Genomic DNA, 72,089 nt, shown 5'->3' on the forward strand with positions numbered 1-72,089 from the left:
ATTGAATAAATGAAAGGATGATGCTAAAAATAGGTGTTGGGGTTTTTTTAAAACAAAAAAAAGCCCACACCCCAAAACCCTACGATAGTCATAACACAATATGGAGAGACATGAGAAATCAGCAAATCAATTGAACATCATCAGGATCTTTGAGAATTTGATAGCCAAGAGACATGGCAGATGGCTGAATAGCAAACATGAAGACATCCTGGATCTTATGTAGAGCAAAGCTTTTTCCATATTTTCTCAAAATGTAGTTGCTTAATTTGCTGAATTAGTTTACCTCCTACATTTGGGAAATTCATAGCAAAGAAGGAAAGACTGCCAATTTCAGAGCATTCAGATATCTTGAAACAACAAGATCTAGAATCTCAAAGACTTTATTTCAGCCCTGCTTATGGAGAAACTGAGGAACAGATGGATTGAGAGGGCCTCTCATGCACTGAGAAACTCCCCTAGAATTCAGTCAGTGTTGAGCACAGCTTTGGCAAAAACAAGATTGCACAGCATAGCTGACTACTGGAATTAGAAACAAGACCTAACAGCTCCCCCAGCATCATGCTTCAGACTCCAGACAAAAAAAAAAATCCATCCTCTGCTAATCATTGCCTGAGGTTTTATATTCCAGCAGAACACCCACTGATCTGTTGTTTCTTAAAGCTAATAATTTTCTGACTTGCTCTAAAAATGTGAAGTAGACTCAATTCTTGAAAAATGAGGTCTAATGAATTGCACTTTACTTTGGGTGACTTCAGAGATTAATATGCAAAAACTTCCACAGGCCTGGGACAGTCCTCTGTTGCTCAAACCTGTTGTATTTCCTGAGATTTCAGTATTCTCACCAAAAGCATCTAGAATAAAGCAATCTATACACATAGGTCCAACAGGCTTAGCTGAAGGCAAATAACTGCATTGGCTTAAGTTCCCTATATAGCAAACACTGAGGGTTGTGCCAAAACTAAACAGAGTATCAAGACCTCAATGAGAAAAACACTGTGATATTACTACAGTGCATTTCAGTTCCTGAAAGGACCGTGCTTTCTAAGCTAGCATCACCGTTATCACACCTCTGCTTCACTCCACAGAGACGCGACAGAACTCTCTGGTTTGTGAAGATGCATCTGACATTTTGATCCTGAAAAAAAAAAAACAAAAATATCACAAACACAATCAGTGATAAGCTATACTGCCCCAAAATTAAAAAAATATGTCTTCTGTAATATTAAGTTAATCACATTCCTTTCTCACATTCCACTCTTCTTGCTTATTGGGAGGCAAATTTTCATTTTGCCTTTGGTGAGGTTTTACATTTGTCCTTGTGAAGAATGGGAATTTTAAAACTAAAAAGGATGTAAAAGTTAAGAGAAATATTTCTTCCTTGTTCCCTCCTTTGGGAGCATTGGAGCAGCATGTCAAGAACAAGTAGGCACAGGAATAGACAAGGAATGTTGTAGGCAACAGTATCAAGCTTTAGTGAAAAAAAGTCCTACACCAAAGTATAAATAAACATTTGAGTAAAAAATGTTTGTCAGGAGATACGAATTATCATAACAGATAAAAATGAAAAAACTTTCTGGCACAGGCGCTGAATAAAGCAATGAGTCAATGTTATCACAATCACAATATATATAATTCAGCATCAAATATCATTTGAAAGGCAGAACAGTAGAAAAAAATACTAGTGTTTCTAGTGTTCTTGGGAAATTATTGATTAATTTAAATTTGGGTGGCAGAACTGAAGAAAATAAACATTTGTCATTAAAGATCAGCTTCTGGAGGTCACTTCTGACATGCCTCTAAGTTTGATAAGTCTTGGAAAACCACAAAAAAGCAGCACAAAAATAGGCAAGGGGGTTTAAAGTGTTTTTTTTATTACTTCTATTAACAGGTCACATGTTAATAGACATGCCTCTAACATGCCTCTGACATGCCTCTAAGTTTGATAAGTCTTGGAAAACCACAAAAAAGCAGCACAAAAATAGGCAAGGGGGTTTAAAGTGTTTTTTTTTATTACTTCTATTAACATGTCACATGTTACTTCAGTTTCATGACTAGAGGCTCATGATGGTATAGGTTGATACAGAAAGAAAACTGAGGATCCTAGTTTGCAATATCCCATTCTGCTACTGAAACACAGCTTTGTTGATGGTGTTTCTTAGAAGCTGTTGTGTCTTTGCTCTGATTAGCTAACAAGCCATCCTAAGAGTCTGTCAATCACTGTTTGATGATCTTTTGGTTCAGACAGCAAAGTAGAGTAGCCTCTGTACAAGATACTTGGAAACCACTCACTGTGAGAACTGCATTCTTAAAAGGGTGCAATCCATATATTATGATGTCAAAATTCAAGAGAGCCTACAGAGCCTACAGAGATTTATTTTTAATAAAAAACAGGTGTTCAGCTGCATATATAGGTGTTTCTATGATGTTCAATTCTCAAAAAATATGTCTAAACCATATGGTTTTCGTAAGTTCCTCATATCTTTATTTCCACTATTGAATCTACCCCTTTGATTGTGAGCTAAGGAGTACAAGATGTGTTTTAAAGCTCTCAGTCTTCAGGAAGGTTTCTCTAAAACACTGTGAGCAATTTCTAATGGCTACCTCCTGATTCTTATCTCAAAATCCTCATATACCATATGAAGGGTACAGCAAGTGTGAGAAATCATATAAAACTAAGGACTGAAGGTTCATAGCGTGCCTTGGACAGATCGAAGGTTATGGCCCATCTGAACTGTTGCATGCACCTACAAATATGGCTGAAATGCTTCCAAAGGAGCTAAAATATTGGATAAAATTATGCAGCTTTGAAGCTCTGTAAAAAACTAAGAATGGCAAACTAAATAACTCATCAGCATTTGGGAGAATAAACACCAGAAGGAGCCCTCAAGGAGTTGTGTGACTTACTGCATTTTAAATAAATATCAAGGTAGTCAACTTGCATGATAAATACACTGTCATTGGACTTCAGGAATTTCTTAAAAGGAATGAAATTATATTATCTTAAGCAATTACTGAAATTGCATAAGTTGCTGTGTAAATTTCTAGTATCATTTCAGTCCCAAGCATGAATTATAGAAAAGAATTTCTGTTGTATTTCAAATGTTTTTGAATCACAACTTCTCCTAAACAGGGAATTCATGCTCCATAAGTTTTCTGTGCAGACTTAAGGCTATGCAAACACACCATTCACAATTTTTTATTCCATCATATTATTACACTAAGCTATATCATCACACTCACTTCTAGTGTTAACTGGGTTACTTTAAAATAGATTTTAAATCATCAGATCTATTGCCTAGGAACCCACCTCACTACTGCAGTACCTAAGCCATACAAGACTGTCATGTGTAGAAACAGGCTTTTTTATAGTTCAGTCTCTACGTGTCTCTCATATTAGGTCTTTATGTACGCTACCAACCAGTTTGTCCTGCTCATCACAGTCAGGCCTAAAGCAAGACAATTTCTTCAGCCAGCAAGAGGTGGTATCATTACAGCTGTGAAATTACTTAAATCCTATAGACCACCTCCGTAACAGTACCTGAAAATGCAGATATGCCTTCAGTGTTATTTTTAAAACATACTGGCACCCAGCTCCTTCGGGGAGCCAGCTGCCTTAGCATTGACAAATGATCTTGCTTGAAACCACCTTGCAAATTTTGCCCACCTGATTTCTTTCATCTTCCAACAAGTATCTGTGACCGTGCCTGGGAGCAAGGTCCAGCTTGCAAGATGCTGGTTCTGAATACCTGCAGGATCATCTTTCCATTCCTGGAGCTACTAATTGAAAAGCTAGACTACAGTCTTTGTAAGGAACAAAACATTACCAGCTTTTTTGTTGTTGTTTTCTTATAAGGCTAACAAATATACCAATAGCTTCTGTTAAAAGGAAATTTGGCATTCACAGCTAGTTTTCATCAATATAATTTCCCATGGATACTATTTAGCTCCACTTGTTGAAAGAAAACTAACAATATGGTTTTGAACAGAGCTAGCATCTGTGCATTCACTTATGCCCAACACCCTGTGTTTTGGCATAGGATATGGTAGGATAGGGGGTATATTTGGGGTTGAAACTAGATGATCTTTGAAGTCCCTTCCAACCCCCATCATTCTATGATTCTATGACAAAAGATGAATTCTTACATCACCAAATCTCAGATCAAAGCATTGCCTACATGAACTCTTAAGAACAAAGCAGAGCATTAGGAAATAAAGAACTGCAAAAAGAGGATGGAATCTCTTTTCAACTGAAAGCAGCTGCTCAAGCTGTCTGAGAAATAAGAATTCAATGTGTAGCAACAAAACCAAGACCACTTGAAAATGTTCAGGGAGAGAAAGAAATCTTCAAATACCGACCTGACAAGCCTCCCACACTTGGCAAGATACTCACGCAGCTGGCTCCCATCTTGCGCTCTTCCTAGAGCAGAGCTGTATCCCACTTCTTCGTAGTGCAGTGTCATGTCCTCTCTCCTGCTCCGTGTGAGATATCCCCTTGGATATCTGGGTCTAACACAGCAGGTTTGACACTGCCTGGGCAGGGACCACTTTTCAGAAAACCCAGCAATAAGGATGAGTGCCCTGCCTTCACAGCCCTCTGAAGTGACATTGCTTCTGAAGCCCCTCCATGCAGGTCGCCTGTCCCATACATGAGCCATTCCTGGGTCTCACATGTGTTCAGAGGAGAAGTTTGCACAACTGGGAAGTCACTGCCAAAAGATTTCATTTAGTCCAGGGATGAAACCTCTACCTAAGGCATGAGACATCCACATTAGAGTCCCTGAACATCCCTCTTCAGCCATACTAAACTGTGTCTCCTGCATCCCCAGTAAGCACGCTGCATCTGAACTCCAGCCTTTCTGGAGACTGTTTTGTTTGTTTCCACTAAAAATTACACTCTTTGCTAAAAAACCTACCCTAGAGATGTTTCATTAGAGCAAATGCATGTACAAAGGATTTCAGTCTTGATAAAACAATACTTCCTAGTGACAAGTACAGCTCTCATGGTTGCATCCTAGTGCATCAATGTATGCTAATTACTGGGATGTGGTGAGCTTTGTTCACTGTTTACAAAAATGAAAGCATAGGCAGGAACACTCTGTCAGCCGTCATAATTAGCAATAAGCTAGTGTTCACTGAAGAAAGTTTCTGGCAAGCTGTCAGCCAGAAAATTGAAAATCAGAAAAAGAACACTTATCAGACTTGGAAAACAAGTGTAGCATTTAAGCAAGTTTAATGCAAGGCTTGGTTTCATTGCATAGGATCCATAAGGAGTGGAAATAAAAAGAAGCAGGTATCTGTTGAGAAGAAAAGGAAAGGAAAAGATTACTGGCAATAAAAAAAATGTTATGGGAATTTGCAGTAAACTCTAAAGCATCAAATGTATTTTGTTTATTAAGTTGGATATTTCTGAATATAACTCACAATAGAGGCCTTTCCTTATCTGCTCGTTTTTGCATGTCTACCATGGGAATTGACTTTACACTTGCTACACAAGTATTTCTATCTCCACTGAGGACAATGAAGAATGCTGAACTGGAAAAGACTTAATCAATAAGGTACAAAAGTTTGTATGATTAACCATATCAAATTGGACTGTTGCTCTAGCAAGATCAGTGTACTACCACAGAGACCATGACAACTGACTTGGCAGAGGGAACACAACACATCTGAACCCAGATTTAATGGAACTACATATTAAACTCACATTTAACTTCCTAGTTTCTCATTGACATTAGCACCACTGGCAAATATTTTGAAGCATGATATCATGTGCTATTTTTCTAGTATAGCTAAATACAGCAAGAACAGGTTGCTGAGAAAAACAGCTGTAAAAAGCCTTCACACGGAAAATATACTAAAGGATAGGTTTACATCTGGACCATGTCCAGATGGCTGTTGATACCTCCAAGGGCAAAGACTCTACAACTTCTCTGAGCAGCCTGTCACTGCTTAGTCAGTCTTATAGTATCAATGTATTTGCTGATGCCATCCAGAGGGACCTTGACACGCTTGTGAGGTGGGCTGATGCCAACCTCATGAAGTTTAACCATGCCAAGTGCAAGGTCCTACACCTGGGTGGGATCAATCCCAGGCACAGCTACAGGTTGGGCAGAGAAGAGATTCAGAGCAGCCCTGTGGAGAAGGACTTGGGGTGTTGGTTGATGAGAAAATGAACATGAGCCGGCAGTGTGCGCTTGCAGCCCAGAAAGCCAACCGTATCCTGGGCAGCATCAAAAGGAGCGTGACCAGCAGGTTGAAGGAGGTGATCCTGCCCCTCTACTCTGCTCTTGTGAGACCTCACCTGGAGTATGTGTGCAGTTCTGGTGTCCTCAACATAAAAAGGACATGGAACTGTTGGAACAAGTCCAGAGGAGGGGCACGAGGATGATCAGGGGACTGGAGCACCTCCTGTATGAAGACAGGCTGAGAAAGTTGGGGCTGTTCAGCCTGGAGAAGAGAAGGCTGCGTGGAGACCTCATAGAAGCCTTCCAGTATCTGAAGGGGGACTACAGGGATGCTGGGGAGGGACTCTTCATTAGGGACTGTAGTGATAGGACAAAGGGTAACAGGTTCAAATTTAAACAGGGGAGATTTAGGTTAGATATAAGGAAGAAATCATTCACTGTGAGGGTGGTGAGGCACTGGAATGGGTTGTCCAAAGAAGTTGTGAATGCTCCATCCCTGGCGGTGTTCAAAGCCAGGTTGGACAGGGCCCTGGGCAATATGGTCTAGTGTGAGGTTTCCCTGCCCGTGGCAGGGTGGTTGGAACTAGGTGACCTTATCTGGGTGATCATAACCCTAAGCATTGTATGATTCTAAGAGGGAATCTCATGATTTATGTTGGCGTGCATAAAGGATTTTTGGTCCAGTAGGACTAAACCAGACTGTGTTTCTGAGAACATCTGCCATGTAATGGGGCTGTTCAGCCTGGAGAATAGAAGGCTGCATGGAGACCTCATAGCAGCCTTCAGTATCTGAAGGGGGCCTATAGGGATGCTGGAGAGGGACTCTTCATTAGGGACTGTAGTGATAGGACAAGGGGTAACGGGTTAAAACTTAAATAGGGGAAGTTTAGATGGGATATAAGGAGGAAATTCTTTCCCGTTAGGGTGGTGAGGCACTGGAATGAGTTGCCCAGGGAGGTTGTGAATGCTCCATCCCTGGCAGTGTTCAAGGCCAGGTTGGACGAGGCCTTGGCTGATATGGTTTGGTGTGAGGTGTCCCTGCCCATGGCAGGGGGGTTGGAACTAGATGATCTTAAGGTCCTTTCCAACCCTAACTATTCTATGATTGTATGTCCAGAGGAAACAGTCTGTGTTCATTGCCTCTGGTCCTGGCACTAGGCACCACAGAAAAGAGCTTGGCTCCATCTTCTTTGCACTCTCCCTTCAGATATTTATATACACTGATAAGATCCCTCTGAGCTTTCTCATGTCTGGGATAAGCAGTCCCAGCTCTCTGAGCCTTTCCTCATAAGTAAGATGTTCTAGCCCCTTAATCACGTTTGTGTTCCTTCACTGGACTCTCTCCATCTCCATTGTACTGGGTAGTCCATACCTGTATGCAGCACTCCAAGTGTGTCTCAACAGTCTCACCAGTGCTGAGAAGAGGTGAAGGATCACTTCACTTGACCTGCTGATGCTTGACCTGACACAGCCCAAGATGCCATTAGAGTACTGTTAATAAACTCCTCTTACTCAGCGATATCATTTCATCCTTTTCATTCAAAGCCAACACCTTCTACATTCAAATAATTTGTCTTAGCTTTATAAGCAATTGCTGTGAATGCAATATAAAAACTAACATAGGATAGAAAAAAAATCTTAGTATTTTATCAATTGCCTTCCCTTGCTCTTCCCAAGAGGTGTAAATCTTAAAATTAAAGCTACTTACGTAAGTTTTGCCAGTAAGATAGCTAATATGCCTGTGACCATAGGCCATAGCCACATGCTACAAGCAGAAAGCTGTTCATGATGGCAGTTTAGCTCCTTGAGCAACTACTAGTTACCAAGCTATTTCCTCCCTGCTCCAAGAACATCTGCCCACTTTCAGCCTCTTCAGGGATCAGAGTGCCAGGCCACCAGCAATATGCTACTTTTCCACAGAAAAGAAGAAAAAAAGGCTGTTTTTTCTATTCTCTCTTTCCCCATCCCTTCATCATAATGCTTTTCTGAAAGGAATTCCATATTCAGATCAGCTGTATTAATACATAGGGTAGCTTTCCCCATCTACCAACTCCATCCCTGCTAAGCAGCAAATTTCCATTTCTTCCCTCTATTTATTAAAGCGATGATTCATTTTATACCTCAGAGGGCTCCTTCAAGGCTGAAGCACTCAGAATGTGTGAAATGTTCCTATCAAACCAAGCCAAAAGACAGTCTGCAAATTCATTAAAAGCTGTTAATATCATAATAACCCACAAATATTTTTCTCACTGAAAGATTTTGCCCAGGTTTGTGTTTGCAAGGGGAAGAAATGTCATTCTGCAACATTCATCTCATGAGGATCTCTTCCCTCAAGCAATCACTTTAACACAACGGCCCTCTAGGCCATGCCTGAGTTTATTCCAAGCCTTTAAGAGTAATAAAAGTAGGTGGTGGAGCTAGAATAAGACAAACTTTGTGGTTTATTCCAAAAAAAAGTGTTTATCCAATAGTGGACTGGAAGTAACAGACCAGATATGTGAATGCTCTGGCCTGTTCCTGGTCTTTCCTATAGCATCTTCTAGCATGGCATATGCTCCCAGCCATGCAGTGCCATAGCTGGCAAACAACTAAGTGTCTGTGGTGGGCTGACCCTGGCTGGATGCCATGTGCCCACCAAAGCTGCTCCATCACTCCTCTCCTCAGCAGGACACAGGAGAGAAAAATACAATGAAAGGTTTGTGGGTCAAGATAAGGACAGGGAGAGATCACTCACCAGTTACTGTCATTTGCAAAACAGATTTGACTTAGGCCAATTGATTTCATTTATTAACAGCAAAATCATAGTAAGACAATAAGAAATAAAACCAAATCTGAGAAACACTTACTGTCCCCCTCCCTTCTTCCAGGGCTTAACTTTATTCTGAAATTCTCTACCTGTACCCCCCAGGAGCACTGAATGATGGGGAGTGGGGGTTGTGGTCAGTTCATCACATGTTGTCTCTGCCTCTCCTTCCTCCTCTGGGGAGGACTTCTCACACTCTCCCCCTGCTCCATCCTGGGGTCCTCCCATGAGACAGATTCCTCCATGAACTCCTCCCCTTCCCACAGGCTGCAGTTCTTCCAGAGCTGCTCCAGTGTGGGTCCTTTACAGAGGGTGCAGTCCTTCAAGAAATCTTAATTCTAGTAGTTAAATAAACTTAACAGCAGCTTTATAGCATCTATGAAGAATATGGTGGCAAAGGACAAGGCAAGGTGGATTAATGTATCAAAAGTAAAGCAAAAGCCTGTACTGAAAACTTGATGATTATTAGGATGCAAATGGTATTGCTCCATTTTCTTACCTGAGAATGACGGTATCCATATACTCAAGGTGCTTCTAACTATATCAGCTTCTTAATCAGAGATACCCAACACTGAAACTCATTCTCACTGAAACAGAGCATAGGAATCGAAGCTCTTGTGTAAGAAGAAGTTTTCAAGTTTTCCAGTTTTCAGCTGCATTTCCTGTGGTGGGCACAAGGCTAGAAGATGCCACTTCATCAATACCTGTGCTGTAAAGAACATCAGACTGGCTAGAAACCCTCTCTGCTTGTTTTCTGCAAAACCAAAGCATTTCCTGTAATGGGGCTGTAATGGGGCTGTAATGGGGCTGTAATGGGGCTGGCTAGTTATAAGCTTGGCCATTCACCTACATGAAATTCTCTGGCTTTACATTTAAACCAAACAATCTTTTCACTTCTCTCTACAACAAAATATCTTGCTGCATTTCTTCAGCAGAAAATACATTTGCAGTCACCCAGTGTATTTTGTAAAGTACCTTGGGATCCCTCCAAATGAAAAAGGATGTAAAAAGGTACATTTTTATTATTTTAATTTATATGTAAGCTCTGTGTTGTTTGATAAGACCAAAATGCTTCCTGCAGAGCAGTGTGATGCTTGTCCTATCATTGGAATTATTTTTAAAGCCATATAAACAAGAAATATTCCTTTATTAAACCTTCATGAAACCTTTTCTTATACTGGTTAAGAAATAATAAAAAAGAAAATGTTATACATACGTTGTACAGTGGTTGTATGAGGGAACATAATCTAACATATTACATATATGACACCAGTTAATATTACTTGAATGAGTAAGATTCATAATTTGTCTGCTCCTGGCCACAACTGGTAGGAAGAGTTAAGCCTGTAAATTCATAAAAAGAGCTCTGTATTAGTCATCTGATGTTAATGGAGTTTGAGTTGCAGCTGTGATGTTCATGGGGTCATCATTAGGTCTATGTGACATAGCTGTATTTTATTTTGTTTAAAATGAATTTATCAGAGTGAAATCTGTCATGCACAGAACAATTACTTTCAGTACAAAGCTTGTGAAGAGAAAGCTCCTCTTCTCTTTGAAGAAGAGGTAGCATTTAACAGAATTTTGTATGTCAGCAGCATACTTTTTATATCTTGCCCAGCTGCCATTTAACATTACAGAAGCTTATAGCTATATACATGTTCCTGAAGTTTTCCACATGTCTAAATTTTTGCTTTGTATGTGAATCACAGAATCATAGGATGATTGAATAGAATGCCAAGCCTGTGCCCAACCCAGGCAACTCCTTGCCTAGTTCATGCTCTTGCCTGACAGTTGTGTCTTGGAAACCTCTTCCAAGTGTATCCTGGGCTTGAATGTGAAGTGCAGGTTGCAGCTGACACCATTTAGTGTTCAAGCAGGTGAAAATAATGCTGTAATAACAGCATCAACTCGGGGACAAAGATCTCTACAGCATGCTGAAACCCATGCTAAATCTTAGCTTTCTAATTATCAGTTGCCTTACAGTCCCAATCTACCCCAAGGACATGCTCAAAGCCATCAAATCACTGTTTAGGAGACATAAGGGGCAAAGTCCCCCGAGTATCTAATTAGGAATGAAAACACGATAAATCATGAGGACAAAAAAATCTTGATCTTCTGCCCTCTTGCTGCTTTCCTACATGCTTTCTGAGAAAGTTTAATTCTTAGCATATTGGTGGCAATCACAATAAAAATGCTTCACCTCTTGAGACGCTTCCGTCAAATATGGTATGAAGTAATCCTGAGCAATATACCCTGCTGTTTACACATCGTAAAAATGCAGCAGGAGGCAAGAAACTGCTTATTTTCCCAGTTACATTGTAATCAGTCACATGAGTAATCTGTGGCAAATATTTGAATTGATTTTGAAGATACTGACAAAATATGTGCCTTCTGAAAACAGGGTTATTTTGTCAATTATGCCCATGTCACACATGCAAAGCACTGTTGTTGATACTGGAAGGGAAAACAGTTTTTGCAACTTATTTTTCACAACTGGATCGTGTCACACATAGCAGAGCATGGGCATTATGGTAACAGGATTTTTAAAAGTTGTATATGGATCAAAGCACAGAACATAAACTTATAAGGAAAATATTAGCTATTGAAATTACCTGGTTGGTCAAACATTGCGGTGTTTCTTTATTCCCCTGAATTTACTTCATGAAAATATATTTTTCTTTTTTTTAGCTTCCTCAAATAGCATCTCTCTACTATCCCACAGATACCAAATGCCCTGGCACATACACCAAAGTACATCCTCGGATATTCTTTTTCTGAGCAGTAGCCCTCATTTTAGATTCCGTTTTAAAATTGTAGTACCTCAGTCCTAAGGAAAAGCTGCCTCTTACAACTAGTTTCTCTTCCCTGCAGACACTAGTTAAGCCTAATATTTCTGGTCATACTTCCTAGAGAGAATCTGGGAAGGTATCTACCAAATGCCCTGCTGCACTGAGCAGGGGCTTGGAACAAGCTGGACACCAGCTTCCCTCAGCTTCCCTTGTGTTAATATGTGTTATGTGTCCTGAATACCTGGTAATTGTGTTATACTCCTGGCAAGGTTAGTGTTATTTTAATGCCTGAAATGTTGGTTGAAAACTTGAAAGTTTTTATCCTCCTAACTTTCTGGTTCAACTACATTTATAATTCTTTTGTCTGCACTAAGCCATGGCCTTGAATTTTCTGTGCTAGCAATATATGCTATATACATTAAAGTACCTTTATTTGTGAGTTTTGCACTTGTGTTCAATTTCTAAATCTGGATCTTTATTCTTCTGCTATGTGACAGATCATCCTTATCCCCTCTCAATGTCCATTTACATCTGTATGTGGTGTGGCGTACCCCACTCCCTTCCTTGGTAATCTGAACTCAGCTGATGAAAGCACAAGCTGAAAAATTCACATAGTTCAGAGTTACATCCTGCACATTTATTCGGTTGACTGAGCTGAGATACTGCTGCAGTAAGTTCTGCTTTTTGGGCAGCATTATACAGCCACTGCTGCCCTGGTTTTATACCCAAACAGGCAAGCTGTTATCTACTCAGGGAGGTCTTCTCCATGTTCTGCTAGTGGCTGCTGTCACACACATGGCAGCCAGGTCCTTTTCCTGAGGGGCATAGGCAGTGCAAAGACTATAACAAGTCAAATTCCCTGTTTTGTGACCATTTCTGAAATTTTCTGTTGGGAAACTGAATCAAGACAAGAAATCAAACTTCCAGGACTTTTTCATGAAACAAAACAAGCCAAAATACTTTGATTCAGCCAGTTGAAACATCTCCTTTCAGACTGTCATGCTGGCAGTTAATAGATGTATTCACTATGTTAAACTACACATCTGCAAGATACAGTAAAAAATTGAGCACTTTGATACCATTCAGGCAAAATTAATTTCTTTATTTGATAGCTTAGGTAAGTTATCGGTTTTGCTGAATCCAAACTTTGCTGAAGAAAATATCCCAATGGAAAAAAAAAGGACCAGATTACAAGGGTTACATTTGATTAAGAATTGATAAGCAATTAAAATTAAACAAATCCAAGCACAGTCACCCTTGGTCATCTTCTTTGAAAATAAGACGTTCATTTACTAGCACCAAGAGAAGGACTGGGTTGAATCAGTGAGAGTTTTTCCTTTGTCTTTCACAGGACAAAAATTTCCCTTTAAATTTTCCTCCAAATTTCTCAGTATGTTGTGATATTACTCATCCACTAGGCTTGAAGTTTCTCAGCATCTGAGCATCAGTTCTCTATCATCTGCTGGTCTCACTGTTTCATACATTTCAGAAAGATTTTTACTCATGCTGTGCCATCTCGTTACCACACAGCCTCCACTTTGGAATTCTGTCTTTCAGGCAGCAAATTTTAGATTCTAGCAAACCATAGAATCATAGAATCATAGAATTGTTAGGGTTGGAAAGGACCTTAAGATCATCTAGTTCCAACCCCTCTGCTGTGGGCAGGGATACCTTACTCGAATTCATATCACCCAAGGCCTCATCCAACCTGGTCTTGAACACTGCCAGGGATGGAGCATTCACAACCTCCCTGGGCAGCCTATTCCAATGCCTCTCCACCCTCACAGGAAAGAATTTCCTTCTTATATCCAACCTAAACTTCCCCTGTTTAAATTTTAACCCATTACCCCTTGTCCTGTCACTACAGTCCCTAATGAAGAGTCCCTCTCCAGCATCCCTGTAGTCCCCCTTCAGATACTGGAAAGCTTCTATGAGGTCTCCACACAGCCTTCTCTTCCCCAGGCTGAACAGCTCAAACTTCCTCAGCCTGTCTTCATACGGGAGGTGCTCCAGTCCCCTGATCATCCTCGTGGCCCTTCTCTGGACTTGTTCCAACAGTTCCATGTCCTTTTTATGTTGAGGACACCAGAACTGCACACAATACTCCAGGTGAGGTCTCACGAGAGCAGAGTAGAGGGGCAGGATCGCCTCCTTCAACCTGCTGGTCACACTGCTTTTGGTGCAGCCCAGGATATGGCTGGCTTTCTGGGCTGCGAGTGCACACTGAAGCTGGCTCATGTTCATTTTCTCATCGACCAGCACCCCCAAGTCCTTCTCTGCAGGGCTGCTCTGAATCTCTTCTCTGCCCAACCTGTAGCTGTGCCTGGGATTGATCCCACCCAGGTGTAGGACCTTGCACTTGGCATGGTTAAACTTCATGAGGTTGGCATCAGCCCACCTCACAAGTGTGTCAAGGTCCCTCTGGATGGCATTCCTTCCCTCCAGCGTATCAACAGAACCACACAGCTTGGTGTCATCGGCAAACTTGCTGAGGGTGCACTCAATCCCACTGTCCATGTCACCAACAAAGATGTTGAACACAACTGGTCCCAACACCGATCCCTGAGGGACACCACTCGTTACTGGTCTCCAGCTGGACATTGAGCCATTGACCACAACTCTTTGTGTGCAGCCATCCAGCCAGTTCTTTATCCACCGAGTGGTCCATCCATCAAATTGATGTCTCTCCAATTTAGAGACAAGGATGTTGTGTGGGACAGTGTCGAATGCTTTGCACAAGTCCAGGTAGATGACATCAACTGCTCTACCCCTGTCCACCAGTTCTGTAGCCCAAAATCAAAAATATCATGTTTCTATGAGGAGGTGGGACAGGGGAATCAAGGGTATTCTCACTGATGGTCATTTCTGTGTCCATTGAGCCTTTTATTAGTGTGCATAATGAGTAACCAAGCCTTAGCAGACAGCAACACTAATCAGCCTTCAAACCAACACTTCAAAAACAATAGTCCAGAATAATTTGCTCTTTCTTGGCAATATCCCACATCTATTGTTTGAGGGAAAGGGGCAGGAGGGATAGAAAAAGAAAAGAGAAGAAAAATATGAAGTATTTTGCAGAAAGAGTATAGAAATGAAGGATTAACTGTATCTTTGTATCTTGCTTTTTGGGTTGTTTGGTTGTTGGGGGTTTTTTGAGCAGTCTTCATCATTCTGTGAGGCAAATCAGCTTTGCTCCACTTCCTTCTTTTCCTTCTATTGTTTCACTAGTTCATTAAGCCCCCAAAAAAGTGTGTTGCTACTATTCCTATCATACGGTCAAGGCTGCTTAAGAGGAAACTAGTTTCTACCAACACATCAAGCTGAAAGCCAATACATGTAGAAGTTGTCTAGCTGACTACAACAGCTACAAACAGGAAAAAAAAATGACATTTCAGAATTTTAAAATGAAGTCTCACTATAAAACATGCATCTCTAAAGCAAAGACAAAAGCATTGAACCAGAGCATCTGGTATGCTTTCCATGCAAGATATCTAAATGAAAAGAAGCAGGGACCATAGAATGTGACACTCTAATGTTCACACTAGTTGACTGGAAATTAAGCCCATAAGCAGGTCAAATGATCACATACCATACTGTTGCAATACCAAATTTTTGGAACCTCCTGAAAGGAAGAGATATGAGAATGGTTTCATCAGGTACAGCTGGTCCTCAGACTGTCTGCTCATGTCTGCCCTGTGTTAGAATCACAGAATGATTAAGATGGGAAAGGACCTTAAGAACATCTAGTTCTAATCCCCTCACCATGTTTCCTAAGGCTCTGTCCAACCCAGCCTTGAACACCGCCAGGGATGGAGCATTTACCACTTCACTGGGCAACCTGCTCTAGTGCCTCACCACCCTCACAGTAAAGAATTTCTTCCTTATACCTAATCTAAACTTCCCCTGTTTAAGTTTAAACCTATTACCCCTTGTCCTATCACTACAACGTTCCCTTCCTCCAAGACACATGGGACAGCACAGCTTGTTCCTGTTGCCTTATTTCCTCCTCAGCACTTCAACAAGGCAGCTGTTACCCCTTCTTCTCTCACTGTCTCTTGGAGATGGCTACACAGGAGCAAAGGCAAGTAATTTGTCTTGAATTACATTGAAAGTGAGGTGCTTTGCAAGGCTTAAATACAGATTTCCAAAGTCACCATGCATGTTCCTGTGAGAATAATTGGGTTTGCTTGCTAGTCATTCCAGTCTGAGAACTGCTGAAAAAACAATGGGAATTTAATCATCTAGAAGCAGATTCAGTGATCAAAAACATTACATTATTTTTTTAATATGCTTTGTCAGCTATTAAAAAAAAAAGATTTGGCCAACTTTTCTTTTCTGTTCAGTGAAGTGTGGTAAACTGCCTAATTTGACAAGAAAACCTCCAAGACTCTTTTCTGCTGCATCCAAACTAATTTGGCTGTCAATGTTCCATGAAAGAAATAAATCTTTAGAACTTGTTTTTATATCACTTTACAGGCCTAAGATTTCTATAGCACAGAAAAATTGCCAGAATCTCACACTTTCCACCCCCTATGATAGGGAAGATGGTCTTCATACTGAAAACATAATCACACACACATAAAAAAAGATAATTATAAAGCTCCTTTTTACAAATTAGGAATACTGATTTTTCATTACAATGCAGGGTACTGCATTAATCTATAGAGTAATAATTCTATTAAAACACAGATATACATATGCAAATGGTAAACCATGAACAAGTGTACAGGTTATTTGAAATTAAAATAATTCATTAGGGCTTAGTTCTTTCACAGTTTCTCTGCTCCTAACTTGATAAATACCTTGTACTGGTAATTTTAACCTTAAACATTCTCTTTTCATGACCATTTAAAGGTCAGAACTTTATTTAGAAAGGTGTATGCATGCAAAAAAGAAAGAGGGATGAAGTAGGTATTTAGACTCAATCAGCTGTGTTAGCATCATTCATCTCCCCAGATGAATCAAGTATCTTGAGGTCAGCTATTCACTCATCATGTAGAAACAATCAGAAAGTGTTAGATTTGTCCAGAAAGGATTATTTTGAATATTTTCATTAACAAAGATAATTGCAATGGAGGATCTGCTTGTGAATCATCAGACTACATGTCCTGAATCTTACAACTCTGCTCCGCACAGCAGCACCACTGAAAGGCTGTGAGCACCTCTGAGAGTTCAGGGTTGCTTTGGTACCACAAGATAAATGGAGAAGCACTGAAATTATCAACCTGATATGACTGTATTAACAATAAAGGATGTGGAAATTATGCAGAGGGTTGAATCTCTACAGCATTTCCATAGGAACTGTACTGCCAGCTACAAGCTGGCAGCTACCGCAAGCTACTGCCTGCAGTGTGAGCTCACAGCCTAGAAAATCAACTATGTCCTGGGTCGCGTCAAAATAAGCATGACCAGTAGGCCAAAGGATCCTGCCCTACTCTGCTCTTGTGAGACCTCACTTGGAGTATTGAGTGCAGTTCTGGTGTCCTCAACACAAAAAGGACATGGAGCTGTTGGAACAAGTCCAGAGGAGGGCCACAAGGATGATCAGGGGACTGGAGCACCTCCCATATGAAGACAGGCTGAGGAAGTTTGAGCTGTTCAGCCTGGAGAAGAGAAGGCTGCGTGGAGACCTCATAGAAGCCTTCCAGTATCTGAAGGCGGACTACAGGGATGCTGGAGAGGGACTCTTCATTAGGGACTGTAGTGATAGGACAAGGGGTAACGGGTTCAAATTTAAACAGGGGAGATTTAGGTTAGATATAAGGAAGAAATCATTCACTGTGAGGGTGGTGAGGCACTGGAATGGGTTGTCCAAAGAAGTTGTGAATGCTCCATCCCTGGCAGTGTTCAAAGCCAGATTGGACAGGGCCCTGGGCAATATGGTCTAGTGTGAGGTTTCCCTGCCCGTGGCAGGGTGGTTGGAACTAGGTGACCTTATCTGGGTGATCATAACCCTAAGCATTGTATGATTCTAAGAGGAAATCTCCTGATTTATTTTGGTGTGCATAAAGGATTTTTGGTCCAGTAGGACTAAACCAGACTCTGTTTCTGAGAACATTTGCCATGTAATGAAGGCACCCACGTCATTCATGACTTTTTATAAAGAACAAAGTTACCAGGAAGATGCCTTGTGCCCAGATCTGTGCCCAGTGAAGATAATGAGATCATTCCTCCAAACTTCAGCAGTAGCAGTGGTGGGGTTTGTAATACTTAACTATTAAAAGATAAAAGACTACAGACTAAAAGTTAGGCTCAGTTTTACCATAAACATACCTTCAGCAAGGCAGTAATTAGTGTAGCTGTGCCTTGGCATCTCCATCTTCACAGGAAAACAGATAAATTTACTAAATTCACTAATTTACTAAATAAGAAAATGCATCATCATCAATAAAATATGAACTTTTCCAATCAAGTGTCATTAAAGCAGCCAGTATATTTAATCTTCATTTCATTTGAATCAATCCAGTTAATCCATGTGCTAATTCACTTGTTTCTAATTCATAAATATTTATTTTAATCTGCTTACAAATTGTAAAGAAAAAGAAGTACAGCATTATTTTTAAGTATGTTTATTTGTTTCCTTTATTGAAAATGGAATTTGATTATTTCACTCCATGTAGTGAATGTGGCAGTTTTCCATCAGTTTTGAGACAAGTGAAGTATTTGAAGTTTTCTAGCCTCTTGTTCAAAATACACTCTGAAAAATGCATATTATATTACTCACAATCAATAAATATACAATCATCTTAGAAAATAACACATAGAAAACATTACACACAGATGATTGAATACGTGCTAAAACAATACTAACAATTCTCCTTAAATCCCAAGATTTTTAAATGCCAAAATGCTTTACCATAACAGATACAATAAAATCACTTTGGTGTGTAGGCAGATCATGCTTAAATTGGATTTCCACAGCACAAACAAATGTTACAGATATATTAGTTGACGACAATATTGATTTTAGCTCTGGCATTGCTCTGCAGAAGCCTAAACACTCTTCACTGTAACAGAGTATGACAAATCAAGTTGTCAAACTACACAGCTAAGAAGCAGCCATCAGTGTGGCAGAAGTTTCTGGCATAACTCAGTGTTATGACCAAATGTTGCTTAATATAACCTTACATATTGTAAAGAGAAAGGCCAGAACTTTCCTTATCCAGAATAAGCCGGTACAACACTATCACCTCCTGTCTTCCCAAAAGCATGTTTTAGTACCTGCTCAAGTACAGCAAACATGGTGCCAAAACCTAACCATCAGCCAAGTCCTTTCCATTTGTTCTTATTTTCAGGAGGTTCTTGTTTCTTGATACTAAACTTGCTTTAGTTCCAACAACTAGGATTTCTGAAATACTCCAGAAACTTCTTTCTGGGCGAGTCTAGTTCAAACTGCAGTTGTAATCTGCGTCAGTCCTAGGTCGTTGGACTCTTCTCTCTCTTGAGGACAGTAAGATGACATTTCCACGACTAGTCATACAGGTTTGTTTGTCCCATCTGCTTCCCTCATATAAGCTGGGTCTTGCACAGTGTTTCTGACCCTGCTGGTGGTCTGCCTGTCCATCCTCATCTTAAAGGGGAAGCAGAAATCCTTAAAACATCTCTTGAAGTTTTCATCCAGAAAAGCATAAAGGATTGGATTGAGGCTGCTGTTGGTGTAACCCAAAGCAATACAGAAGTAATAGCTGGATACAGCAGCAGTACTGTGGGACACATCCCCTAAGGCTTCAACCAGCACGAAAATGTGAATAGGAGTCCAACAGATAATAAAAACTGCCACAACCACAAGAACCAACCTGGTAATGCGGCGCAGGTTTCGATCTTTTTCTCGAGACCCTGAGAGAAGCCGTACACTTTTAAGGCGCAGGATCATCAGAGTATAGCAAACAATTATAATGAGAACTGGAATAACAAATGCAAAGACAAAGACACATATTTTCATGAAGATGTCCCACCACATGTAATCTCTGTCTGGAAACTGCAAGGAGCATTCAGTGCTAGCAGTATCTGGGAATGAAAGAAGCAAGAAGAAAATTGCTTCATTATTATTCTAAATAATCTAATCACCATAGCATAAGATAGGCAAAGTGATTATCATGTAATGTGATATTAATAAACAGAGTTATCATTAAGTCAATCCAAGAAAAACTTTCAATTACCATTGAAACTGGTTGTATGCAGCTGTCTCTAGAAATTATTGAGATAGGGGCTTTTTAAAATGTATAACATTGTATAAAATCTGTTTCCCACAGGAAGACCTAAAACTGCAGAAGACAAAACCAAAATTTTGTAAAGATGCTTCCATGTGAATCTCATTGACATTTAAAGCCAGAATGAGTACCATGTTCAACAGAGTAGAAATCTCATCATTATTATCAAACTGCATACGTTCTTATCTGTGGGTGGAGACAGATTTTTGGTATCATGAATGGTGGGAGCCAAATGAGGTTTTGACTGTAGGAAGGTTTTGCCAATATATGATAATTCTGTAATAATCTTTTCCCATGTGCATTCTTCAGTGCAAATGTGATACATGGAAGTACTTGCCTTCAGAAAAACTTATTTCCTGACAACAGCTTCTTTTTGGTTAAATAAAATATGTGTGTGCATGGAGTTAAATGGAAGCTGCTCTTTTTTGCAGATCATGTCATTGAAACTTCAGCCTGCGCAGAGACTGCAGTATCTGAGCCCCTGACAGCAGCACACTCCCTTCTGATTGCCCATGCCAGGATTCAGAGTCATAGGTTGTCACTCAGTTTTAAGTCCCAGAAATATTCCATCTGACAGGAGACTGCTAAGAAATGAAACATTTAAGGTTTCATTTGCTGACCTCATTGAATCCTCTCAGCATATCAAACATACAGAAAATCAAAAACCAAGATAAATGGCAAGGCAAGAGAAGAGGTAAATTTATAACTACTATTGGCAGTTAAACTACTGAAGGCAAGTCAAGGTAACACAGGGGTTTTTCACTCTGAATTATAGCTTATGTTTTATCCTCTTGAGCACTGCATTGTTCTTTAGATTTTTTCATTTTCCCTACTGACTTTGTCATTCCTCTACAAATGCTTATGTATTGGCTTTTATTGAATCTAAGGATGGAATGATTCAGTATACTCTTACACATCGCTTCTTTTATATATCTGTCTCCAGCAGAACTAGTCAGAAAAATTCCATCAAAACATATTTCCCCGCTATTGAAATGCTTCACAAATCAAGATGATATTGCAGATAATTTGTTTTGAAAAACAGCTAGGGGGGAAGTTGTTATTATGGCATCATACAAACATTTCTGCAGTTAGATATCAGAAAGCTGTTACTGGGTGATATGCTAAAACACTCAAATAAAAAAGTTGAAATCAAAGCTAAACATTTTGTGGTTTAATTTCAAAAAAACATAACAACTAAGGGATGATTCTGGAAGCTGAAAAGTGAAAAGGCATATATTTCAAGCCTGACGGGAGATGCTAAGCTGACAGTACAAGTATGACTTAATGGGGTCTTTACAATCGGTCAACTTTTCTAAATCCTTCATGATCTAGGTTTTCATAACTGTAGTTGATTTCACTTAATTCTTCTTCATCTTCAAAGAAGTTTTCACATTGATTATTGCTGTTATTTGTAGTAAGTCATGGCCTAGCAGCAGCAATAAATCAGGATGCAGCTATAATATCTAGGCTAGTAAAGCTGCACCCCAATGTGCCTTCTGGATAAAACTGAGGTGTGATCAGAGATGGCTGCTCTGGACCACATCCAGTTACTCACTGAAACCCCCTCCCAGAAGAAACTGTCTCTTCTGTCACATCTACTGACATAATTTCATATATTTATCAAAATAATTAAGTCATGCTTGCTACCTTTTAATATAATTTGTAGTTGGCAATGGCATTTTTGAATTCCAAATTATCTAATACAAATGTAATGATTGTCTTATATCTCATTACAGTTTACCTTCTGTGGAATACCTTATTCTAGATTCACTAATATTTCTGTGTTTCACTAGATATATGTAGTGCTATGAATTGTACAGAACCCACTTATATTTTTTCAGTTTTCAAATAGCAAATAATCAACAAAGATCCCTGTCTTAATGCACAATATCATAATAATTTTCAGGAACATTGGAAGATATTAAAATGCTATTTATATTGTATCCCTGTTGCCTGAAAAGATGCAGAACTAAGTACAGTGTCACAAACTGAGTACTTGAAATTTCATGCTGAAATTTCCATTCTGAAAGCCAAGTATTACAAATATATTGAAATCTTTCATAAAAAATACTTCAGCCTAGATGGTATGTTACTGGAAATATTCCTTTTTAAGTGTTTGATGAGCTACCATTTAAGATTAATATTAATCTTGACATAGGGTATATATTTATGTGAGTTGCATTACTAATTGTGTCACCTTTAGGCATTCATATTCTTCTGTATTCAAATAGAGTGTTTGTACTACTATAGGGAATACTAACAGCACCTCTAGTTTATTTATTTTCTTTAAAGTGAACAATTCTTCAGTAAGAAAAGCTCTGTTAACTCCAGAGAGGGAATATTTACACAGATATAAATTTTATCCTGCAGGGAAAATGTATCCAGAAGCACATCACTAGGAGGAATCCTGTATTGTGAGTACACAATGGACTAACTGAGCATGGGGTGAGAACTTTAAATATGATCACTTTCCATTTGATGCATAGTGGTTGATTAAATCTGAATATAGCAAAGGCTCTGTATCATGTAAAAAGCAACTATTTTGACCAACATAACATTAAGTTTCAGTCCTAAGCTCCAGCTGTCAGGCATAGGCAGGATCCTTGCTTTTCCCCTTCAGCATTTATCAGTGCAAGTCATGAACACACTAGACAAGATAATAGGTGCTAGATGCTCTAGGGAGACCTTAGATCAGACAAGCAGAGCTGAACAGTAGGGACTGACAAGCATTTGTTAATAATTTCCAACTCTCTCTGGCCCAGCTGAGCTGTGGCATTACTAGTCTCTGTTTCAAGAGGGGAAACAAAAGGCTGCCTGACACATGGTGTGGCAGAGGCATTCAATCATTGCTGGCCTGAGAGCAGCCCCTTGATCTAAATGCGATGTATACAGTGAATGACAGGAATATTCTGCTAGTCAAGCATGCTCCAACAAAACACTGGGCCTAAACAATGTCCCATGGCCAATATCTAATATGTAGTGAGACAATCATTCTTCCCAAATGAAGATGCCTGGAAGTTAATGTTTCTCAAGTGAGAGATTTTTTTATACAGCCTGTCAAAACTTCACTGGGGAGAAGAGTTACAGCATTGCAGACCAGAACACTTGATCCCCCAAACGGCTGAAAGGAGAGCTTGCAGAGGACTCTCCTGTCACCTACCCACCAGCAGGCCAACAGCAAGAACAAAATCTATACCTCTTCAGCCAAATCAATAAGCCCTTGTGCAGCTGTTACAGAAATGTTTACTTTGCACTGGTCCATGCCAAACAGTTTAATGTGCAGAATTTATTGCCTCTGATGGACAAAACAGTGTCCTTATGTAAAGTGAAACCTTTCAATAGAAAAGATTAACTCAGAAAATTATTAATAATTTTTCAAATTATTATTTACATCTCAAACAAGACTACCAGCAAATAAATATACATGTCTTGTATTTTACCAAGCACATTAACAGGATGGTCCCAACCCAAGGACATCATTAGAGTCCTCAAGACTTCTGAGGATACAGGTGCTCCTGCACTGCAGTCATGCCTGTAGGTATGAAGTCTATATGTGTGTGAGAATGTTTCTCCCCTTTCCTTCTCAAGGAGGCTTTCAAAATAAGATTAACCCCATAGCAAGGCAGTTTTGGTAATGAGTCACTAGTTACAGGGACTAAATGCACAGTCCTTTATGGATTATAAATTTCAAGCAAAGCCTACAGGTAGTCTGCATACAGAGCTCATTGGCTTCATGTTCTTGCAGTTGCTCCCCTGCCATGGTCTGTATTCCCAGTTCCTCTGCTGATCCTTATTGATCCTTATTCTCAGCTTTTCCAAGTTTCTATCCCCCTCCCTTTATAAACAAGAATTTGAGACACTTAGAGTGTTTTTTTCGCTCCAGCTACTGGCTTTTCCTTTCTTCACGATGCCATCAAGTTCTGTGAAATAGCTTGTTGATAATAAGCTCACAAGTCTTAATACTAATGATAGTTTTAATATTAATACTACTAACAAGCAATCTAGTTTCTGCTCTTAGAACTTCATCAGAATTACTCTCACAACACCTACAAAAAACACCTTAAACTGACATTTTCATTTTTTATCCTAAATTGGTCTTTGATCTGTCCACTGTGAGCAAATTCTGGATTTCCCCCTGCTGTCTTCTAGTAGGTTTTTATGGTCTAACTCTATCATAGACTAGACAAAATTCAAAGTGCGTTTTGTTTTAGTTGGCCAAGGCATCTGAGCTTAAATAATTTATGTTATCCTGTAATGTTCCACAATATGTATCAAAATGTCAGAAATTTAGCCATACTTTTTGAAGAAGAAATTAATCAAGTTTAATCAATAGTCAGAGCTACATTTTATGCTATTTGAGAAACAAAAAGACTAGATTTTTAATGCTCACACTCACCTTCCCTGACTTTGGTACCTCCAAGAACTATTGCAGATATACCAACAGATGAGGACAATAGCCAGATGCAGATGTTGATTATCTTTGCCTTGAGAGGTGTACGGAAGTCCAGAGCCTTCACAGGGTGACACACAGCAATGTATCGATCAACACTCATCATGGTCAGTGTGAATATGCTGGTAAACATGTTATAATAGTCAATTGAAATAACTATTTTACACAGCACATCACCAAAGGGCCAAGAGTTCATCAGGTACTCAGTGCTTTGGAAAGGCATAGTCGTGGTAACTAGTGCATCTGCCATAGCCAGATTGAAAATATAGATGTTGGTTGCTGTCTTCATCTTTGTGTACCTGAAGAACAAAATGAGTAAGGCTTTATTACTTCAAAATATGATTATGCCCATTCAAATATGTCACAGTTTGTCACGCATTGACACAGGGGCTTTTTTCTGTCATTTCTGACAGAAGTGCACATGCATACAAGACCCTTGGAATAATAATAAACACTTTTGACTCAGCCTCTCAGTACCTGTGTTAGCAGTTAGAATTCTTCAGCACAGGCAAAAGCAGGTATATGAACACATTTAGTCAGCTGAATGCTGGTTTCAATTCTATCTTCTTAAATCCTTCTACAGGAAAGTATCATTGCTACATTTGTAAGTGTTCAAAGTATTTTGAGGGTTTTTTTCTTATAATTAACTGTCAGTGATTGTGAGATTTACGGGTTTGTTTTGTGGAAAGAACAGTTATCCCATTTTCTGGTAAGAAATCATGTTAGCTGTTATGTCTGCCAGGCCAGAGTGCCTGTGGTATGATAGTCTTTTCCTTGAATTCCTTACAACAATGCCAGCATATACAAGTTTTCTTCATTTCTCTTCTTTGATCCTTCATTTGCAATTTCTGTTCCTTTCTTATCATTAGCTTTTCACAGCTCTCTTTTTTTTTTTTGTGACTGTTAATGTAAAAGATGAGTATTGTTTAACTAGGATGTCACAGTGGGGAAAAATTATTATAGCAATATTTTTTCTGATCCTTTCATTTCATCAAAACGAAGCACTTGTTTCGTCCAGCTGATAAAAGCCTCAACCTACACAAATGAATAGGATCTGCTTTTCTGAGATGGCAACCTGTTTTGTTCTGTCTCGATGGTAGTTTGGGGGGACAGACTTTGCCCCAGGCATGGAGGACTGCTCCAGCTCTACTACAGACACAAAGGATGAAGGAGAACCTGTTAACATAAGGACACACTTAATTCTCCTTTCTACAATGCTTCACCCCAACTAGCTACTTTTGCTAATTGCTGTTAATTTTATTATCACATTTAATGGCACATTTTCTTTCTGGAAACCATTTAGCCCCATATTTTGTAGGTTTGTGCCCACACTAAAATGTGCACATGTAACACACACAGAGACATGTCTAGCTGGATTTCACTATATGTCATTAATTTACAGTGGAAATATAAGATTTGATTGATTCAGCTGATGAACATGTAAAGCAACGTATCTATTTATCTTTTTAATGTTGATGTGTAAAATAAAAAATAAAAATAAAAATAATTTGAGCATTGCTGACAAAGTGTGTCCAACATGTAAAGTAGCTCTTAATTAAAATATGGGGAGAAATGTCATTCTATGACCAACACAAAATGTTAAAAATAGCATCAGTTTTTCTAAATCACTCTAATTACAACTTCCAGATAAAATGATACCAAATGCTGGTTTGAAGCATAGAAAAGATAACTGCGAGAGAAAAGAAACTAAACTTTTCTCACCTAGATATCATGCCCAGGCTCACATCTTCGTTCAAGTGAAGCATTAGAAATTTCTGAGCAAAGACAGCCAAAGGGAAGCATCAACAAAAGCTGTACATTGATTGTGTGACCCCCAATGGTCCAGACTCCCTCTGCCCCACTTTAAGCTTCTCCAAGATCAGAGAGCACAAGGAGGCATTTGCCCATCAGAGCTGGGCTTCTGCACCCTCCCAGATCAACCTTCTCAACAGAGGAGGCAGTCCATCCTGTAGTTCATATCATAGCCCATAAGGCACCTTTCCAACACAAACATGAGAGCACATCGCTAGAAGAAACAAATATAAGACTGAACAAAAACTCACTGAACATTCAGATTGCAAATCTGTTCTAAAATGGGCTTGTTTCCATTAAATGTCTGAAAAGGAGTAGTAGGAACGTGATTTTACTTCTATGGACACCACTGATGATATTTGGAATTGTCCATATTGCAAAAAAAAAAGTGAAAAGTAGGAATAGATGCATAATAATTGCCACAAAAGTGAAAGGAATGTAGAGAATTCTTCCCGCAAGTAACTAAAAGAGCTCAGCACATTTATTTTATCAAAAAGAACACCAAGAGGTGACTTGATTATAGTGTCTGAAGACCTCCACAGGAAGAAAATAGCAGGTACTGAAGAGCTCTTTCAGACTACAAAGAAAAGCATAACAAGGACAGATATGTTAAAGCCAAAGCCAGAAAACTCAATTCAGAAACAGTGACAGATTTTTCTAATAGCTAAGGTGATTATTATTGGGGAAAAATTACACAAGAAAGGAGTAATTTTTCCACCTTTTGATGTCTCCAAGTCAATGTCTGCTACTTTGCAAGGGGTGTGCTTCAGCCAAATACAAGTTGCTACACTCAGTACAGGAATATCTGAATAAAATGCAATGGCCTGTGGTAAGCAGAGGTGAAGTAACTAACAGTTCTTCTGAATCATTGCTTCTCTAGATCTTTTAAAACTTGCCCAAGGGTTTGGATAGGGAAAGTTTGCTTTCATGTATCAAGGAATTATTTTGACCTTTTTTTTCCTTAAAGAAAAACAGAAAAGTAATGATAAACAACTAAGAGGATTTTATTAGCCCTGAAAAGAACAAATATCTGAGAGTCCTTATATCTGCCATTTCCTGGTCCTTTCAACCTTAATTCAATTCTTTTGTTTGCGTGACTCTGTGGCCCCGTATACCTTATTTTCTCAGTACATCTTTCTCTCGTACCCCCAGCCTTCCAGTGGCAGAATAGGAAAGACCCTCTGTAAAACAGTACTAGGATTTTTACGTAACTTTGAAATTCAAATTCTTGAACCTGCAACATAAAGCATGCTGTCTGTACATGCATTAAGCATGTTGTGCATGTAAAGTAAGCAATTCTGAAATCTTTTTACTATGCAAAGCATGTACATATAAGAAAATTAATTTTCCTCACTACTATTGATCCAACAGGAAGGATGTCTTGTCATTCACAGTTAGTAAGAAACATGGAGTCATCCCAGTGCCAGAATTTAGACAACTTCCAATGTAACCAAATCAAAGCTGTATACGGGAGTGAAAATACAACTGGGAAAAGAAAACCCTACAGTGTGCACAGCTCCCATAAGGCTCTGTGAATGATTTGGCTCATTTCACGGGCACATTTGCACATAACAATCCCAACTTTGGTGCACCTAGTGCGCATCTAGTGCTACCCCACAGCTCTCCAGCCTGTCAGTCCCAGGACTAGCTGGCTTTGCTGAAATCCACCCCAGTTCAGAGATCACAATGTCTCCTTGCACTTCACGCTCTGAGCTAGAGTAAGGCGCCTGACCCCTTCTCTGCCAGACTTTGAACAAGGGAGACCAATAGGTACTGCTCACCAATAGGTACTGCTCCAATAAATACTTTGTTACCTTTACGTAGTTATTTCTCCCAAGCTCTGCAGAAGGATCATATGTACCTAACTCAAGGATGAAGGGTGCACTTATTAACCTCAGCAATGCTAAGTCCAAGCACATTTTAATGATGCAACCTTAAAGCTCTCTCACACGGTAACATAAATATCTTGATTACTTTCACCTGAAAGCATTGGCTTCGATGTAAATGAGATACTGGCTTCAGAAGTTGTTAGGCAATATAGATTAAATCATACATTCATTTAGAAGGTCATAAAATTTAGAAATGCCTTTGAGAATCTGACTCAATCATCCAAACTCCTTCCAATGTTTTTAATTAAACACCTAAAAGTTATTAAATGCCTACATGGGTCTGAAGATATGTGCTTAATCAAAAGTCCAGTTAAAGTAAGGTAGTGACTGCTCATGCTGTTAGACACTTTGAAGTAGACCCTGGCAGAGTCCTGACTTGAACATGAGATGAGGGATTTAACTGCTTTTCTACAACTCTCTCTATTGCACCAAAATATAGGAGGCGAGATTTTATGTGGCTTGAATCTCATTTAAGTAAAAAAATACTGCTGCTTGCTTTAATTAGTCTAGTAGAAGAGATAGGGGAAACCAAAACATAACTACAGCATATATGGCACAGTGGTAATTAACGACAAACATTTTTTTTAGTGTCTTTGAGATATTACTTTCAAGACAGCTAAAATGGTTATAAAACATTGTTGTATAAACTGCTTATGGAAAATCCCATATCTAGAAAATGATTTTTTAAATACTAGAATTTCATAATAAGTTGACAACTTTTCACTACCACATAAGAATGAAAGTTACCTCTTAAATCAGGTGCTATAATCTAATTTCAAGACGCAGAAAAGCCTCTGATGACTTAAGCTGTTGGTGGATCTCAAGACTGCTTGTCAAACTATAAGCAGGCCTCAAGCCTCTGTAGACTTTAACTAACCGGAAAATGCATGGAAACGCTGCAGAAAAACAGGTAAGATGAAAAATAAAGCTTTCGTTTGGGTTTATTTTTTTGATGGATATGCAATGAGAATTTTTAAGGAACAAGTTTTAAATGCTGAATACTTATGTGTCAAAAGTAAAACTTTCAAAATTATCACAATTTAGGCTAAGTCCACTTCCCAAGAATGGAATGCTCTTTGAGACTGGCTTCAACTGTCCCTTAGAAAATTTTCCCCTTTTCTCAGTTGACTCATCATTAGTGTACTTTTCCTTCTGGAGTAGAATTTAATTTGCACAATTTTTTAAGACTGTATATAAGAAGAAATCACATCTCCAGCCTAAGCTCATTAATGAAATTGTGGTAAGAGAAGAAGGAAGCATGCAACTGAGGAGCTCATATGCTTTTAGAAGAAAAAAATCATAAAACAAAAAGACAAAAACCAAAATGCATTATGAAATCAACTAGTAGAGCCCCTTAAAGTTATTATCTCAGGTACAGGAGAGGAGTATGATTCTAAAGTACACCATAGCTAATAAAGTTAATAAAAGCTGAGAAGGAATTGCTTTGGGCAACTTTTTCTTCTTCTAACTTTAAAAGGCTAATATTTTCCCTCTAGTATGAAATGAAAGATGGAGAAGGGAGCAAGGCTAACAAATATGCTGCAACATTCTGCGGTGGCAGAGTGAAAGTACAAAAGCAAGAAATACAATGAGGTATAACAAACACATATTTTTGGCAGATACTTGAGTCAGTGAATGAAAATGAAAGCTAAAGCACATCTAACAGCAAATTGCAAAGACAACTATCATCAGGAAGCAGGCTCTGTTCCACTAGGTTCCTCTAAATGAAGTGTATGGAGATCAAGCAGCTGAAAACCTTAGTCCAGGAAGCTCTAAATATCAAGGCTATATTCAGGGCACACTCAGTATCATACTGCATCAGAACAGCGGGGGGGGGAACAAAAGAACAACCCAGGAAGATCTATTCCAAACATACCATATCAAAAAGATGATTCAGCCATCTTTTGGATCTTCATAATTCAAAAGGTTTATGCTAATATGAAACTAAGATTGAGGTCATTTAAAGAAAGTAGAAGTATGCTGCAGTTTGTATGTTCATACTGAGCTATATATGTTATTACTACATTTTGAAAGACAGACATAATTTAGCAGTATACAGGACCTTGGAAAACTTTAGATGAAGACTTACATTGTTACTGCACACTTTCAAAGGAGCCTGCAAAAAAGTTGCATGTTTCCCACAAAATAGTTTCCTGAAGTGGAATTCTCTTTACTAATAAGCACTTCTAGATGCCTATTTTTAAGCAGCTTAAAGAAGAAAAGCATGATCTTGTCTTTTATTCTCCCCGGGAACATAATCTCCTTGAATGTCAGAAGGTATCATTAAAATCCTTACAATTTACCACTACTATTACTCCTCTGAACTAGCCATAAACAGAGTTTGAACAGGATATTGCAGATTAAGGTTAGATGTGGAAGCTTTCCTTCTTGAGCTAATAGCTTCTGAATTAGAGTTCAAGTCTACATATACCCCTGTCAAAATTAATAAAAATTCACAAACAAAAAAAACGCAACAAACTTTTTTTCCTCCTTTTATGATAAGGGGAATGTTTTTATATGAGCTTAAGAGCTTCTTTTTGAAGAATATGCTTAATGTTATAAACAGAAGTACTGCAATATTTTTGCTTCTATGATTTTGGTAGAAGAGCTCAGAGGAACATCAAGGTGCTGTGATTTATTGTGGCTTAAACTGAAACAGTGAGAATGCAGAATTTTACAACATCAGCTCTTTATCCAAAACCAGTATGTCCAACATTATTAGAGAGCCTAGACAATTAGCTTAGACTCTGTACCTATTTTTTTGACCTCTATTGGGAAGTAACATGAACCTAAACCTTGTCAAGCAGCTGATTCTGTCTCTTGAGAAACTTTTATGTTGCTGCAAATGTTTTCCAGTGACTGGTCAGCCATGCTGCGGGGAGTTCCCAAGGTGTTATACAGCCTATCCTAATCCTTCTTACTTGTGACACATACATTGCCCTGGCAAGCACTGACTCTCTGCTAACATCCAGTTTTCCCATTGTTCTTATTTCTTGGAAGGTTTGGGGTTTTTGTTCATGAAGGACATGACATGGCAGATGCTCCATTCCTGGATTCATTTAAGGCCAGGCTGGATGTGGTTCTGAACAACCTGATCTAGTTGAAGACGTCCGTGCTCATTGCAGGGGGTTTTGACTAGGTGACTTTTGAAGGTCTCCTCCAAACCAAGCTATTCTATGATTCTATGAGCAACTTTAGCAAAGAGCCTCATATGTGTTTGTGGGAGAGGGAAATGAGTAGGACAGACATTGCCTGGCAAAGAGAACAAATCCCATTGTTGCCTTTGGTGATAGAGGCTCTAGAGGATTTTTTCAGGGTCTTTCTTATTCTTTTGAGAGGCTCTGATCTCTCTAGCTAGCTGTATGCAGAAGCTGGTTGGAAGCGGCCAAATGTTATTGAACATTTGCTCTCCCTAGATTTTTTCTGCAGGAAGGAAATAAGGACAGAATTCAGAAATTTCTCACACAGATGTCTTGGGGTGTGGGTGCCGCTCTTAAAACAAGGTGCTTGGCCTCCATTTTGCCACTGGATAACTGCCACTGCTGGGAGTGTTTTATAGGACACCTACTCACTCAGATATTAGAGACTCACTCACTCGGACAGTAGAGACCTGAATCTCTGGTCAGTACTCCTGTAATAAAGTTGAATGGGAGACAAGGGACCTCACTCTATCACAGGTATAGGATTATGTGGCAGGCAACAAATGAATATATCAGAAGTGAGGCAGCTCAGGGAAAAGCCATCAGTTCCTCTTAGGAGGCAGCTGGAAGGCTTTCTCTGGACTTCATGTATTCGTTTGTTTTCCTAACCTGCCTCAGAGAGAAGCCCAGAGCACAGACCAGCTGAGCACACACATTCCCAAGGGAGATAATTCAAGTGAAATGCAGGAAACTTTAAGACACAGTCAACTGAGCAGCACAGCTGGTAGCTTCCATGGTGAAAATATTCTTCTATTGTGCACTTTAGCAATAAACAAAGAGCAGTCTTCCCTGAGGAGAAGAGCACAGAGTCCACACTTTGCAAGAATTATCATATGATTTTTATGGATGGAAGAACCAAAACAGATATGAAGTAAATTTCCCAGAAGCAGTGTTTATCAAAGTTCTCCTGGATGCTTTGCCTTTAGAAAGCAAAATATAACTGAAATCAAAACTCTCCTTGGGAACCCATCTGTTTCACAGAATTCAACTTAAGGGACAAACTGATCACAGTTTGAACAGACAGTGAGAGTAAGGATCCAGGAAAATTATCCTCCCTTGCTCTTAGTGCATCCCAGGCAATCCAAATCACCAAGTTAAGTATTTCCTGCCCCAACACCCTTTTACCAAATTCAAAATCCTCTCTCAGGAAAAATGAAATTAAGGCTCCCCACTCCTCCCAGGAGCATGAGCTTCCCCACCACTCTTCTGACAGAGGATAAGCGATTTCAAGCCTTCTGCCTTGCCAGCAGCCAAACTGGAAACTTCTTGTAAGTTTTCACTTTCAGCCAGTTCAAATGGGTTCCTGTAATTTGTCTTTCTTCCAGGCAGGGATTCTAGTTATGTCTTTCTCTGAAATAAATGGCTACCTGGATGCTAGCCCAGCAGAAGTGTCTGTACGGATAGCAAATTACTTCTCAGAAGCCACTTTACTCACTATAAGCTATAGCCTCTCTCTAATACTGCCTCTAGTAAATACTTCTTCCAAGCCTTTCCTCTGCTCTCTCTGCTTTTTCAGTATCAGCTCTTCTTATCACAGCAATATATTTGGGAACTCATGTTGGGTTTCTTGTCAGCTTATAAATCCCAAGTCTCCCTTACTTATCGCCTAACAGAATATTAAAAATGTTAGAAATATTCCCATTGTATTCAAATGTGCTGTGCTTGTCAAACTACCAATACTGTTTCATAAACTTGCCCTTGTCCATGTTTCCTGTTACACTGGTCTTTGTGCAATCTGTAAAAGCTGTTGGTAATGATCAGTCTTTAAACTTGTGATGCAAATCAATTCAAGTTGGGCCAAACCCTGGAGAATCTACCAGAATGACCTCCATTTAGTAAGGTAAGGCCAGATGCTCTGAGGTTCTGTGATGAATTGCTATTAATCCATTTGATACCTCTGTACTGATAATAAAAAGGTGCCAATTGTTTGATCTGGTGAAAAAAGGCAAAAAGACATAAACTTCACAAAGTGTAGTACAGCTTGGCCTTTACTTTTAGAAGCCCAACCTTTGATTTCATAAAAGAATGAAATCATAACAACTGCAAGTAATAAGGGACAGGTAATTCAGTTAGGTCGACTCTTCTGAATCTTCATTTTTCATTGAAGAACAATATTCTTTCCAAGTACAATTTAATAAAATTAGAACAATGATTTAAAGCAAATTAACAAGTAATCTTTTGATGTAATCAAAACCTGTTATTGATTTAAACCAAATTATTGAATCAATTTATTTTTTGTATATAACTTTTTTATATATTCAGTCTTGCTTGGAATAAATTATGGAGAATATTTAAAAACAATCTGGAAAGGAGACAATTTTTTATGACATTTTTAATAGACTCTTTGTGCTGCATAAGATGCCACTTGGTTCAATGCATATAAGAACAAAAATGTATTATTAGTTATATTTTTTCTTCAACATTAAGCAGAGGAATAGAAGCTTTCTCTTTTCCCTTAGGAATCAATCTACATATCTGTGACACAACCTCTTGTTAAAACCATTTTTGAATGTAGAAAATTATTCAGTTCACTGGGAACTTGAAAGATAACTTTAAAAGGAATAGAGGATTGGCTATTTACAATCATGATGACAGCAGCTGCTCTCTGTAAATGTCTTCAGGAACAATAAGGGTATCGTACTTCTATGGAATAAATGAATCTGGAGTCAGTAAGAGACAGCATCTCCCACATTTTTTACCAGAGTATGTTTATGGTTTTGATTAGGGCAAATCCATAGTTAAAGCTGTAACTGTAGTCAGCAGTCTTCTTCCCCTCCAGCTGTTACAAGTATGTTTTTCTTTAAAACCAGCACTAAATTTTAGAGAAATAAAGTCAAAAAGGAGGAGAAAGAGAGGAAAAATACTTTTTTGCTTCTGAGGACAAGTAATTTTATTTTGCAACTTCAGCCAGCTATTTCACCTGCAAAAATACCTTCTAAGATCTCAGAGGTAAGGTAATCTCAAAAGAAAAGGTTTGGGGTTGAGATAAGTTCTGATCATGCCAAGACACACATAGCTGTATAACATTACTCAGGTGAGTCAAATAACTTCACCTGGTTTTTACAAACCCATTTAATGCCTCCTCTTCTTCTCTATAAGAGGACTGTGTTTCCCACACAGTGTCTGCGTTTCCCACCAGTGCAAGAGGCAATGTGATGCCTTCTTTCTCTCTTACTCCCCCCCAGGAAAAGCAGCACCACAGGAGAGCATTCCATCCCATGTGCCATGGCTCAGTGCGAGACAGGCACTGTCAGCCCACCTGTCTGGCTGCTGGCCTGACAGCAGAGCCACTGGGACTCGTGCACGTGCCTCACAGCTGATGTGAACACGGGGAGGCTCCTGCAGACACCTACACCACAAGAGCTGACTGCAAAGCGTGCAGGTTGCACTGTGCACTCCACACAGAGGTCTTTCTGCACATTAAAAACAACCAGTCTCAAGGGGCCTGAGGGGTCTCGGGCTCTTACAATAGCCCTGGTCTTGCTCTATTAGGATTTTTAATGATTGGGCTTTGGCTTTTAAATCTAACAGTGTGTTTAGAGAAATCAAGCACCAGTATCTTCAATTTACATGTGATGAATCCAAGTCACAGAGTGATGAAGGGACCTTGTCATGACAGGAAAAAGTGTTGAAGCCTGGTATTAAAACCAAGAGAAGAATCCAGGTCTCCTGAGACATGGTTTATCAGGCCATGTTGGCATGTTGTTTGGTCATGTAATCAAGAGGAAACTGAAGCAAAAGGCTTATGTAGTAACTAGAGGAGAATGAGCCATAGCTAGCTAGACCCTCATAAAAATAATCTTAGAAAGGTAACAGGAAAGACTTTTTTCTTTCTTGTAAATAAATATGCACCACTATAACCCACACATGTTAACTTTTAGGGCTCTGGCTAAGTCTGAATTTATTTCCACTGCTAGAGCAGTTAATCAATTATCATTGTCAGTGACTGATGGCTTAGAAAATCTCTGCCTTTGCAGCTGTGTGTGTCAAGTATGGAGCCCCTCTTCTTGCAAGAGAAATACAAAAAGAAACAAAATCTCTACTCTGAATGAAGGGCTAAAGGGCATGCAGGGGTATAAAAATTACAGCATCACAAAGCTGGAGCAAACCAGTTTCTCCAAATGATGACATGGGAATCTATATTTATTGCACTGACTGTTAAAGGGGATTTTATTTCCATTATTCAAGAGTATTCACCTGGTTATAACTTATCTTTCATAAAGTACCTCATGAACAACTCCACTGCTTCTAGTTAACTTCCACCTATATCAAGTCTGACACTTATGTCACCATCCTGCAATTGCTTGACTATTACCATGCATGCTTTAGTAACAAGATACCTTCCAATAGCTCAATTTTTCTTTCGTTGTACAAGCTGATTTTACTTGAGCCACAAATACTCCACAATTTTTTTTTTACAGAACTTTTTTGCAGGGTTCAAATAGACAGTGAAACAAGAGTCCAAAAAGTTGCATTATTTCAGTCCCCTTTGTTGCTCACCATCACCAGGCTGATGAACACTGTCCAAACATCTTTATAAATTGCAAATGAAAAGTACAAAAGGAGAAAGAAATCATAGTGCAAGATAAAATATACACCAGTACACAAATGTAAGTGCCTGTGCGTTTCACTAAGTGGTTTAATATGAAAACCTAACACAGACATACAGATTTTTCTAGTTTCCTGAAAAAACAATAGCAAAGGTATTTCAGCATCTGCTTTCTTCACTCTGACAATGACAACTGGCGTTAAACACCACTTGGCAGAGAAAAAACATCCCTTGCTTTACATTATGCATTTCCACCTGTCTTTATGGTTTCCTTTTTTCCCCATCTTTTTAAGCAAGGTGACAAGGCAGCAATGTATCGACACAACTAGACATATAAGCCATCCCTCGGGGGTCTCATCCCGGGGGGGTGAAATACTGCCTTGCAGAAGTTTCCTTCCTCCACTGGAGCTTTTCCTCGGATAAAGCAGCCTCTCATCCCTAGAGGGCACCCGCTGAACGCAGTGCCGGGGCACGAACCTTCTTTCTGCAGGCTGCAGGACTGATCGCTTTTAACCAGCTTCCTCCTCCTCTTTAACTGCATGTCCAGACAAACCCACCGTAACTGAAAAGGTTTGGGTCATTCCGCTTGTTTTTTCCCGGCTACTCATGTATGCACACCCAGGGTGTTTCCATAAAGTACTCCCTCCCTCACCCTGCCAAATTTAGGGGAAGTCATTTGCACCTCTTCCAACAGGTACCCCAAAGCCCCTTACCTTATGATGACAAACATGACCAGAGAGTTTCCCACCAAGCCGACAACGAAGACCACCGAGTAGACAGCAGTAATGATGATAGGGATCGCAGGAGAGATGCTGGTGTGGTTGTGCTGGGCATCCCCGAAGACCCCAGTAGCATTGCTGTCATAGTCTGCCCAGCCCAGGAGCCAGCTGCTGCTGGTGCTGGGGGGACGACAGGACCCCGGGGAGCAGGTGGAGTCCAGCTCTTCCCGGAAAATCTGCACCGGAGCACCCATAGGGGCAGGAGAGAGACCGGCAGGAGAGGGCTGACAGCAGGTGGTGAGTACCCTGGAGGGAGGGAAGAGGGAACGAAATAGAAGTCCTGTCACAGACACCAGACATTAAGACCTCTCAAACTTGTATGTATTAAGGGGAGCTCTGCTGGGATGGGAACTGTAATTCTGTAATTTGCCAAACAGAGATTTGAGCAAGCCACATTCATATTAAATAGTTACAAGTTTTACATCTCACTGTCCAATGGGCAACTGCTGCTCCCCCAGGGGCACAAGGAAAGTTTTCCTCCACTTCAGAGATTACACAGAGAAACAAATCAGATGGGAAACAGCTCAGATCCACTCCCACACTTTAACCCTGTCTTTCCCATCCTCCATATTTTAAGTCAAACTGTATCCTAATGGCAGGGGCTCCTTACTGCCTAAGCTCTGCTACAAAGGGAAGGAGAGAGAAACCCACCACCTCTCTTCACATCTGCTTTGACAGCCTGCCCTGAGCTATTTTTCCCCAATCCCATACCTGCTTTCAAAGAAGAGACCCAATAATGACACAAAATACCTCTTTCAGTCCAGGAAAAGGAGCGGAGTCCTCAAACAGATGTTATTCACAGGAAAAGAAAAAATAAAGCAGCTCCACTTGGCTCCTGGAAGTATCACTGATCTTCTAGAACTTTGTAACCTGAGGCACCTGCACCTTTGGAGAGGTGTGCTGGCAGCAGAGCAGATTCCCGGGCATGAGCTGCAACGTGGTAGTAGCAGTTGCTGCTGTTCCAGGTCCCACCACTTCTCCTTTTCTCTCTCAGGCTCCCTCTGCCTCCCTCTCTCTCTGCCAGGGCTCCAGCAGCACTCTGCACTGATGCACACGTTCTCCTCTGCCTCTGTCCCTGCAGCTCAGAAGCTCACATGACTTCTGTCTAAACACTGAGAGGCAGATAAATTAAAATAAAGACAAGAAATAAGTTCTGCAATGAATTAATGCTTATTTTTAATACACTTTTCCAAGTTGCCTTTCCCAGTTTCCCCTGTACTTCCAGGCCTGAAGCAATGATCCTCTCAGCCTTACTGAATCCCACAGGTTTTTACACACTAGTACATGATGAATAAAACAGGAATTTTCAGTTTAGATGCCTTGCCTAGTCCATCAGTTCTTTCATGTCTCATTTCCATAACTGTGCATCCAAATCACTTCCTGCTGGGTGGCAGTGCCCCTGTTCATTTGCACCTGCAAGTTGGAGAAAATTCAGAAGCTGGCTTTGGTAAAACAGACAGACACACGCTGGTAACTGTTCTTAGCTTGTTCGAGCTCTCCCACACCATGTGAGAAGTCCAGAATTCCCTGTAGCACTGTTGAAACTCCACTCTCCTTAGGCTCCAGCTGCAGACAGGGATGGAGAGATAGTGTGTGCAGAAACTGCATCCCTCAGCTTACCTCTAATATACTCCATCAAGCAGGGGTTGTTAAGACATTAATCTGTATTTAGGATATCTCTTAATTTGCACATAGACCTTGAAATCCCCACCAGGAATCCCTCTAAATCGCAATTTCAAAGAGGCGTTTCTACTTCTAAAACTTTTTTTCTTTCTTCAAAACAGGAAATTATGTCAGATGTAGAGTCAATAGTGATGTAGGAGGTTTAAAAGGTACAGGATCCCCTCTCATAGAGGCAGAGGCTTGTGCAAACATTATGATGGCTTTGGCTGCAGTCACTACTTTCTCCAGATCATCAGCATCTGCTCACTATCATCTGTATAGAGCTGTCTAAAAGTTTCACCCTAAATGAAGATGGATAAAAATGAAAAATAGGAAATATGTAAGAAAAACACTTCTGAGCCAAATACATTTTAAGGAAGGAAAACAGATCTCAGACAAAACAATTTTTTGGAAGATAAAGTGAGATACTAACATAGAATGTACCCCAATCCTGGTTTTATACCCTGCAATCCATGCGATCTTGAAGAAATACTGAAGGCAATTACTACTGCCATCTCTTCTCATGCATAATTTAACTTGCAATTTTCAACTTCTTGTTAACATCTTCACTGGACATCTCCACATTTTATCTTTAAAATAGCAGTATTTTAGCATTCATTGATAATTTATCTCTTATAAGCAATCATTTTGTCACTCTGCAGTTGGTACAGGTGGATCAGAAACTTCTGTATGGGGAAGAAAGAAGTCAATTATTGCTCTCCGTAAATCTAAAACATAGATGATGTAAAAGAATTTGTAAGACTAATAGGCTCAGAGCTTTTTAAAGCACCAGTGGTTGGACAGTAAGCTACTCTTTCTTTAGCTAAATTCCATGAGGAAACTCTGCAGTGATCTTAGACTTAGCACAAAAAACATGTGTTCACAGCTACAGTCACTGACCCTTAATTGAGTGTGCATTGCAACCACATGGGACTGCAATGAGGTGGAGTTTGATCACAACACTGCAAATTATAAAGTGAGCCAGAGGCAACTGTTAAATTGCCTGATGCTTTCTGCCTGTGTGAGCTTCATGTTGGAGGCTCAGCTCTGGCTCTTGGTTGCTGTAGACATTTTACAATTCAGTAGAAAGCAAATACTTGTCCTAGAGAAATGCCTTTTCTGATAGGTCAAATTCCTATAAACTGATAAAAATAATGTTTTCTTGTGTTCACTTTCTTGATGAAAAGTGTAATATCTGGATTATCAGCAGTAACTGGTCTCACTGCAGGTAGTGGAAACAGCTGCAATGATATTGAAACTAAAAACAAGGGCAGAGGGAGACCCACGCTTCATCAGCGTCTTCCTCTCCTTCAACACATAACTGCCCAGTGCTTCTGTGCCCTTCCCAGTAGTCCTGTGGAATGGGACAACAGTCTCCTGAAGTCATGAGCGATTTGCAGGTGACTTAACCCAAACTGTCCACATGTTCATGCCTGTACCTTCTGAGGGCTCACATTGGACAAAAGGCCTTGTTCTTTCAAGGGAAAGCAAGGAAAAATTCAGGGAAGAAAGCATAAAAGGACAGTGTCACTGCACAGCTGTAATTTTCCTTAGGCACTGCTGTTACAAACCTGTGGCTCAAATGCCCTCGGGATTCTTTTCACTATAATACTGCAGAGATACTGTTCACCTCACTGGACTTTGGGAAACACAACAGAATCATCTGTACTTCTTTTAATAAAAATACAAACCCACGTAGCAAATCTATATTGAGGGAGCATTATGTAAGCTGTGAATTCCAGCTCTCAAAAAAAAAAATACCACATCCAGCTGTTCAATATTGAGGCACTACAATACATGTGCATGTACACAACCTTTGTTTTTTTCCCAGGCTCTCTGCCTCATTCCTAGATCAGCTACACAATACAGCCACATCTAAATGGAAGGACATCTACAAGTTTGGAATTCTGTACCTGTAAAGTGTTTTCCTTTGCAGTCCTGGTGAAAATCTTTGAACGAATAGGGAACATGGGGGGAGAGAAATATGTGCTATTTCACAAGAGCAGGTTAGAAGGGTTCACCATTGTCTTTTTTACTACCAAAAACTAAAGAGCTGTCCCCATCAGCACCCTGCTTCAAAAGAATAATGTGTGGGGCATTAATTCAGCCCTGACTCAGAGGTAAGAATGAACCTCGCTGAATCATTGGCACGACTCTGTGCAGCACCCGCTCACCGCACCACAGCAGAGACCCAGCTCCATCACTTCGGCACATGCAGGTTTTGAGTGAAAGCTGCTTAGGTGCCAACAGTTTCACCGAAGATAATGACACCTTCTAGGTTTATGGTAAAAGTGTAGGATAGGGTGGACCTTGAAGTTCAGCCATGAATTGTAACACTGCATGCTTTGGTACTAGATCATTCATAGAGGTCACTTCATTTTAGAGGCTGGAAGGGAGGCCAGGTAGGTTTGGTGGAGCACAGTATCTTAAAATTCGTTTTTAGTTAATAATTGTTTTAACTACCTGATTGACCAAAGGCTACTATACTAGTGAACTTAAGTAAAGACAGGAGATGCTGGAACACTTTCTGGTGGCTCCAGTTGCCAGGGAAACAGAGTTCTCCTGTCTCTCTGCATCCAGAAATGTTAGCTCTCTGTGTGAACACAGCTCCTGGGAAATGATGTATTTCATCCTCATCAAACACTAGCAAGGGAGAGAAAGGGAGAAAAGAGGCACTGGAAAGGATATGCAATAATTCCTAACCAGTTTTTGCATGCTTATTTTATCATAGCAGACTAAACATTCATCATTACTACTTGCAATTTTTTTTCTTTTGCTGGTAGGAGGCAGAGATACATTTTAAAATAAATTAGTAGTAGAGAACTCCACTGTCGCCTTCAGAAATCAACGTAATGAAACCCTAAGCACCGGCACAGCCTCTGTGACACATACTAGGATATATCCACCTTCCACAGGAAAGCCCCTGGCTGGGTGTGGAGAGACCAGCCACCTGCAAACTGCCAACTGCAGAGAGGTTCTGGGTAGGTGCTGAGAGTTTTCTGACCCTGATACTTTAAAAAGGACGGGTGTTGTACGCATAAGAGCTAACTGGCAACAAGGAGGTCAGTGGCTGGGATTAAGGAGTTCAGCAGGTCATAACAGGAGGCCATCTGTTCTGTCTGGCTGTCGCCCTGCCTCTCCCCAGCAGCACTACCTATCAAGAGCCTCAGCTAGAAGTTCTGTAACTTCCCACTTTTCTGTAGTAAGCTACAGCTGTGACTCCCACAGGAGACATGAGGATGCTGAGAGTGGCTGAACATGAGCTAAAGAACAGCTTCCAGTGTTTCTCTTTTAAAGAAAAAAATCTAGTATTCTTCAGATAACTGTACAATAGACACAGATACCTGAGCTACAGACCAGCTCTTCTAATACAGATTTATTATTTTTGATTAACTAACTAAACAAATAACAATTAAGTCTAATTGTTATTTACAAATAGTGGAAACAGTTCTGCTGATAGCTGGCACACTGCTCCAGGAAAGGAATGGGGAATCAGCTAACACAACCCAAACTTCCACCCAGCTTCAACTCGGAGACACAAATGATATTGATACCATTGATAAGTTTTATGGGAATAAATAAAGGCCACTTTAAGATTACCTAGGTGGTTTCATTTTAGAATGATCCCAGTGGATTGTGTGGGATAAATACTGATTTCTTCCCAAAGAGCTCAAGTTCCTGCAGATCCTTCTCTTTACCTTTTTGACAAGAAGGATGATTCATTTTCAGGAGGTAAGAATTGTGTTGGTTATATGCCAGTGATACCTAAATCTTAATCTTCTTTGCTTCAGACTTAGAATTGCTTGTTGGCTTTTTCTGATGCCTGGCAGAAGTAAGAATCAGACTTATAAATGATGTTGCTGAAGACAGAGAAAAGTAAATTTTACTGAAGCAGCCTCTCCCACCTCCCCTGCCTCGTGCCTTTAGCACCTTCATTCACATGTACTCAATAGGTTAAATGTAACAGTGTTGTGATGAAAGACGGGTGAAAATTTCATTTCTAACAGACAAAGAGGAGGGGAAGGAAAAGAAAATCTCTAGAAGTGTAACACAGAAAACTGTGAGAGCAACTCAGGCTGAACAAAACTTACAGAGGGAGAAAGGATATACTAGGTATCATTAGAGAGACCAAAGGGCACCAAACAGAAACATCAAGTGTAAATTAAGCCTTTGTCGGGAGAACAAAGAAAATCATCGAAGGCTTAGATATTACACTGAAGTATACCCAGTGTATGGCTTATCTTCACCTTTCTTCTGATTTCACCTCTTTTACAGTTAGTATAACTGCCTATTATTTCAAATCGGCATATTCATGAATTAAATGGCATGAAGGCAGCTCCTTTTTATTTGAATAAATTAGAATCTCATACCAGCTAATTTTCTAAAGCACTTTTCAATTTCAGTAAAAGAAGATTACTAATTGCTTTAGGATGCTAATTGCTTTACGTACTGAAGGGGTTTTTTTTAGTAAATGCAAAGTTCCTTTGAAACCTCGAGAACAGAAATTATTTTAGTGCCCAATGGGTTTGCTTTCATTGTTTCAACAGCATGTTTTAAGTGAAGACACCAATGTGTCTTTACTGCCTGTGATTTCTTACTTGCTCTGTTAGGCAAAGCAGCAGAAACTGCTGCTTTCTACCTGAAGAGATAGTAGAATGTCCAGTCAAGCATTTTCCACCGCTGGCTGTTAAAGATGGAACAATCTGGGGTTTATCCACACAGGTTATTAAAAGACAAGGCATTAAAACGTGCAGAAGTGTTTATTTCATATGACACAAACAAATTGCTGATTAGCTTTAGAAAACATGAGACATGCATATACCCTGTAATGTTCAAGACAACATGTAACCATCTGGCTTGTTTGGATCCCACAGGCAGAAACTCTCAAGAAAAAATAGTCACTTTAGAGAGGCTGAGCCCAGCAACCAGCTTCTCATGCAGATATGCTATTTCTAGAAAAATCTGCATCATAACTAAAAACAATTTCACTCCTAAGATACATTTACAGGTAACCAAAATGTAAGCACTTTTCATAGGTGTTTTACGGCTCTAAGTAATTTTGCACAACCAGCAGACAAATTCCCTGATAAGTGGCAAAGAACTTGTCTTGAATAACAAGACAAGCCAGAAAAGTTCAAGATCTGCAAATAACCCATTCTTGAACACAAGTGTTGTAGAAACTATGTGTTGTAGAAAATATGTATTTTGATGGCACGTTATTACTGCCAAAGATGGAGTGTATATCCACACTGGAGTGTGGATGCATATCCACGGATCCAGGGAGAGGGAGAGAGAGGGAGGTCCAGCAGCTAAGTCTGGCAAATGAGCTGGTGGTTAGGCTTACAGAAACAGCCCAACTTCAGGCTTCAGCCTTTCCTTTTGGAGCCAGTCCATAGTAGATAAACAAATATTCAGAGGAAGACAGATTGCTCTTTAATCTAGCAGCCAAAAGTCTTGCTAGACATATAGAAAGCCAAGGCTCACCTTCTTGCTCTCAAACCAGATATAACTGTCTTGATCTCCCACTTCTAGCCAAGTTACGTTTCATCCAAACATTCAAGCTTAAATTGCTAATAGGAATTTAACCAGCAAATTCTAGCAATAAAACTTACATATTTCAACATAAATGATAAAATCATCTCACTACATTTTTAGGTGTGAATCTGTGTCTTGCTTCAGTCATTTAGATCTGAAGTTTTGACTCCAGATTTTGAATGGTATTTACCTTGAGTTTTACAGAATGTTTATGGGATGTACAGTTTAAAGACACATGATGCTTCTAGAATGCTTAATCCACTGCTTAAATTAATGAAGAGTTAGGAAAGCCTCCAAAACTATTCAGATTAAATTTATTGTGTTAGCAGTCAGCAATATCTTCAGACAAAATTATGTGTCCTCTACAAAATTGTTTTATTATTTATGATGTTAAAATTGACATGGAAGAGTCTAAAAGTTATAAAGAAAATTGTAAGATAAATTATGTCCTTATGGAACAATCAGGCAAGTGTAACAGGATTAAAATACTTAGTATAGCACTGCAAAATCTTTATTCTCATGCTGCATGGCAGTGACCCACACAGTATTGTTTCAGAAATCACAACATACACGTCATCTCAGGAAAGAGTTTCAGAGATTGTCTTAGGTGATCACAAGGATGGATCCTGGTTCCAAGAAGACAAGGGTTTGGCTTTTATAGTCAATTCTACTGAGTGCAAAGGATCATGATGAGGTGTTCTTCTTTATGCCTTTCAGAACAATTCAGGATAACTTGTCATTAACATTCCCTCCGTTATTATGAATACTGAAAATGCAGGACCATCTTTTATGAATCAAACAGGAAGAAAGAAGAGAAAAAAAACCCTTCTCTTCTATAAGAGAGGTGACACTCTAAATTTTGTGTATGGTCTGAACAATAAAAGAATGACAAGAATGAACTATTTGAAAGCAGACAGAATCAAACAGAGGCCTCTGCTTCTGTACCTTTGTTGTCTCCAGAAATAAACATCAAATGAGCCCAAGGTGCTCCAAAGAGTTACATTCCTGTGTTTCTGTTAAGTGTCTTGGGAGGAGCGGAAGCAGATAAGCTAGTTTCATAATTAGATTTTCTCTTCTTTTGGGTGCCTATGGCACCAAAATAACCAGAGATCTTCAGAGTTCATGGTCATCCCTGCTTCCCAGCCCAGCCCTGTGGGCAAGATCAGTCCCACAGTCCCCAGAAGTGCTTCCTGCAGGCATGCTGGGTTTAGGTGAAGGTCCTCTTTCACGGATGTTGCCATGGAAGCTCCTTAGTATCTCAGCTCTGATAAGCCTTTACTGTGCAATTACCAGCTGGTGGTTTGTCTTAAAAAGCCTACAGACCCTCAGCACTGTAATTAATCTGAAAGACCTATGGTGTGTTTCAGCTGACACTAGTATTATGTGCCCGTGGCCTTGACTTGCTAGCCCTTCATTCAAACTGCTGGTCTTCCTGGTCACCCATTCACCCTATAATTGCTACTAGTAATTTCTACTAGTAATTCCATACTATTTATGACGATGGGTTAAATGTTATACCAAACAACTATATATCAAGGAAAAAATCATAAAGAAATACAATAAATATTTAACAATAAACTGCTGTAACACAACCTTTTCTGCATACCTAAGGTACTAAGTGATAATCAGGTGAAACTGTAATCTTATCTATAGAATGTGAGCTTTATACAGACATCATTTCTGCAGCAACTTATTCCAACAAATTGAAGAACAGTTTTATTTAGTATTTTGCAGCCTATGTTCATGAATATTGTTCTATTGCAGATTTTGTCACTTGAAAAAATGAATGAGGCTTTACCATTTCCAAATTAATGACTTCTGGAGAGAAGGCATATATGAGATAGGATCCAGGTTGAACATTTTTGAACCTATGTACATATATACTCACAGCTACTACTTTCCCTCTGTGATTGCCCCTCTTCACTTTATAGCAATGCAGTAAATGGACAATTTTCATCATAATTATGTGTCCAGATAGGTAGAGGATTTTTAAATCCCCAGCTTTTATTTCCCTGTGGGCCTTGTTCTGTGCGTTACTGAACACGATTATATAAATTTTGCCAGAAAAATTGTTTGAACCAGCCCTGCATGGAGGAAGAAGGGAAATGCCATTATAGATGGGAATTTTTTGCATTTTGTGCATTCTGATTAATTCTAACACAGTGTTTTACAAACCACTCAGCATCGCAATACTGCTGTGAGACAAGTACAGTAAAGAGGCTCACTGTCAGTAAAGCAGAAAATACAGAAAGGTTGTACTGTACTTCCAGACACACTGAAGGAATCAGTAAAAGCTCCAGAAGCAGACTTGAAAGTCCCTTCTTTTTAGCTCTACTTAGAGTCTCCTTTACCAGATCATTTCTGCCAGCTTTCATTCCTATTCCTAAAGCTTTTCCCTCTGTTAATATCACTGGCTAATTATGCATCAAACCTGTGAACCCTCTACGAGTCAAATAGTCCATCTGCATCAGAAGGTATCCACTAAAGGCTGGCAGGGCTTAGTCCAATTAACCCTGTTAGTAAGGCCCTACAGGACAGGACTTTTAAGATAAAAGATTATTTTTCTGTGATTCCAGATCAATAAGAAGGATAGAAAATAAAAGCCCACCTAACTTCATGCTCTGTGGAATCATCTAGCCTTAATATTTCACACCACCTGCATGTTCATTTTTATAGTCTAAATAAAGCTCTTTACCATGTAGGAGAATGAAAGGATTATGTGAGCCATTCAATTCTAGAGCAACAGGAATTTTTCTGGTATAAAATCCATACCCTGCTGTAACTTTATGACAGAAAGTATTATTCATTACTGTGCATGAGAATAATTTCAGAAACTGAGCAAGAGCAGTATTAACAGCTAACTAATGTCCCAGCCACCAGCCTTTAAAAAAAGTTTCCATAGATAAAAATATATGCTCAATATATATATAATTGATAATTAGCACTTGCTTTGCTACTTTACCGTGAAAGACATAAGCAACAATTAATACAAGTATAAAAACCCCAACTATGCTGTTTGCCTTTCTAGTTTTCATTTTGCTGCCCAGAAGGTAAATGGATTCTACATGATCCATCAAACCTACATTTTGGTAACACTCTGTACATCTTTGTGGTTTGAAGAACTGTTGAGAGGTATGAATTGATACATGACCGAGAGCAAATCTTTGAAGTGGTTCAAACTTTTCAGTGGAACCATGAAATAAGAAAAGCTGTAAATAAGAAAGGACGACACATTTAATTCTGACACTAATATATCTATATGCTGCAACCACCATAGATGTGAATTACAGCTGCTAAATTATAACTTACCCCTCAGGAAAGGTTAAAATTTGGGGCTTTAAAATTCTTTCAGATATTAAAACAGAATTTAAAAATGGCTCCAAAAGAATTTATTGACTCTTAAAAAACAGCAAAAGTTGGCTCCATAGCTCACCTTCTACAATTGAAGATGCACATATTTTGTTCCTCAAATACTATAAGTGGACGTATCCTTCTTTCTATGATCATCTCCCAACACTGCACTGATATTACACATTTCCCATTCTTATTTTTAAGAAAATCAGTCAGTCTCACCTCTGTGCCTGGCAAAATCTTGAAGCAGATTCTCCTGCAAGGCATGCTAAGGCACATGAAAATCAACAAGGTGCTTGGTGACAGCCAGCATGGCTTCACTAAGAGGAAATCCTGCCTGACCAATTTGGTGGCCTTCTATGATGGGGCTACAGAATTGATGGACGGGGTAGAGCAGTTGATGTCATCTACCTGGACTTGTGCAAAGCATTCGACACTGTCCCACATGACATCCTTGTCTCTAAATTGGAGAGACATCAATTTGATGGATGGAGCACTCGGTGGATAAAGAACTGGCTGGATGGCTGCACGCAAAGAGTTGTGGTCAATGGCTCAATGTCCGGCTGGAGACCAGTAACGAGTGGTGTCCCACAGGGATCGGTGTTGGGACCGGTCTTGTTCAACATCTTTGTTGCTGACATGGACAGTGGGATTGAATGCGCCCTCAGCAAGTTTGCCGATGACACCAAGCTGTGTGGTTCGGTTGATATGCTGGAGGGAAAGAATGCCATCCAGAGGTACCTTGACACACTTGTGAGGTGGGCTGATGCCAACCTCATGAAGTTTAACCATGCCAAGTGCAAGGTCCTACACCTGGGTGGGATCAATCCCAGGCACAGCTACAGGTTGGGCAGAGAAGAGATTCAGAGCAGCCCTGCAGAGAAGGACTTGGGGGTGCTGGTCGATGAGAAAATGAACATGAGCCAGCTTCAGTGTGCGCTCACAGCCCAGAAAGCCAACCGTATCCTGGGCTGCATCAAAAGGAGCTTGAGAAACAGGCTGAAGGAGGTGATCCTGCCCCTCTACTCTGCTCTCATGAGACCTCACTTGGAGTATTGTGTGCAGTTCTGGTGTCCTCAACATAAAAAGGACATGGAACTGTTGGAACAAGTCCAGAGAAGGGCCACGAGGATGATCAGGGGACTGGAGCACCTCCTGTATGAAGATAGGCTGAGAAAGTTGGGTCTGTTCAGCCTGGGGAAGAGAAGGCTGCGTGGAGACCTCATAGCAGCCTTCCAGTATCTGAAGGGGGCCTATAGGGATGCTGGAGAGGGACTCTTCATTAGGGACTCTAGTGACAGGACAAGGGATAATGGATTCAAACTGAAGCAGGGGAAGTTTAGATTGAATGTAAGGAAGAAGTTCTTTACTGTAAGAGTGGTGAGGCACTGGAATGGGTTGTCCAAGGAAGTTATGAATGCTCCATCCCTGGCGGTGTTCAAGGCCAGGTTGGACAGAGCCTTGGGTGGCATGGTTTGGTGTGAGGTTTCCCAGCCCATGGCAGGGCGGTTGGAAATAAGGAAAGGAACTTAAGGTCCTTTCCAACACTAATTATTCTATGATGCTATGATTCCGAAGTGTTTTGTCTTTATTTTACACTCAGCAGAAAATAAATATTTCCATTTCAAGCAGCTCTGCTTCAATGAAATTCTGAACATAAAACTACTATCTTACCCATGAGATCCAAACTTAATTTCCACCTTATTCCTTATTGCCTTTTGTGATACAGACATAGACATATGTGGAAGATGTAATATGAGATAAGAGCTTCCCTGGTTCAAATTTGGATTTTTTACCCTTTGTAGTACCAAATTTGTCCTAACCTGATGAGCTTAGTGAGTCTTCCTCATTAAAAAAATAATGCTCTCTAACTGTCAAGTGTTTCATTTATGCAGCATAAATACAGCTGTATATCATAGAATCATAAATCATAAAATAGTTTGGGTTGGTAAGGACCTTAGGATCAGCTAGTTCATGTGCAGGGATGCCTCACACTAGACCATGTCACCCAAGGCTCTGTCCAACCTGGTCTTGAACACTGTCAGGGACGGAGCATTTACCACTTCTTTGGGCAACCTGTTCGAGTGCCACACCACACTCACAGTAAATATTAAAAAAAAAAACACATTATTGATAGGTGATATTAAACACCTTCTGAGAGTTTTTACAGTTTTACTGCCACTATCATTCGCCTTTTCATGTAAAGTCAAATTGTCACTTGTTAAAAATCATCAGATTAACAAAAGACAGGTAATGCTTGGCCAGCAAGGAGAACAGTTCCAGAATGAATAATATTTTAAAAGCATATTTAACCTACCCTGGCCTAAATATGCTTCCATTGAAAACTGGAAAAACAGAATAAACGTTCAAAAAATGTGCTTCCATTGAAAAATGTTCCCAGTGACTTTGCTGGCTACAATTATATCACAGGATTAAACCATTTTGCTGAATCTCCAAGTCCAACTAAATAAGCCCAGATTTGTGGCCCTACTCACCTTGCCCCACAGAAGCCAACAAAAAAACATCAGCAGCAATCCCTGGAGGAAGATGAGTGACCTTCCAAGAAAAGTCTCCTCCTGCCCCTTTCCATAGCCCCCAGTGAAAGTCTGTTCCCAGGGGGATTAAAATCAGCCTTTAAGAAGTTACTGCTGCAGCAAGTAGAGACACTCAACCACTGTCCTCTTTGAGACACTGTTTTTCAGTTTTCAGACAAACTTTTATTACTGGAGCTGTTTGGTTTTTCATCATGCTAACTTTTGGCCTTTAGCTTAATGATTTTGAGAGAAATTGGCAAAGAAGAAAAACATTCAGCCACTTTGGAAAACAAAGTCAGGCAGTTTGGTTTTGCCTTGTCTCTTTGCTAAGGCCCTCTGTTACTAACACATTAGTGGAAAAACTTCATGTTTTGCAGAACGGAATCACCTTGAACGGTGAGAGCACTGCTCGTATGAAACTTTCCCTAAATGATGCTGTGCTGAAAGCTTTTGAAAAATCTCACTTAGTAAGTGCCTCGAGGAGGCTTGTCAGACCTTGGGAAGGTGACATCTCCACAGTCTGCTTGCCCTGCGCAGGCTGACTCCAACTGAACGCAGCAACCTCAGCTCACCAGTTCCTGCCCAGCTGTCAAGGCAGCAGAGAGGAAAAGAAAGAGATGTACAGAGGGAAAAGAAGGAAGAGAGCATTATAAGGCTGGGGGGACTGGACAAAGAAAGAGGCAGAGGCAGATAAAAGCAGCTGGCTGTTTGCCTACTGTCTTTGCTTAGAATGAGACAGAGCAACTCTAGAAACTACATGGAAAAACTGAATTTCAATCTCTGCAGAGATAGTGTGGACTAGGAAAATAGCCTGTGATTGTTTTTTAGCTTGTGAGCAGAGACGGTAAGCGTTATAGTTTTGATCACTTGAATTATTTTTTTTGCCTGTTCCACTTTAGCATTTATCTCATAGCATAGCCAGTCAACATGCAAATAAATGAATACCATAGAGTAAATCCAGACGAAAAATGCAAAGATTTGAATTATATGCCTTCAGATTTTTCCAAAATCCAGCCACAGGGCAGTAACTTTCAGAAGCTTTGATTCGTCTGGCCTGGAGCAAACCCAGTTCTCAAGGCTTTCCATGTCAGACTATGGGGAATTACTACTACTGGAAAATTTCCTGTCTTACTGCTCACCCTTTTCTTCATCAAGCAATGTTCAGCAGGACAACTCCTAACCAAAACACATTCAATCATTATGTTCACGCCTTCCTCCATGTTGCCTTTTTACTACAGGAGTCCGTAGGAAGTACCACATAAATATTTATTTTCCATCTCATTGCAAAGTGGATAAGAAAATTAACATTTTTTCACTCATATTTAATGTTTATTAAAAAATAAAAAAAAAAGATGTTTTGAAGTAAATTACCCACATAAATTGAAATTAGACCTGTTGCTCATGAACACCCTCAGCTCCACCACTGCGAAATCAGCTTCTCTTTTTTGGCATTAACAAAAAAAGATTTGCCCAAAAGAGCAGAAAGTCTACCCTCGGTTGAAGGCTTCTTTCCCCTTCCTCGGTCTTTCCTTTCCAGTTTTCTCCGCTCAAAACCTTGGAGTCTTTGGTCCAAAAATGTATTTGGAGAAATAAACAGACACTACTTCACAAATCAGCTAGGTACTTCAAGTAGCCAATAAGACTAATAAAATTGAGGTAATAAAAGCTAGAGTAAATATAGAAGGAACATCCTGACAAGTTTCCAGTTAATGGAAAAACATCCATTGGCTGCTTCACCTTCATGAGTGTTCCCATAATTTCCAGTACTTACGAGTTTCAGAAAACAGAAAATTAAATTTTTAGCACATGAAAGAGGGTATTTTTCTACACTGAATTCTTCCTAACTGCATATCCTGCCTTCTTTGAATGGTTTTTCACCTAGCTCTTATGTTGAAAATGTTGCATGCAAGTTTCCACAAGAATTTGGTGAATTACTTCTTCCTTGTTGATAAAAAGGTCTAAATTTAGAAGGACAGTTAGACTGGCATTTGAGTGCTTCTAATTAAATCTGTATAAGTGTCTAAGGAAAACAACATTCATTTAGTATGAAAGTTTTTGGGTTTTTGTTTTTTAAATTTTCAAGCTTGTGTTGATTAGGAACATGATTAAATAAACTATTCAATATTTAAAGGGGGACAAAGGATGGATATTGGGGGGGTTAACACTAGAAGAAATGTGCAGATAAGGAACATTTATTTTGCAATAGGCTAATGTAATCTTCATTGCTAATCTTGAATGCAAAGTTATAAACCAAAATAATAGTCTACTTAATTTATATATGTTCTACAGAGGTGACATGCTTTTAGTCTAGAGAAAAATGCAGAACAACGTGTTGCTACTGAATTTAATCAACATGCTATTCTCAGAGAACCACTCATCACAGACTTAGAGACAGCAATGGATTGGCAAAAATGTGCTGCTCCTCATGGATAAATGGTGCTGTCTTCTCCATCCAAACATTTGATTTCACTAAACTCATCTTCCATGCATTAAGCCCTTTTGATTATTCTTTTTACAAGCTGGGTTAAAATTAGCCAATGGATTTGAAAGTCATTAGGAGAGACAGAGAGATACATGTGACAGTTTGCAATTTGATAACCTTCTGAATTGCAGGTATTCTTTATGTAGTACAATAAGACCATGGCACTGTCAATCATGGCAGACCTTTGAAATTAACCATTTTTCTATGGCTGGAGATTGGAAGAAGATACCGTTCTGAAAACAATGTTATCCTACCCTCCAATTCCAAGAGTTCAGATTTTATAAGTAGGAACTGGCATCAGAGAAGTTAAAGATGCATAGAAATTTCTCTTCACTCGAGATAATAGGATGCAGAAAAACAAGTGCTTATAGTGGAATGCACCAGTGAAGTGGATTGTAGCAAACACAGAAGGAACTATCTTCTAGCAGTGACCATCTAATCTATCTTTTTGATAGGTACAAAGTAATGACAGAGACTGCAACACGAATTCTGATCCACTGCTTCCACCTGCCAGAAAAGGGAAATGACATTAGCTGCCTCAAAAGATGAAGAATGTCTGAGCAAGGAAAATGGAAAAGAGAGTCACTGAGGAAAAGAAAAAGACATGGAATGAATAAAGACTTTGAAGATGAGCTCAGTTACAAGAAAAAATGTCAGTTAAAAAACAAGTGTATGTGACAACAAATCTGTAACAGGAGTTTTTTACAAGAAGACATAGACCAGAGGAAGGCCACAAAAATTATTAGAGGGATGGAACATCTCTGCTATGAAGAAAGGCTGGGATGATTGGACTTGTTGAGTCTAGAGATGGCTCTGGGGAGACCTTGTTGCTACGTTTCCATACTTAAAAGGGGCTTATAAAAAAAATGGAGAAAGGCTTTTCACCTGGCTTATAGTGGCAGTACAAGTGGTAACAGTTTTAAACAGAGACTAGGTTTAGATTGGACATATGATTTTTTGTTGTGAGAGTGGTGAGACACTGAACATGTTGCCCAGAGAAGCTGTGGCTGCTCCATCCCTGGCAGTGTTCAAGGCCAGGTTGGATGGGGCTTAGAGCAACCTGGTCTAGTGGAAGGTGTCCCTGCCCACAGCAGGGTGGGGTGGAACTAGAGAGTCTTCCATTAATGAGCCAACAAGGTCCAGTTTTGGGGTAGAGAGCCAGGAGTTATTTCCTGATCTTCCCCTGGACCTACTGCCTTTAGGACTGGAAATTTTCTGCATTACTGTCATGCACGTGCTTTGCCTGAAAAAGAGCAAAAGGCTCCTGCTCCTTCATTATTTTATTGCTCTGTTTCTGAATCAGCTGATATGATACTGCCTTGTAGAAGAAAAGCCGCAACTGGAGAAGTGTTGATTTATTTTTGCATGAGCTTTTTTTTTACCACCAGTTGTGAAGGGCTGTGCTGCTGCACTGAAACACCACAGAAAAGGAAGGCTGCTTTATCCTAAGTAAAGGCTGATAAGGGAGCACCAAAGCTGGTAGCCATTCTGCTGCCATGGGAGCAGCTAAACATCATAAAGTATCCACTTTGCATACAATGACCATTTGAATTTGCACCCGTTTTATTAGTATGACTGCCAGTGGCCATTTAAAATGTAATTTTAACGGTGTGAAGAACTACGCTATTATCAGACCATTGTCTTTACCTTGATTTGAGACTAAAATTCAGAAAGAGGAGCAAACAACTTGGAAATGTTACCTGTTCTGAGGAAAGGTCGTATCTTAGTCATATATTCACAAAACAGCATGATGTTGATTGCTTTCAGTACAGTAATTATTTTATACTTACCTTCTTGTTTAAACTCTAAGTAATCAACATCATGGTTAGTTTAGTTTTTTGTTATTATAAGTGAACATTGATATTTTTTTCTTTCCTACTTAGTTTTATATCCTTTATATTTTTACAGTTGATAAGACTGATAGTAAGACAAATCTTAGAATTTACTTTTTATTTTAGTTATATTTATCTTACATTATTTTTACCAAATCTCTGAAAGGCTTGTAAAAGATACTCTACAAAAAAAATATAAATTTTTACTTTACCTGGAAAATTAAGTTTCAAGATCAGTAAGAAACAGGATACAAGGATCTGAAACAGAGAAATTATTTTGGCAAAAGTAGATTATTGCACTGATAAAACTGTAATCAGTAACATGAAAGATTAGAGAAGTTTTTTGTTATAGAAATGAATACAGATTGAAGTTGTTTTACAAAAACACATTTCAAAAGCAGGCAGAAGTCTTGGGACACTCTTAAATCACAGGGGAAAGAGAGTAATTCTCAAGAATGATAGCAGACTTGCACTGAAATTTTTCTTTGTAAAGGGTAATGTATGCAAAAGACAACAGAGAAAATACATCCTATCTGCCTGTGGGGCAGGAGCACAGCTAGGCACAACAGTCTGCAGATATTTCTGACATGGAGAATAACACTGCCCTAAGGAGGGTAGAACAGACCTTATAGTGTCCTTGTGTTTGGATGCCTTCATGTTTGGCCTCTGCTGCATCATGGCCCTAATTACTGGATAGGAAGCTGGCGGGAAAATGAAGGATAGCTATCTCTATACTATTTTTGCTGCCCTTAGTGGTAAGAGACACATTAGAATCAACCGGATATATGATAGGAGCATTCCTTCTGCCTAACCCAGCTATCCACTATATTTCTATCTATCTAGTATGAATTTATCACATCGCTTTTCATTTTGCCTTTTTTTTTTTTAATTAAGGTCTGTCTAATATTTGAGACCTCTCCTCTGACATTTATGTGTCAGTAATTCCCAAAATTACTTTGTGCTAACCTGTCTCTTCCATATTATAAATTTTCAATTAAAAAATAAATGCGATGAGAAGCATTTAATATCCATAACAAACCACACTGCTGCCATTACACAGACAGCAAGGAAACTTGTTATCTCCTGTTAGCATATGCTACTTCTGTACAGCACAGAGTCACAGAATCACTGAGTCACCCCAACCTAGAGGATTTAAATAATTCCCAAATTTTAGTTCCAAGTGAGATAGAAATGCCAAGGCCTGTCTCCTGTAAGACAAGAATGCCACAGGAAACTCAGGGCAAGTAGCAACTCATGATCATACCTGGTTTCAGTACACACAGCCAAGACAACCACTGCACTGAAAAGTGCTTGACCAGTCACATTCACAGAGGCATTCCGAACATCACCACGCTCTTATTCTACATCCACTGTAGCATTGGTGCTTGCGAGCAGCATGCTTAGCACAAACTCAAATTAAGATCCTCTATAATGAGCTTCCTACACATAGAGAGTGGTAGGCTATGTCTGCTGCAAATTGCTTATACACTAAAAAGACCAAGCACCAACACGGCTTGGCTGACCACATGCTGAGGATGGCCACTAGATCAGGAAGTCACATTGTTTCTCTTAAACCTAAAACAATGCACTATGAGTATTTTAAATCATGAAGAAGGGCTCTTCAAGGGTGCATTATGAAGGGGAATTCAGTCCAAGTGTTAAATCAGTTTAAAGAAAAGCCCAAATCATACACATGTCTATAAGCCGTATAAATGGACACTAACTCTCCTAAAAGAAAGTACCGTTGCTAAACCAAAAAGTCCTGTAGAGTGTTCTCTAAAGAATGCTTGGCTCAACCACCCTTCTGTTGCTAGGAGGTCAATAAAATGTTTCGTAAGTTTTGGGAGCGTTAATAGGTCTTGATGAATAAATTAGTCTATAGCCACTGTAAGCAGGTTTTATTCCTTGTTTCCTCTAAAATGTTAATAGTCAGTTTTAACAACCACATAGTTCAAATGGTTTGTGCTATTTGATTAAACAAGTACTTCATGCCTACAAACTCTCTTTGTGTTATTCCCTAACATGACATTAAAGTTATTCTTAAATACAGAAGGAAGATTCTTGAGAACTGATATCTTCTCTTCTGAGAAATCCACATTTATTCAGTATATGTTAAACTCTGGTGCTGCATACAAAAAGTTCAGAACATCTCCGCTGCTCTAATGAGATTATAGTCCTACTGGGATCTGAAAAAATTATTGGAGTTTTGCAGACAGCTATTTTTTTCCTTTCTCTGGCTGGATTATATTCTGTCTGGAGAGAATGAAAGAAGGTCTCCTTGACCTTCTAAAGTTGACTGTGATAACTGTGTTAAATTCCACTCTTATTAAACTAATTAAACTTCATGGAACTTTTCCTTGTCTCTGTTTATTTGCCCTAAAAAATAATCTTTAGATACAAAATTTACTTTGAAACTCCTGTAGCGTTCAAGCTATCTATTGTGTCAGTACATATCTACATGTGAATGTAAAAAATAGTTTTAAATTGAATTTATTTTTGACCATAAGTGATAAAAAATAAAAAAAATATCTCCACAGTTAGTTCCTTTCATTGTATTTGGAGTACTGCTCCAGTTCATAGGGTCCTGCAAGTGTGGCATCATTGATTTTCACTGTTACTGTGTCTCAATACAGTATGTATCAATTTAGAAATAAAAAGGCATCTTTCTAACTGTCTGCACCTCAAGAGACTCAACATAAACTTAGAAGACGAGGAGGTTTTTATGTTCTTTATGACCAGGAATAAACATTCTGTAGCCCAAATCTTACCCTTGCCTATATTTCAGTAATTCCAGTGTTTTCATCAGCTGTTTTTGGAAACATTTTTTAACACTATCACATCATGTGATACCGTGAGATTCATCATCTCACCATCTCCTTCAGCAGAGGATGCCTATCATACCAGCTAGTATTTCTTCAGTGTGACACTAACTGCGGCTTTGCCTGCAGAATAGTCATGTTTTCAAACATCATCAAAAGGTCTTTGATGATGTTTTAATGATGAGGTCTTTAAGGTTTACCTTAGGGGTCCTTGGGTTTTTTATCAAGGAATTTCTGATGACAATAAAACAGGTAATTATAAACATCAAATTTATTTTCATACAACTGCCATTATCTAGGACAAGGACAAAGCAGTTATTAATATGCTTTAACAAAATGCTTTACACACATTCTTCCCTGTAAGAAGGTCTGAGGTTGAAATCCCAGACTCACTAAATCCAGTCTGATCCAGGCAATGTCTCAGCCTCTTAAGAACAAAAGGGTGTGAGAAAACCAGGTTGAAGTTTTTCAAGCAGCTACAAGTGCTGGGAAACTATATAAGTTTTTTGGTGAAACTATATAAGTGTTTTCCCTTTGATATAGCCCAGCTATGCTTTTTAACCTTACAAAGAAGATGTGCGCTCTTTAGCATCCAGATGGTTGCACACTAGAACTTGAAATGAGTATGTTTTACATTGACACTGACAAAAAGAATAAAAATTGAAGGATGGGTTTAGACACACAGGGTATGTAAAATCTTAACCCCTCTACTGTGTCTGTAATGCCAGCAGAAGCATTAATACCCTTGTTGTTAGTGTGCTGAATCCTTCATGGTCTGGAGCATGTTCTTCACTGTAGTGTGCAAGACCCCCACCAGCGCAGCTCAGGACCATGCACTGCCTTAGCCCTGTGCTACTTCAGGGAATAGAAGTGTGACATTTACTTCCATGTGCTACAGAGCTGAAGTTATACAAATCCCCAATGTCACAAAGCTTTCCCAGTATCCACCACGTTGGTTGGTTGGTTGGGTGAGTTTTTTTTCAATGCTTTTGAACTTTACCACAAATAATTCCATCTATGATCTTCTGTTTTACATCAAAAAACAGAAGTCCTATCAACCGCAACTTTTTGCCGCAAACCAGTTAAGATATCAGTCCAGCAAGACAACATGTATTTACCATAAAATACCTTTATGTCAGTGCTATTACCATTATAAATGTCCCTTCAAAGGAGGGACTTCTGTCCCCTAACCAACCCATTTTCTGCCATTTGGTTTTCTCTTGAAATCTTACTTGAACTCAAAAATCAAGTCCAGGCTGAAGACTAACTTGTCCTTTCAAATGTATAAAAATTTCCAGCTCGTATCTTATACAAAACAATTACAGTTTGAACGAATGACTGAACAAACATCTGTTGCAGAACCTTACCACAGCATTTATTCAATCCAAACGCCAAAACAACAAAGTAGTAGGACATGAAGTATGACATGTACCTTGTAATGTCCACACATATTTGTAATGAACACACAAAAAAATATTTAATCTCAAAAGATCCTCCACTGCACATGCATTACCATGGAGATTTTAAAGGAGATGAACTGTTTTGTTACCCTCCGGATTTCTGCTTTATGCAGGGAACATATTCAGGAGATAGTAGTGAAAAGATCAGTACAGCTTTATTCATTAAGATTGACATGAGCTGATGCCAAGAGAACCCCAGCGTTGTCGTTGCAGTTGTGGGATCCTGTGGGAGTTCTGATTCCAATTAATTTCAGCCCTGAATTTATTTGTTATCTTGAACAGGTCCTGCTAGGTACCACATTTGTTAAGGGGAGGCAGCAATTTCCCTTAACCTCACAGTAACAGGTTAATGTTGAATTAAATAGCGTCTTGCTCCAAGCAAGCATTTGCTTAAAACTGAAAAGTTGTAAAAGAAAATAAAGTCTTTGCCCAGTCAATGCTGGGTGAAAATAAGAAGTTGTATGGTCCGTGTGACAATGCCTCGCTCCACTCTGAGCTTGCTGTATGTATAAATGTATAAAACTTATGCCTTTTATCCCAGACAGTCTACCAGATAGTTTACCAACTATCACAATTACCTGTCTCCTTGGTTAGGAAGAAAGGTGAATGAATCATACATACATGCATTATCCATTCAATGTCCGCTCACTTCTGAACTTGGACAAATCAGAAATCACTCAGTTCAGAACCAAGCTGAAATCATATCTGTTTTCCAAATTTTTGTTCTTCTCCCCTATCCCCAGCTGGTTCTTAAGTGGTGCCTCTATGCCTTGTGCCTTTGCAGTGCATTGACCTTTGCTGACTGCCAGGTGTCCACCCAGTTGCTCTCTCACTCCCAGTCCTCAGCAGCACAGGGAGAGTAAATGAGTTGGAAAAGCTCATGTGTTGAGGTAAGGACAGGGAGATCACTCACCAAGGGCTGCAGTTCCTGCTGGAACACCTGCTCCTGTGTGGGCTTCTCTCCAGAGGCTACTGCTCCTACCAGGGCTGCAGGGGACACATTCACCTGCTGAAGTGCCAGATCCTCCACAGACTGCAGTGTGGCTATCTGCTCTCTTGTGGTCCTCCATGTGCTGCAGCAGCACAGCCTGCCTCACCATGGTCTGCACCATGGGCTGTAGGGGAATCTCTGCTCTGGTGGATGGAGCACCTCCTCCCGTCCTTCTTCACTGACCTTGATGTCTGCAGGACTGTTTCTCTCTCATTTTCTCAGTCCTCTCTCACAGCTGCTGCACACCATTTTTACCCTTTCTTCAGTGTCTTTTACAGCTTTGGGCAGTGGTAGGTCCATGTTGGAGACATCTGGAACTGGCTCTGTCTGACAAGGGGGCAGCACCTCATCTCTTCTCACAGAGGCCATCCCTGCAGCCTCCCCCAATACCAAAACCTTGACACACAAATACAGTCTCATAGGCTTTCTTGCATCTTTTATACTCTATTTGAATACTAGTTCACAGTAGGCCACTGGTGTGGACACATCAAAACTTTTAGGTACCTCAGACTCTTTGTGCATACATAAGAAACTATGAGAAAAGAAACTAAGGATTCATAAAAAGTTGTGGAATCCTAGGAAAAAGGTGCTGAAGAATTCTTCTTATACTTTATAGGGAAGAGAGAAATATTTCATTAACCTCCTTGCAAAATATTTGCTCCAATATCTCTGACATTTGACAAAGACGATATTTATCGTTTTCCTCCATGACACTACATCGTTCATGTTTAGTACCACTTGAATGACATGACACTTTTTAAAACCCACTGTGAAGGCAGTAAATCAGTCTGCTGCTTAGAACAGATAAAATTCATTATTAAAACACCAGTGTTATTGACAGTATACCAAAAAGGTCAAATGAGCAGATTAAAAACTTGCAATATGAATTAAAGATATCAGTTGATCTTTATGACAGTGAATATATTTCACACAGGCAAAAGAGATGTGTGTTTTCTGTTAACAGATTTGGGCAGATCTTTTGCACTTTCTGCTTGAGGAAGTGCAAAATACGTTTGGAGAGATGCAGGTGACAAGCAATGAGAGAATAGGAATGGTAAATTTTGCATATTGCCATTTTAAAGGAAATGTTGACTGAGAGTTGTAATAGAAACAAGTGTAAATTTTAGTACTCCTAAATGGACAAAATCTGTCTGACTGAAGAGATGGGTTGAACTTTTGTGTACACGCCTACCACATGTACAAATAGATAATTTTCCTTTTTTTGATCTTTAAAGGATTCAATAAAGGGCTTACAGCAGTCACATTCACTTTGTAGGCTGTATGCAGTTATTTCTAGTCTAGGAAGCATAATTTTTAAACAGAGCACTTAAATCAGAGTCAATAGGACTAGAAAACCCAGACACAAGAATAAAAAAATACAGACACAGAAAGTAATGCAGATTTCTACTCATTGTGCTAAGCTGCCCAGTTTGATATGCATAGAAAAAAGAAAAATTGGGAAAAGGTGAACTGAAAATATACATATATTCCATGTTGGGTTTTCCCGCAGCAAGCTCCCAAGAAAGCAGCTGTCCGAAGAAAGATTCATTTTTTCTCGCTGACTTCTTCCAGATAGTCATCCCTGTACTGGACTATGTTGGCAACATCAGTGTTTATAAACAACACTCCTTCCAACAGGACAGGATTGACAGTGTTTTGTCAAGAAAAGGCCATGCACTGCCTTTATGGGCCACAGTCACCATTGCCACAATTTTCCACATTTCCACATTTCACATTTAGTCTAAATTTTCAAAACAGTAAAACCCCTGGATGCCAAAACTACTGTTTCCCATCTGATCAAAAATGCTTTATAGGTTTTTTTTCCATCTCTTGTGTTTCCCTGTGGTCATCTTTGGCCTCAATTTAGCTTGCAAATTGTTGTGTGACAGAAGCTATCTCTCCAGAGGACCACAGGAAAATACTGGTTAGAAGGATCTGCAGGGGTCTAATTACCTGCTCAAACTAGGCTGAGCCGTGAGGTCAGCCCAGATTGCTGAGGGATTCAGTCAGGTCTTGAAAAGCCCTAAGGATGCCAGCAGTGCAACTGTGCCTATGCCACTGTCTGTCTGTCCTCGAGAAGAAAGGTTTTTCCTTGTATTCATTCTGAACTTCTCGTTTCAGTTTGTACCTCTGGTATCTTCTCCCACAAGGTACTGCTGCAAAAAGCTCAGATCCCTCTTCTCAATGACTTCCCCATAGATACTGCGAGTCCGCTGTTAGGTGTCCCAAAAGCTGTCTCCTCTCCATTCCCCAGCCTCTCCTTACCATGCAAGTGTTTCAGTCCATGACCATCTCAATAGGCTTCTGCTGAGCTTGCTCCAGCTGACCAATGTCTTTTATTGTTGTTGTTCAGTACCCAAAATGAATGCAGAATCTCAACGTGGCCTAAAGAGTGTTTGAGTGAAAGGGGATCATCATTTCCCTCAAGCTATAGGTTGCGCTGCTGTTGATACCATGCAGGATTCAATTGTCCTTCTTTCCAACATGGTACACTGAGCTCATGTGCCTCTCACTGTCATGGCCCCCTGGATCTGTTCAGCAGAGGTGCTGCCCCACCAGTCCATACCCATCCTGCATTGCTGCCAGAAATTCTTCCTTCCCAGGGGCTGGACTTTTCAGTTGTCCTTATTGAATTTCCTAAGTTTACTATTAGCCTGTTCCTCCAGCCTGCCCAGGTTGTTCTGGATAGCAGCCCTGCCTTTAAGTATATTGCATGGTCCCCTCAGTTTGGTGTCACCTGCTCATCTGATGTGTGTTTAATGTCACTACCTCCAGGTTACTGATGAAGTTGTAAAACAAAACAGTTGCCATGGGAGTCCCCTGTGGTGCTCTGCTTCTCACCAGTCTCCAGTTGAGTATGACCCATTAACCACCACCTTCTGAGCCCAACCATCCAACCATTTTCTAGGGCTTAACAATGCCAGGAAGACGTGACAAACAACTAATTAGCACACCTCTGTTGACCATGCTAGGCCTTTGGCTCCCTCAATCTAATGGAAATATTTTTCCTAACTGAGGTTTCCTGCCTGATTAACTGCATCTTGCACATGTCACAAACAGAGAAAAAGGAAATTAAACAGACTTGCTTTTTTCACATGAGATATTTACATTGTGCCAGGCCATATTAGTGTTCACGGCTCTAAAACAGTAAAATACACATTCAGACAAAAGAGAGAAGAGTGATCAATAAACTGTGGGAGACCAGTGTAGGAAATAACAACCAGAAAAGACCACTAAGAAACACAATACCAAGAAATATTTGTCTGAACCCTATGGAATAGTTGGGCTATAGCTACTGCTGGTCTTTTACACTTTAAATTACCAGTTTTCCACAGCAAATAAAAGAAAAAACAGCTACGGTTGCATCTGCAGCTGCCTATGAAGTATAAGAGCCAAATCAGCAACAGCACTACAAGAATAGCAGTTATGCTTGGCCGAAAAGAATTCATCACAGGAGACACCAGATCACTAGTTAAAAAGGTCAATGACTGTTTCAATTACTGTTGAAACACCTGGATGCCTCCTGATTTCACAGGCGAGCAGTAGCTAGCTTTCTGCTCATAACAAGTTTTGAAAGGACTATATAGTGAGGACGCACATCCTCCTGTGATAGTGCATACACAGGGTTTTGTGCAAAACTTTATAAACGTCATACTTTGTATAAACTTTATAAACATAACTTGGGAAATGTAAGTTTCTGTATGTCAGTGATTATTGGGTACTGCCAAATATTCCAGTTCTCCAAACTAACACTGACCACAGCTAGAAAACATACTGCTGCCAAAATCCAAGCCTTTCCTTCTTTCCCTCAAAAAATCACTTAGCTCCATGACCTTATCAGTCCCAAAGCTTCAGAAGAGAGTGCACACATGCACTCACACACACCCTTTAAAAGTCCACTCAGCTTTACAGGGGTGAAGTAACCTGCCCCAGTCAATACCTGGATATGGGACTAAAGCAGAGAAATGAGCATCCACATCCACATATAGCTTCAGTTTCCATTAATATAAGCATGCAAAATTCAGAGCTCTAAGAATAAACATACATGACTGTATATGTCAAAATTTCATATCAAGTGGAGGTCGCATTCCAAATTCCCAGTCCCAAGGCTTTTCTTCTTTTAGTTGCAGGGGTGAACTGGTACCATGGTGTTATAAACTTGATGACTTCTTTGGCAAAGTGTAACGTATCTCATCTCTCAGCATTACTCTTGATATGTAACTTGCATGTCCAAACCTTTCAACTGCTTTATTGCTAGTATAATGCTTTAAAAACCCTGTGGTTCTTGATTTGCACTGATTTATTTCAGTACCATTCAAGTTTTTCCTTTTTAGTGTAGAATCTTCATTTAATTTTAAGTGACCGTTGGCAAAATTACTCCAGCAGTAGTCCATCCACAGTTCTTAATGCAGAATAGACCACTGGAATATTTCCCTGCTCTGATTTTAGAAGCCAGACTGATGCAATTTCTACAATATACAGCTCTTTTGATATCCAGCATAAATTTTTTCTTTTAGTGGGAAACAGTCTACCGCTTGTATTTATACCTTATTGAAACCAACGAGTTTGGGTCTTGGAGCTATCCCATAGCTTTCCTTGGCGCTCAGAGAGGTTCCCCCCCCACAGAGCCTACTCACCAGCTCAAGACATCCTAACGGTCAATGTAATAAGCACAGTATCTCTGGCCCCATTCCTGTTCCCTGGAAATGTTGCTTCCCTGGAGCCACAATACTTATTAACTGCTCCATGTCCAGGCACCCCAGGTTGCTAAGACCCATGAGAAAATCTCTGTGAATTTCAGGAGACAATCTCTCCGAAGCAGGCATTTTATATCTATTATCATACATCTGTGTTGCCACGACAAGCATCTGAGACTCAAGGAAAGCTAAAAACATGCTGTAGCCTAAATTTAAATACTCATAAAACTCTATTACCAGAAATGCAGTGCATAAGCAGTCAAGCCACAGATGGCCATTGCATTTTTACCTTCAGAAATCCCCATCCAATATTGATTAAAATAAAGCCACAACAAAGTTTAAGAACAAGTTTAGCTGAACATGTAATAATTAAGATGGCTTGTACTTGTAAATTAGTCTTTTCTTCCTTCCTTCCTGTTTTCTAAAAGTATTCCTTTGGACAGTCAAGCATACTGCATTTCCACATCTGATGAGTGGTGAAAACGTCTATATGCCTTCATAATATTTTCACGTACCTGCAGACCAGCAGAAACCTGTCTGGTCTTCCTCTCTATTTATATGTTTTCTCACAAGCAACTGTCACAGGATTACAAAGGGTTAAGAATATCACCATCTATAGCTAATCTGCTGCCCACTGTCACCCTGAGGGTTTTGACATTACATTTTTCAAGGTTTCTGCCTTGTATGGAGCTTTCCAACCCCCCTTCCACCATCCTTTGCATTTTTCAATTTGCATGGGATTTTGGAGTGTTTTGTCTCCAGCTCTAATCTGCCTAGGTAGCACTTTTGATCGGAATGGCTTTTGCATACTGTTAGTGCTGTGGATGTGTTCTGAACAAACCCTTCTTTTCTTTGGTTAGTAGGGTATTTGAAAAAGATCTGTATGTTCCAGCTCTTAGCTACAGTTTTTGATACATACATACATACATACCACCCTCCTGAACAGCCTGATCACAGAGTATCAAAGTACCTTTTGTGGCTATGTCTATTCAAATAGGCTTCAGGAAGATGAGGGAAGATGAAGGTAATTCCCTGTTGGACAAGTTTCTCCATTACTGTTACTTATTAGTTCTGTCAATGCAAATTAAATGCTCTCATTCTGTTAAGCAGTGTGTTATTTATAATTTATAATGAATATTTTATAAAGTGGTGTTTGTTTGTGGCAAGTTGATTGTTTACTCCTCACCCACATACAGCTTTAAGAAGTTACATAACCAAGTTATATATTTATATATATATATATATACATATATATGCATGTGTGTAAAAGTATAGTTGTGTGTGTACATTGTCTGGCTGTTTAGTTCAGGTTTCTTAAGCCAAATTTAAGTAACAGCAAAGTCCTTTGATGAGGACGTCACATAGAAGTAGTTCTTGCCAATTAAATGTTTCAGAATCATTCACCCACACACTGCGTAAAGCCAGCATTTCTGGGGAAGTTCAGACATGACTGCTCCTAATAGGTAATGAGCCTCCCTACCAGAGGTCCAGGAGAAATGGTCAAAAAAAAAGCTTTTCTCTAAAGAGCTAAAAATTGTGTGCTGACTTAAACAGCCCTTGAGAGATCCTGATATCCCAAAACTGGAATAATTAAAGATCCCCTTATCACATAGCAGTATCATCTGAAGCACTCTTCTTTTTTAACTCAGCACTTTAATTAATAAAGTGGAAGTGATAATGTTAGATGAACCACCTCCCCAACATTAAAAGTATTCCTCTGTAAATTTCCAAGAGGCAGACACCTGGAAAAAATGGGGGGGTTTCTCTGTTTTGCATGGTTTCCTTCTACAGCTCCACACCCACCCACACAGAGTAGTATTCACTGGTCAGTCCACTGCTTTCACCTTTAATGTTACTGAATCTGGTCAAATTCAGCCCTAAGTCTATCACTTCTGTGGAGCTATTTCTGCTTCCTTTGAACCAGAAGAGTGCTGAAAGGGAGAAGATAAGGTAATTAAGAACATTCTTCTCTCTTAAAAGAGCATGCAAACAATCAAACAAATTTACATTAATGTCACAGAAAATGTCTAACTTCCTAGGCCAATTCTGGAGCTGGTGAAAATTGCTTATTTGAAGGCTCTTTGAAGTGACAGTGATTTCTTCCATCTGAGAATCTAAGCTAGAACCTGGAAAAATCAATATTACTTTAAAAATGCTAGCTTGTATAGAACCTGCTCAATAAACACAATATATTTGCATTAGAACAAACTCATGTCCAAGTACTTGTTTACAAAAATGTCTAATCTGAATAAAACAAAGCCTGAATTTCTGAATATCAGGTGATGCACAGAGCTTACTGCAGTCTTCTCCCCGTATGATGAACTTCCTGCTCATCCTCCACTTAGTATGGGAGCAGGCATCCTCCCATCCTATGCTTGGCTCTAAGTCATTCTGCACTGCAGTGTTTTTCTCTAAGGTGCACTTGGGCACCAGTAAGAAACAATTGTAGAAACAGAGGGATCACACTCACCACTGCCACACTGTAGGACCCAGTTTTTAGACATTACCTGCTCCGATCAAATACAAAAGCCTTGTGTGCAACCAGGAGATGTCTGTGAGCTTCTCCCCTTTTATTGTCAATAAAGGGCACCCCATTTTAAAGTGTGGGAAAGCACAGAACACCACCCAAATTTCTCTTTGTAAATGCACTGTTCTTCCCAAATGCACATTTTTCATATTCCTGCTAATGAAGAGACAGGCTGAGCAGGGGAATTGAAGTAGACGATCAGGTGGTCCCTTCCAACCAAAACAGTTCGGTGACCTAACATAACTAGGGCATAAGCAACCATCCAAACACCAACTGCATACACAAACCTGCCTGTTGGCACATAGCAAACACCTTTCCTGCAATCACCAGCTCCTTGGGGCAGCACTTGGGAAGTCACCTCGATGGTGGCTGCGGAAGGTGCCCATGCCAGTGATGGTGGACAACTACCTCTAACACAGGGCAACTTACCTGACCATGGTCTATGCCTCATGCTTCTCTCCTTGGGTATGCCCAAAGTGTGTCTGAAGGAGCATTCCCAAACTTAATACACTATGACTTGTGCTTTTCTGGAAGATCACTGGTCTAGCATCCACTTGGATATTTCTTCAGTCACCTTGCCATGATTTTATCTAGTCATTATTAGTCTTCAGCAGACCTTGTGTCCATCTACTGTTAATTTGGAAGCATTGCATTTAAGATCAACAGTTTCTTTTGGAGTTGTATGGATTCCTTATAGCTCACCAGTTAACCCTGTATCTGTCTGCCAGGCTCAGGTTTTCAAGGGAAGGCTGTCTCCTCCACACAGGGCAGCTTCTCAAACAGGTGTAATCTTTTGGAAAAAGCTCAAGATTTGCATTTTTTGCACATTTTAGCAGGAATCTGATCCTTCCCATCTTGAACAAGAGTAAACAAACAGCACATGCAGTGGAAAGTGGCACTGAGAGTGATGTTGCTAACAGCGGATTAACTCACAGCCTGGTCAGCTGTACGTGCACATCTGTTTCCAGGTTAATAACACAAACCGGTAAGACATTCCATTATTAGACACAATTAAAAAAAAAAAAAAAGTCAGTTTCTCCACAGATCAGTTATTACACCCCTGAAAAGGAGACCATCCAGTGTTTAACCATCCTGTTATCCTAACCTCAGTGAGAAACCGAAACTACTGGGGAAGAAATTAAAAACAGTAAAGGAAGGAACAGTGTAACAAGACTGCATGAACAGTAATTTTATCAAAAGGCTTTTCTTTCTCCGATGGGATTGAATGCAGTGAATCAATACTTTAGCCCAGAAGTTGCTCATGGTCTTCAGAGCAACTTTCCTGGCAGAAGGGAGGCATTCCTCATGAATAAAACCAAATTTTTAGGTGACAAATATAGCTATAGCTCTGTTTAATGTTGATTCAATACAGTCACGATGAAGGAAAAGGAAGAGGAAGAGGGCAGACAAAAGGGAAGGCAAAAGGGGAGTAATCGGGAAGGGAAGGGAAGGGAAGGGAAGGGAAGGGAAGGGAAGGGAAGGGAAGGGAAGGGAAGGGAAGGGAAGGGAAGGGAAGGGAAGGGAAGGGAAGGGAAGGGAAGGGAAAAAAAAAGGAGAAGGGAGAAGAAGGGAGGAAGAAGGAAGAAGGAAAGAGAAAGGAGGAAAGGCAAAAGAAGAAGGAGGAAGGAGTATGAGGAAGAAGGAGGAAGCTTTCTGTCCTGACATGCTACAACACTGACAGGGCTGAACTGGAAAATGCTGCTGTTTCCCTAGAAATATTGTATCTCTGAATGTGACAAACCCAAGAGGTTACTGAGCAATAGGCAAAAGTATTTTTTTATTATCTCTGGCCTTGCTTTTACTGAGTCTCAGACTTCTTTGCCAGAAGGAGTATTACTAGTTTTTCTCCTTTACCTCCCAAATGTCTTCAATCTGTTCAAACTGGGGGCTTATTCCTCAATTACACTTTTATATTTTTCTATAAAAGTACATATGCATGTACACAGAGAGTGGTAGATAATTTTTATATAACATGCATCATATTTACATGATAATAATAAATAATAATCAACATTTATTACATATACATATATAGATATAGCTAAAAAGTTTTGTGGAAAAATGAATGGGATCAGCATTTGGAGTTGCTGTATATTTCAAAGAGTTTCACTGTAATCCCGTGACCTGTGACTGGATTCCCTGAATCCAGCTCAGTTCCTGTCCCAGTTCAACCTATTTCTTCACTTTCAAGAAAATCATGGTGACCTCCCACGTAAAGCTTTTCTAGAGGTCTCCAGTTTAGAAACACACTGCAAATGTTAAATCTTTGGTATTATGTATGTACAAACCTCCTCCAGGTTTTGTAACCTGGAACTGGTGAAGATTTCTTGGCCAGGGAAAGACGGAGTTTCTTAGAAACACATTTCTGAGCCTTGCATTGGGTTATACCTTCGTAATAATTAGGGATACCATTTGGCAATTCAAATCAACTTTGATGTTTAAAAGGATGCATAAAGACACATTTCTATATACAGTCCTGTAAAAAGTGAGACGTGTTTATATGCAAATAGTATAAATGCTGAAGGAAGAGCAACACCACTATTTTATTGACTCTTCATTGCAAATAGTGATCTTGTTTCATCAAGCTTTTTTTTTTTTAACTGTTATTTGTTATCTGTTCTTCTCCTTACCCACCCGCTTTTCTGCTAATCTGCCTCATTCATCTTTGCAAACAAGGTTTTCTACAGGAATTTTTCAATTTGAGCCTCCAGATGAATATGTCTTCAGAAATTTATTCTCAGCACATCACTCACACACAGTTCTAATTTTATAAAATACACATATGTGAAAAACATAGCAGTGAGTTTTTCAAGTGATTTAGCTGTTTTTATTAGCTGTGAAAAGGAGCAGAGTAGCTGCCTCTGGTAAAAAAAAGGGGGGGGGGGGCATATGCTACATGAAGGAAGGGAGATTACTTTCCTTTTCATATTCGGTATCTGCTTTAATCTTCTTTGACCTGTTGAATGATTAAGCTCCAGCAAGACTGTTTGCACTTAGATCTTCCTGAAGTTTTCTCTCACTGGGAAGGATTCTGCATCTAATAAGAAGGATTTGAAAATCTACCTATTCAGTATCAACATCCTGCAGATAATTCTGCCTCTTCTTTGTTTCAGAAATAGTGTGTTCCCTTTTTGTCACCTGGCTGCTGCTGTGCATGGAACAAGGAGCCCACTGCACTGAGAAATAGGACATTTTCTCTTTGTGCAACCTTTGTTTGTAAACTTAGGTCATAGTAAAAGAAATTATAAATATACAACAGAAAGTATAAAGACTACAGAAGGTGCCTGTTACCATTACACAATAAAAGTTTTTCATCTTGAAAATGATAGCTTCTGAATACTAAAGGCAGACAAGTGACCTTCAGTGACCCTTTTTTTAGTTGCATGCATCAGTTTCATCTAGTCTGTGCTTCAAATGCAAATGCCTGGCATGTAATTATTGGTGGGTGTGGATTTTCATTGCCTGAAATAGAGATGTACAAAAGGTCTAGCTAAAGCTTTATCCCAGAAAGCACATTAATGACATATTAAGTATAATTAAGCAAATCATTGTTCAATACATCTTATTTCTTTTCCTGTACATGGAATATTTATTTCTAATAAATATATATAAAACAGAATACAAAATAACTGTTCCTCACTACTACTTATCTAATGCTACAAACAGGCAAGCTATATCTAGTCTTACTTCAACTATTTCACAAAGGCATCCTCCATGTCACACATTTGATCAGTTAAAAAGCATGTACTCATTGGTATTATACAGTATTCTTTAAATTACTCCAGTATAAAAGGAAAGGCAGAAGGAAGCATGTCCCCTCTAATGTTGAGTATCACCCATTTCCATGGAGCTGTACCACCTTTACTGTAAGGGTGCCAAACACAGGGATAACCGTACATGTGTAAGCATGAATGTTCAGGGAAGACTGCTACAAGATCTATGTTACAAAGGAAAGTAAGTTTACATTTTTATTTGAAGAAATTGAAAGTCCACTCTTCCTTCTGCCCCACAAGAGAATTTGCTGATCCTCTCTGATTTACTGATAATCAACAGAAAATGTATTTTCAAACACATTTCTGTAATTCCACACCTGCAAGGCTGAAGGAATCCTAAACAGAGAGGACAATATGGTGCATTTCTGTGCTTCCAGACACTGACTGGCCACTTGCATTCATGGCTATTCAGCACTACCCTGAGTAGCTTTATGCATCAGAACAGGACTCAAAGCAATCACACTTATCCACTGCAGCAACTGTTTGTATGAATCTTCATCTTAATTGCCAGCTTAGAGGCCTTGCACAATTCACTTCCATTTCCCAGAATTATAGATGGGACTGCCACACTGGCCTTTCTGCAAAATGTTCAGGGACTGATGAAGAGTGTTGGTTGAAACACGATCCTCACACTACTATAGTGTGATGACAGTAAGAATTTTATCTTGTCATTGCAAGGACTGATTTTTCTTCTACAGCTTGAACTCAATAGACATCCCCCAGTTAGAGCTTTCCCAACAGACTGTGCTCTATTTAAAAGAGTCTATTAGTAGCATATCCTACCATAAAGTAGCAGCAAGGTGTTAGAGGTGTTGGTATCTGAAATTAAATATTAGACCTTGCATTCAATTTCAGCTGCTTGTGTATGCACATACTTGGTTTCTTTTCACATTTGCAACTATAACCTTTCCCTTAAAACACCATAATATTATTTCCTGAAGTTTTAATAATTCAATAATTATGTCACCCTAAAATAACAGGTAGATTAATCTTTCCATTAGCTACCAAGAGAAGCTGGACATCTAGCTTTCATTAGACATCTGTTTCAAATGACAAAAATACGTGTTAAAACAGGTTAGTTTGACCATGCTCCTGAACCCCAAGAGCGTCATCATGTGAGGAATTTTAATCTCCTTTAAAAAGGGGGAAAACTGCCTCATAGCTAATACATGATCAGAGTGATCAATAGGGAAATTAGATCAGGGAAACTATCTTACTATGAATTATTACACTGCTTCTAACTGCAAAATGACTTTCTCCAGAGAACAAGAGCTGGGAGAACACATACCTGATTGTGGAGGGTTGTTTCTTCCTGTAATAAGCCCTGGTAATTTCACTGTTGGAAAGGTATGATCACAGAGGTTACAAATATATTTCAACAATCTTTTTAGAAGACTTCAAAAAGAGTTTAGGGAAAAAAAAAAGAAAAAAGAAAAAATTATTACTCTGAACAGTTTTATCCTAAAATTTAAGGTATTCTTTTGACTAACTCTTGATACATTTCTGATACGTGTATCCTCTTCTGAGCAAGCTAAAGAAACTGAAGATGAAGACTTAGAATCATAGAATAGTTAGGGTTGGAAAGGACCTTAAGATCATCAAGTTCCAACCCTCCTGCCATGGGCAAGGACACTTCACACTAAACCATGCCACCCAAGGCCCTGTCCAACCTGGCCTTGAGCACCACCAGGGCTGAAGTGTTCCCTGGGCAACCCATTCCAGTGCCTCACCACCCTTACAGTAAAGAACTTCCTCCTTATATC

The 72,089-nt window shown here is 39.6% G+C and overlaps 1 protein-coding gene across 1 annotated transcript; it reads right to left on the reverse strand.

The window, feature by feature from the left end:
• Nucleotides 1-18,338: 18,338 nt before the first annotated feature.
• On the reverse strand, nucleotides 18,339-37,709 carry OPRK1 (opioid receptor kappa 1). The gene is made up of 4 exons (XM_057397783.1): nucleotides 37,414-37,709; nucleotides 36,598-36,909; nucleotides 24,381-24,733; nucleotides 18,339-19,781 (listed from the first exon to the last, which is right to left on the reverse strand). Exons 2-4 carry the CDS (start codon nucleotides 36,855-36,857, stop codon nucleotides 19,249-19,251), a joined length of 1,146 nt encoding a protein of 381 aa, XP_057253766.1. The 5' UTR covers nucleotides 36,858-36,909; nucleotides 37,414-37,709; the 3' UTR covers nucleotides 18,339-19,248.
• Between the last annotated feature and the right edge of the window lie 34,380 nt (nucleotides 37,710-72,089).

This window comes from Pezoporus wallicus, unplaced genomic scaffold (genome assembly GCF_028554395.1).
Source record: "Pezoporus wallicus isolate ANWC-B61680 ecotype Strahan unplaced genomic scaffold, APGP_CSIRO_Pwel_v1 contig_227, whole genome shotgun sequence".
NCBI lineage: Eukaryota > Metazoa > Chordata > Aves > Psittaciformes > Psittacidae > Pezoporus > Pezoporus wallicus.

Coding starts and splice junctions, on each gene's coding strand:
- OPRK1 (XM_057397783.1), bottom strand. CDS start 36,857: ATGGGTGCTCCGGTGCAGATTTTCCGGGAAGAGCTGGACTCCACCTGC. Junction 24,734..36,597: donor GTCATGTTTGTCATCATAAG/GTAAGGGGCTTT, acceptor TTTGTTCTTCAG/GTACACAAAGATGAAGACAG. Junction 19,782..24,380: donor AGGTACCAAAGTCAGGGAAG/GTGAGTGTGAGC, acceptor TTTCATTCCCAG/ATACTGCTAGCACTGAATGC.